At 42.1% G+C, this 72,089-nt stretch overlaps 1 protein-coding gene across 1 annotated transcript; it reads right to left on the bottom strand.

The window, feature by feature from the left end:
- Window positions 1-12,469: 12,469 nt before the first annotated feature.
- CHIC2 (cysteine rich hydrophobic domain 2) lies at window positions 12,470-54,811 on the bottom strand. The gene is made up of 6 exons (XM_081333001.1): window positions 51,949-54,811; window positions 27,174-27,228; window positions 26,873-27,028; window positions 20,203-20,259; window positions 19,972-20,031; window positions 12,470-14,442 (listed from the first exon to the last, which is right to left on the bottom strand). The coding sequence occupies exons 1-6, from the start codon at window positions 52,065-52,067 to the stop codon at window positions 14,392-14,394; spliced, it is 498 nt and encodes a 165-aa protein (XP_081189127.1). The 5' UTR covers window positions 52,068-54,811; the 3' UTR covers window positions 12,470-14,391.
- Window positions 54,812-72,089: the final 17,278 nt, after the last annotated feature.

Raw genomic sequence — 72,089 nt, 5'->3', positions numbered from 1 at the left:
TAGACAGCTCAGAGGTTTTTTCCCCCCCTGAAAAATAAATCCAGCTCCCCAACCTTATTTCAGGAAGCATTTTTAAAGACAAGGAAGAAAAAGCAGCCATTATATTATTTCACTTTTAGAAAAAGCCCACAAGTGTGCTAATTAGAAATACATCCATAAAAAAATCCTTTTTAAAAACACAGTCGCGGAAATTTTCAATGCTTAAAATCTTATTTTCCCTGACAAATTAAGGTTTCCTCTTAAACACCTCTGTTTCTTGGTTGGAGCCCCAAATAGTAATTACTTCAAAGTATAGCCAGGTTAATTTGAATATATTTAGGAGGAACCTGGCCCTAGAACTCAATCCTTTTTCTTAAATAAAAGAACGTCTGGGTTTGGATTTTAATTTGCCATACGTATCAAAAAAAAAAAAAAGTTGCCGGTTAGAATGATCTTCCCTCCTTCTAATAAATCATCTGGTTTCTGGTAGTTTCAAGCCCCTGGTATGTCCAGACTCCATTTGCTCATCTGCACAACTGCCCTTTTGATAAATGGTTACAATCATAACTCCTCTCGTCCTTTCTGCAAGCCAAACATGACCACTTCCTTTCACCATTGTTTATCAAACCTGATTCCTAGTCCTTTGCTATTGGGATAATAATAATAATAATAATAATAATAATAATAATAATAATAATAATAATAATAATAATAATAAAAAAGTTGGAAGGGTCCTTGGAGGTCATCTAGTCCAACCCCCTGCTAGTAGTCCTATCAACTCATTCTAGCTTGGAGATTTTCTGCCTGGACAGCTGAAATGTATTTTTTTCCTATGTGGGACTTCCCCAAGGCTGAGTGGAACCATTTCCCACCCCCTCCTCATAAATCTGGATTTTATGCTCATCAATACATCCCCAAATTGCCATTTTAGCAGTGGCATCACAGGGTTAGCTCACGTTGTAAGATGTCGCGTGGAATGTTTCATTATCTAAGTGTTATTTGTATCCAGATAAACGGAAGAAGATCCATTATCCACCCTTTTTAAAAAAAAATATGCCAACTGGAATACTCTGAAAGATTTTTATATGGCATTAAATCCAACTTCCTACTCACCAAGCCTCTACAAGGCACAGGCTGTGTAAATCCTTCCCCCTTCACACCATATTAAGTATACTACAAATAGTAAATTTGCACGATCCCCTCTCCCCATCTGTTCTCTTTTTAAAAAAAAAATAAAATAAAAGATGTATGGTTCTTATGTATTGTCTGGCACAAACTGTACGTTTCCTCTGTTCCAGATAGAGATTCCTCAAAGTTTGAACTGAGTTACATTCATGCATAACAGGCTGGCTGAGGAATTCTGGGAGTTGAAGTCCACAAGTCATAAAAGGGCCATCATGTTCGAAGGCCCCTGACTTAGGAGCACAACTGAGGTTGTGTGCGGTTGTGAAGTGAATCTGGCTTCCTCATTGACTTTGCTTGTCAGATGGTCACGTAATGTGACCATATGACCACGGGACACTGCAACCATCAATCAATGCATACCACTTGCCAAACGGCCAAACTCTGATCCCAAACCATGGAAATGCTGTTAACAGTCGTGGGGGGAGAAAAGGCCTTGTCACTTTATTCAGTGCTGTTGTAACTCTGGCCATTGAACGAATGATTGTAAGCCGAAGACTATGATGAATGTACGATAAATTTATCCATGTTTATTAATATGCACCGCTACCTTGGTGGTCTGGTGCTGGAGAAGACTCCTGCGAGTCCCTTGGACTGCAAGGCGATCAAACCGGTCAGTCCTAGAGGAGATCAACCCTGACTGCTCTTTAGAAGGCCAGATCCTGAAGTCAAAACTCAAATACTTTGGCCACCTAATGAGAAGGAAGGACTCACTGGAGAAGAGCCTAATGCTGGGAAAGATTGAGGGCAAGAGAAGAAGGGGACGACAGAGAATGAGGTGGCTGGATGGAGTCACTGAAGCAGTAGGCGTGAGCTTAAATGGACTCCAGAAGATGGTAGAGGACAGGAAGGCCTGGAGGAATGTTGTCCATAGGGTCGCGATGGGTCGGACACGACTTCGCAGCTAACAACAACAAACCTTGGTGGTCTGGTGGCTGGTCGGCCCTTTCTTCTTTCTCCTTCTCCTCTCTCTCTCTCTTTCACAGCCTTATCTCAGGGCTTTTCAACCAGGGGTACGGTTACCACCTGTGGTACATTGCCACCTGGCAGGTAGTAAGTGACCATCCTAGAAAAGTGGTAGCGGGGGAGGGGAATGAGCTGAACCGGTGGCAGCACCGCAGAGTTATGTTATTATGCAGATGCAGATTGGGCGAGTGATAAGAAGTCACGAAAAAGTACTTCAGGTTACATGATGTTCTTAAATGGATGTCCTGTTTACTGGCATGTGCGTAAACAGAATTTTGTTTCTTGTTCCTCTACAGAAGCTGAGTATGCTTGTGTGTCTGATGCATGCAATTCTTTAACCTGGTTTGATGCTTTAGTCACAGATATCTGGACACATCCGAATTGACTGATCACTGTGATGGAAGATAATGAATCTGTGGTTTATATTTCTGAAACACGTTTTACAGGTTCAAGGTCCAGACACATTGACATCCGATATCAAAACATAAGGCAACTGGTTAAACAAGGTTTTGTGACATTACAGTATGTGTCTACACGTGATCAAACATTACAAATCAAAGGTACAGGTGTTTAATCCTCCTGCCCAGCCATGGACTCCTGACATATGGGACTTGGATAATAGAGCATGCGCAACATGCATCCTCTGAAGCACGGTCCTTCTCCCTCTACTAAGGTGATTTATACCTTGACACTGAGCGAGAGACGGCTGGAGCTGCAGGGCTGTCGGGGCTCAGCGGAAGCGCCAGGATCAGTGCCAGGCTCCAGCTGGAGCTCGGCACTGATCCCGGTGCTTCTGCTGAGCCCAGAAGAAGTGCCGATCAGCTGGAATGTTGCAGCATCTCCAGGGTCTTGTGATTTACGTTCAGATGCTTGGCAACGGATTCATATTTATGACGGTCACAGTGTCCCAGGGTCATGTGAAGTGACCAAAACCTGCTGCAACCACCCAGCAGATGGGGGAGGGGGGAATAAAAACCAAACACCCCCCACCCCCACCCCGCTGCCAATCCTCAACAGAAATGCTCACAACAATGAAAACTTCGGACAGGAGGAAGAGCGCCGCCGGGCGGGCAGTCAGGTGTCTTGCTCGGCTGTGGCTTGGGGGACACTTTTTTCAGTGCCACTGTAACTTCAAACAGTCACTAAGCGAACTGTTGTAAGTCGAGGACTACCTGTACTTCATCACTTTTTTCCTGGGGTTTTTTTTTTTGGTCATCAAGTTTTTGACACCTTGCTAGGCGACTGGTGGTCCTCGGATGTTGCCATATCCTAAAAGTGGTACAATGGGTGAAAAGGTTGAAAAGCCCTGGACTAGATGACCTCCAAGGTCCCTTCCAACTTTTATTATTATTATTATTATTATTATTATTATTATTATTATTATTATTATTATTATTATTATTATTATTATTATTATTATTATTATTTATTGTTGTTGTTGTTATTATTATTGTTATTATTGTTATTATGTTATATTATTATTATTATTATTATTATTATTATTATTTATTGTTGTTGTTGTTATTATTATTGTTATTATTGTTATTATGTTATATTATTATTATTATTATTATTATTATTATTATTATTATTAATTATTATTGGTCACTAAATAAACTGCTTTTAAGTGGGGGGGCTACCTGTATTTCATACTTCCCAAGAGATGGCATCAGGGCCGAGCGTCAAGTTCAGCCATCTTCCTTCTTCTCTTTCCCAAGGAGGACTGGATGTGTGTGTGTGTGTGTGTGTGTGTGTCTCCATCCCTGCTTTGTGATCATTTGCATTAAACCAGTGAGGTAATCCAAAGAAAGCTGGGGCTTCAGAAGTGGGTGGTCTTTGCAGATGGAGGCGCGCTCTCTTCGCTCTGTGCATCTCACCGAAGCCCAAGCCAGGTCCTGCAGCTGGAGCAAAGGCTGGCCAGCCCATTTCTTCCATTTCTCACTTGAGTGGCCTTCTTTGGTTGCTTTTCAACTGCCCACTTTATATCGGCTTCATTACACCACCGCTCCGTTTGTCATGTAAATTGGGAAACTCGGAGGGAAGTTTTTCTTTTGGCCTTGTCTGAGGAAGAATACCCAGAGGTATTCAAAACGTATTAACACAAATCAATGGCACCAATAAAAGCAAGATCTCCTTAGCAACATAATCTTGATTGCAAAGAGAGAACTGAGAGCATTTAGCAAGAACAGTGGCCCGCACGGAATACACATTTGTCTGGAAGAATGTGGCACAAAGCCTGAGAGAGAGAGAAAAAGAGAGAGAGAAAGAGAGAGAGGCTGGAAAAAAAAATCCAAAATTAACTCACCCTGAACAGTTACTCTTTAAAAAAAAAAGTGCACAATTGGCTACATTAAATCTATCATGGGCTTTTCTGCTCAGCAACATTGTATCATACTGCTTTGCAAACTGAAATTACAACACACTGGTTCAGGGTACCTCCAGGGTGTGTGTGTGTTTCTGTGTGAGTGTGTGTGTTTTAATTACACATATAAAGAGACTGTTAGCCGGGTTTTCTTGCTGGTTGTTTTTTTTTTAAGGACAACATCTAAAGACACTCTAAAAAAAAATAGAAAGATGCACACAAAGAGTTTAATGCTAGACTTTGGAAATCCTGCAGATATCTCTTTGGATTTCCGCTAATAGGCGTTCCCCGTGTTTAAAAATATTCAACGATCTAAAGTTCTAGATGGTAACTGGCAAAGCTTTTTGTTGAAGCTTATGTCTGATTACATACTTATTCATGTTTTTCTCACCTTTTCTAGCTGGGAAATCAGCATCTGACAGACTCTCATCTATAAATTTATTTCACCTTTCTTCCCTTCCCCCCCCCCAAAAAAAAAAATTATTATTTTCCCCAACGCGATTTTCCTGAACATTAGATTATGGCTTTTCAGTTAATTGTTTTTAATTCTTTAAAAAAGGTAAAACTTTTAAAATAATGTTAATGTCTCTCTGCTTCCCATCGATTGCATTACAAACGTCTGTAGTGGCATTCCGTTCATATTAAGAGATCCTTGATTGTCAAACCTCCCTTTTTTCTAAACAGGATGGGGCAGCAAGCATGTGGCGGAGCCTATGCTTAAAAAGAAGCTAAAAGGTACTTAGTAAAATGAAGGCGTTTTCTTTAAAAAAAAAAGGCTTTACTCTTAAATAATGCTACCCAATCAGAATATCCCTTTGAAATTTTAATATACGCCCCTAACACATTTTTCAACGTATTTCTAAAAATTTAAAATATACTCACAGCCCTGCAGTATTAATGCGCATTAAATTTAGTCCCATACCATTATGTACTGCTAACTATGAGACAATGGGATCCTACGTGTATCTACTCAAGAGTAATCGGCACTGAATGCAGCAAGGCACAGCCTGAGCATAGCCTGCCATTCAAGCCGGTGAGATGTCTTTCTATCAGAAAAGGACCGCAGCACGGTGGCAGAGCCTCTAATTTAATTTTTGGCATCTCATTAAGGTTGGGAAGCCATGCAGAGCTGTAGCCAGACTCTACTGAATTATCTAGACTAAAGGCTTAGTTGAGTAGAAGGAAACTTCCTATGTTGCTAAAGAATAAAAACTGTCGATTAAAAGCATTCTGGTGAAATCATGCAAAGTTCATTCAGTTAGGAAAGGAAAACAAGTCTTTGTAAGATAGCTTCACAATTTTATTCCTTTTGTAACACATACAGGTTTTTCTCTAGAGAGATTTCGGAGCGGAATACATTTTAAGGCTGGGCCAGGTCAGGAAAAGATATTTGATAGTTAGACAAAGTTATGAAAGTTGGCGAGTGGATAAACTTAAAAACAGCCGTATCCGATTTGTTGTAAAAGGTGTGTATCTTGTGTGTTTTAAAAACCCACCCTATTAATCTCTCTTTCCATTTCTTTGAATATACCATGCACACTTTATCAGATACATGTTTTGAAGTCCTTTAAAAGCATTTTTCCAGGAGAAAGGAGATTAACCAATGCTCTTTATTTTATTAAGACATCCAATTTATATCAAATCTCTATATAACAAGCTAAAATGCATTTCGCCAACACTGATTCACCTTACCTTTTATGCTACACTTTTCACTGGCAAGGGAGAGATGTCATTACTTCATAGTAATTCCCCCAAATATATCGGAATATTAATTCCAGATTGAAATGATTTCCCACAAACAGTCCAATGTGTCCTGTTTTAACACCCCTTTAGAAAAATCAACAGTGACATACAATGATGACAATCCAGAAGGCCACAAGTGTAGAGCTCCCATTAGCTGGGTAAGAAAAGGCTAAACGGCATGGCTGAGATCCAGAAAGAAAACAACACCGCCACGCACAAACACACGCACACTTTTAGGCATCCCCAAGGGTATTCACATGCTCTCTTTTAAAAAGCCCTCTTTGAATAGCAGACCACCGTACGAGACGAGAAATGGTTTTCTGAAACCTGATTTCAAAATTTTACATGAGATGGGAGGCTACTGTTGAACTGACAAGCTGGATTCTTTGAGAGCACTTACTAAGAAGTGAGACTACCTTTCATACGCGAAGAAACCTGGGAGGGGGAAAAAAAGGGGGCTTTCTGAATTGCATTAAAAACCAACTTTAATCGGCCTACAGGCTTCGTAGTCAATTCTGTGTTGGTTTATTCAGAAATACGTCGTCCTGCCCTGGATTGCTCTTCTGCTGAATGTACTTTAAAAAGGAGAACGTTATCATAGTACATTTAACCGTTCACACTCCTTCCTTCAGCAATTACGCACCAACATTCCAGTGCAATGAAAGTCTTAAAATAAATCGAAGGCCCTTCCCTAACGTAACCTCGTTACCAAGCTTTTCTTGCTTCTGTTCCTGTATTTCTATTCCGTGAACTGCCCAATTTCTTACTCGCCACTTTTTGCCTACAATCTAAGCTGGCAACTCACCCGGTATCTTTTGTCAGGGGGAAGCTAAGTGGCAGTTTAACAGTGATATGGAGAATTTAAGGGACGCGGTGGCTCAGTGGGTTAGGACGCTGAGCTTGTCGATCAGAAGGTCGGCAGTTTGGCGGGTCGAATCCTGAGTGCTGCCTAGCAGAGTGAGCGCCTGTTACTCGTCCCAGCTTCTGCCAACCTAGCAGTTTGAAAGCACGTAAAAAATGCAAGTAGAAAAATAGGGACCGCTACGGTGGGAAGGTAACAGCGCTCTGTGCGCCTTTGGCGTCTAGTCATGCCTGCCACATGACCACGGAGACGTCCTCGGACAAGCGCTGGCTCTTCGGCTTTGAAACGGAGATGAGCACCGGCCCCTAGAGTCGGAAACGACTAGCACGCATGGGCGGGGGAACCTTTACCTTTATGGAGAATTTAAAGGTCTGCTTTCATGTGGGAAGTATGAAGATGGGAAAAGAGCGGAAGGCAAGGACAACTGGGTCCAACGGTGGGGTGGAAACTTTAATCATGTAACAGCCGCGTTTCCCAACCTGATGTCGAACCTGGGCTGATTGCACATTAGGCAGTTGTTTTCACCTCTAGGCCACAGGATCTCTCTCGCTTTGTTAGCAACAGGAAATAAAGATTTGTCCCATGTTTGGGGCCTAGCAAGGTAATCTAAAATAGTTAACAAGCATTTGACACATATCTCCCCTTGCTTCTCAAGCTAACAAAGCGAGAGAGATCCTGTGGCCTAGAGGTGAAAACAACTGCCTAATGTGCAATCAGCCCAGGTTCAAATCTCAGAAGGGTATGGCTGACTGATGAAAACTAATAAGTTTGAAATGCATATCAGTCTCCCTTAATTCTTTGTTAGCAATTTACACAAATATATGAGCTGTCACCGGTGTGACTACTGCCTGTCGATGGCCTATATATATATGTCATTCAACTGCTACAGCAGGGGGGTCTTCAAACCTGGCCCTTTTATGACTTGGTGGACTTCAATTCCCAGAATTCCTCAGCCAGCCATGCTGGCTGAGGAATTCTGGGAGTTGAAGCCCACAAGTTTGAAGCCCCCTGTGCTACAGGAACTGGCATATTTAAGGGATCAAACTATTTGGTTCCAGTTTACTTGTGATAGCTAGGGGTGACAGAAAATACAACTCGGATAGTTCCAACTCGTATGGCATCGGTGAGAAACGATACGACCAAGAAACAGACACTTGGCCGTGGGAATGCTGACCTCAGCAATGAGTACAAGGTCTAGCCTAGGGTGCCAACAGCAATTTTTCCAGCCCAAAGCACCATAAACCCACTTAAAAGTGATCCCACAAGATTTCAGCATTTTCCTTGATTTGGACAGAATTGGCGAGCGCCTTTGGGACATTGTGGTGCCAAACCCAAACTTCCTAGTCTAGATAATTCTGTATAAAATAGCTTCATTACCACCTTAGGATAAGAAGGGCTACAATGACCAGGAATAAAGTTATAATATGGCAAGACCTGAGATTGTACGCTAAGAATTGGTTTTCAGTTTTACTGCAACCATTTTTGCCACGTGACAAAAATAACGTAATTCATCAAAGGATGCTGGTGAAAATTCTGATATACAACCTTCTCAAAATGGTTAAGAGCTATTGTCCCCAAACCTTGATGTCAAGCTAAAAGTCGTATCGTGAAAAAGATCTCTTATAGAGGCATACACTTTTAGCAGACTAGGAATGTATCTTAGTATCCTCTTAAGGACATGTGATGTTTAACTATGTAGCAATTGAGGAATTAATCAAACACTGTACAAATCAATTCCAGAGAGGTCTTCCAGCCAGTGAATTTGAGAAAAGTATTAAAGCTGTATCTTTGTTTAAAGGTACATTTGAAATATGAGGTTAAATTTGAAATTAGCCAACGCAGCTACATACCATGATACCCAGAAATGAAGAATTAATTCATTTTTTAAAAAAATGTTATTCATTAACTCCTTTACATGGACAAGGCAACTTTATTCAAAACTTAACATTCTTTTAGCAGGACATACTCTTAGATTTCCTATAGATGAATAGATGAACAAACTTTTACATTATACATATGATCTGCTTTTAGGTTTGTTTGTTTTTTTTAAAAAAATGTAACCTGTCCATCTTTCCAAACTAATTTTAAATGCTGTCTAAGATTGCTCCTCTTAGATTTCCTATCTAAGACTAAAAGCAGATCATGTGTACAATGTAAACATTTTGTTCATCTATTTGTCCATGTAGCATTTAATCAACTTTTTGTATGTAGGTCTTGATATCATAGATTTCATGATGCACAATGGCATTCAGTCCCTGGACCAAATCAGCAGTTAGTGGACAATAAACTTAAGGAAATTACACAGACACACACGCATGCACACAGACACAAAGGCTTGATTAGGCAGGGTTGCATTTTCTGAATCCTCGCAAGAGGTTTTTGATTTTCTTTACTAGCTGTCCAAATGGGTAGGGTTACATTACCGTCTTATGCTTACTAAACATGTTCAAGACTGCTTATTCTTTAGTAAGATTAACCTTGGTAGGTATAGCCTTAAACTTTATTTTTTTTAATAATTTCATAAAGAACATATACTTCTAATGTAGACCTGCACAATTATATATAAAAAAAGTTTCATTTTAAGGATTAAAGTATCAGCTCCTTATACTGGACTATCAAGGATCCAGTGAAACTTTTTTCTTACTTGTCTTATACTGCAAAAATGACGGCACTTGACAAGTACGGTACTTAGTGCTTAGAGTGGGTTTCCTGCACTGTTGGTACTTTAAGGTACATGTGGTTCGGAGGAAAATGACATACAAGTTGGGAGAGCATCAAGTAATTTAAGTTACACTCTGTTACACTCATAAGTGACTAAATGGGAACTCTCTCTGAAAATTCTCTCTGTGGATGCAGTTTAAACAATAATGCCATACTTTTTCTTGCCTCGTTAAGTCTTCATACTGCCAACATTTTTATTATCAGCTTTAATATGCATATTGCTACTGCCATGTGGGACGTAAACGGGTTACCTATGACATAGTCATGCATGAATACATTAGCGACTTCTTAGGTTTGGGGCTTGCAACTCAAGTAAATCCAATCCAGCCCACCGCCCCTAGATTTTCTTAAAATTCCAGTACGCAGGGAAGAAAATAGGGTGGCAAATGTACGTAAAGCACCCCACAGCATGAGTGGACATGCTTATTTTAAAATTTGCCAAATTAACAGAGTTATATAAACAGTTGTGAGTCTAGCAAAAGTGTAGCCATGGTTTTAGAGCAGGGGTCTTCAAACTTGGCCCTTTTATGACTTGTGGACTTCAACTCCCAGGATTCCTCAGCCAGGCATGCCTGGCTGAGGAATTCTGGGAGTTGAAGTCCACAAGTCATAAAAGGGCCAAGTTTGAAGACCCCTGTTTTAGAGGGTGATCAGCCAAACTCAGTCTCTAAGTTCAGGCAAAGCGTTATTATGGAAAACATCTAATTATTAGAGCAGGGGGTCCCCACACTGGGCTGCGGCCTATTGGCCACAGGGACGCCTAAGTGGCTGGCCGGTGTGTGTGTGTGTGTGTGTGTGTGTGTGTGTGAGCGTTGTGGGCATTCACGGCCCCACTCATGTGTGTCACAAGCCCTTGCAACCCCTTGCATGAGCGTTGTCGTGTCGAGGGCCTCCATGGCCCCACTCACACAAGCGGTGCAAGCACTCACGCCCCCCCTCCTCGTGTGCATGTGTTCACTCCCCTGCCACAAAACCACCCCTTCTTTCCCCTCCCTCTCTCCCCCGCTCTGGACCGCCAACACCAAAAGGCTGAGGAACTCTGTATTAGAGCAGTTTTAAAACGCAAGGTGTTTTGTTTTTCCCCACAGTATCCCGTCACCCTTCAATTTAAATTGAAATCCTACATCGTTCTAGTGTAAGCATCTGCAAAGCGAGCTTCTGCTCATGGAAAACGTGTGCTGTTTTAATAAAATTTGTTAGTTGGACATTTGTGATTTCCCCCCCCCACCACACACCATGTCATACCGACTCTTTTCTCTCAGCATAGGTAGTTCAATAAGGGGGTCACTCATAGTAGCAGTTATGGGGCTGCGCCACTATCCAACAGATTAACTGAGTTAGCTCAGACGTAATATTTAACTAAGAGAGAAATATAATATTGAAGCAGTTCTCATTTCTTCGGTGTCTTTGTAGCCCGAAATGAGCATTAGGTGCAGACTTGATTGCAAAAACCTCCATGCTATGGAAAGTAAGTTGTATAATTACCCATGTAAAGTTCCAGCTGACAAAAACCTTTGAGGAAGGAAATAGCTATTAAGCCACGTTTTTCTAATATAATAAATCAAACATTCAGTCTACTCAGCAGCTCTATCCACATACAGGAGCTCTAGCATGCAGGCCAAGCTCCTGCACATGCAAGAAACTACAGATTTCCTTCCCCATGAAAACTAAATAATGCAAAACGGATCCTTGGAAAGGGGTCCCAACTTCAGAGAAGTAAAAAGAGAGAGCCAAGAAGCTAAGGGTTAATAGCAATTTTCTCTCCACTTTAGGAACGGAGGTGAATTTTATATTTTGTTGTACTTAAGACTCCATGCCAACGCAGATATAGGGACAATAAGCCCATTCAAATCAATAAACACACTGTGTTGGAAAACAGCGCAAGCCTTCATTATTAATATTTATGGAAATTTCACAGAAGAGGAGAAAATGCTTTCTTTTGTTTTAAGAAAAAAACAGAGCATGAGTGATAGGAAATAGTTTTGGAATACCTGACTTAAACTACATGCCTATTTTAAAGGTCTTTGATAGGCTGCATTCACGTATCGTGATCCACCATGGGATAATCTTACTATATTTTTTTTAAAAAATCAAGTTAGAAATCAGTTTTGCAGATGGGCCAAGTAATTTTAGCTTTGGACCATTTTAATTTGTGCTCCTTCTTTATTCTTGCTTCTCAGGCCCAGTTAAAGTGGTTCTTCGTGGATTCTTGGTGGGGTACAGAATCAAAGCAAAAAAAAAAATGAATCGGGGGGAACAATCCAACCATACATATCTGTTCATCTTCCACATTAACCCAAGGTTGCAGTCAGCAAGCCAACAACAAACTATGATTTCAAACTCTAGTTTAATGCCCTAAAGTAAACCATGGTTTCATTCACGCAACACGCTCAGCCCCAAACAAGCAAACTGTATTACGGCTTAAAATAATAAGGAAACTACCCATTTTTTTAAAAAAAGAGTCCAGATACGTATTTCGAGCAAAGTTCAATGCGTGTCATCCAATTAGTCAGTCGTATTGTTATTGGTAACACAGAGAGGTCTACGTATCTACTCTGCTTTTCTCCCATTGGGATTCTGAGATTAAGAAATGGCAGGCTCTGGATGAACCACAAGATTAACCAATAAAAGTATACTGAAGCCACTATATGGTGTGATATGCAAGCAGAGCTTTAAATTGTCACAAAATATATTCAAAATATATTAGCAATCTGCTATGAGTAGCAAACATTGGCAAATACACAATAAACGTATCTGTATATGACAATAAAGCAAAACACATATTTAAATGAAAAGAACTGGTACTCTTGTAGTGGGATAAACATTTCATTAATACAAATATTATGCAAACTGTATTTGTTGGCTATTCACATTATTGCTCTGCTACATGAAGAACAGGCCCTTAAAATATGTTATATTTCACCTACATTAAAATCCAGAAACAAATGTTTCAGAAGTAACTGCATACGACAGGCATTAAACTTAATACATGAAGATATGCACAGCCAAGAAATTAAAAACTGGCCCGACCAAAGCATATTATTACATACTCATATTTTTTAAATGTTTCCTTGTGCAAACAATAAAACAGAAAGCTAGCTATGTAAACATGAAATTTAAAAGTTAGAATGCAGTATTTACTCCAGACATTCAGTAAACTGTATGTAAATTCAAATAACCATTTTTTTTAAATTCATCCACCTGAAATACAGATGTAAAATCAAAGACATTAACAACACATTGCTAGCATCTGGTACAATGCTGTTAATGTTTTACACACAAAACGGCCCCGACCCAAGGGAAGTCTTCAAAATAAAGGAAGGAGAATTTATATATATATATTTGTTGCACTTAAGTCCTAACGAAATAAACAGAACTCGAGAGCAGTGGAACGAACTAACTCGGCCCAATGATTTTAATGGGATTTAAATGCAGCTTTCCATGGGTTGGAGCCAAACACTGTAACATTCAAATAACTCAAAAACTAATATTAACAAATATATTCTGCCCATCTTGCATCCTTGTGTACTATTCAATCGGGTAAACAATAAGAAAGCTGTTACATGGCATGAACCACACAATACATGCTAGCTTGCACGCCAACATGTTCACTCACTCTCTCTCCCTTCTCTCTCTCTCAAAAAAAAAAAAGCATCCACGCAAAGACATATGGGGTTGGTATAAAACAAAATATCGCTTTATTTTTTTCCCCCCACCATGATTAAGAGATTAGGAGTAGAACCCTGGGTTCTCTATTCAGTCACTTCGAATCTCTTAGCCACGGGAAGATTTATCTACCGTTGTCCATGCAGCAGCCCTCTTAGGAAATACTAGTCAGTTTTACAGTCCCGAGCAGGATTCAGCCATTAGGCACCTGCAAATCTGCTACTTAAAAAGTCTTCTCGTGGAGAAATAGCAATCCATGTTCAAGTTTCTTGAGGAGGGACATCTTCCAAGCAGGCAGGATTTCTTCAAGGTACAAGAAAAGGAATGGATGTTAGGGCTATGAAGGAATACTGCTTGTTGGCCCAGAGAGGACGACGAAAAAAAAAATAACCATCTGACACGAACAGATAATTGTCATCAGCCAAACAAGGGGAGATTTAGATTTAGAGATGCAAGTGCATAGGTTAAAATGATTGCCAATTTTCGTCTCTTATCTTGGGGCTAGAATACTTGTAGCTATTTTCACTTGTACATAATAGCTATGTATAATATACATACAGAAATACACACATGTATGTATGCGTGTGCATATTCAAACACAGACCCACACATATTACCCATACCTCAAGACTCTGGAAACCAGGGTTCATTAACAGAAAGCGGGGGGGGGGGGAAGGTAATAATTTAAATCACACAGAACGCTATTTTGTCCAATTTGACGAAAGGAACTTTTGAACACGTCGTTCCCCCCCAAAAATAAAAATAAAAATATCCGAAAGAAAGAGGAAAAAAAGGACGAAGAACACCACAAGATCCTGTAGAACCATCTCTGTATCATTACGAGGAGAGCACCAAGCAAGGCACCATTGGAAATGAAACGTACTGAGAAAGTCTCTGTGTAAAGCAAATGCTAATCGGGTTGAAAAATCGGCGTCTTTGGTAAAAATTCTATAAGAATGACCTGTTGAAACAGAAAGAAAGAAAGAAATAATAACAATAACAATAATAACAATAACAACAACAATAATAATAGACAGCATTGTTTTATTTTCAAAGTTTCTTAGGAAAGGCTTTCCGCGTGACGAGGAAATAACCCAACGGCCAGAATCCAAATGACTTTAGGCCAAGCCACGAGCGCTTTTAATTTTGCTTTTATGTTGCTCCCTTACGGGATGCAGGCCATCGTTTTTGAATTTCCTCCCAGTTTAAAAAACATTTTTTGCAACTGACATACACGCGGTCAGGAACAAAGTTAGTTTTTCTAAAGTTAATCTATTTATTTCACTAAGCAGTTTGCCCTTGCCGTTGCCTTCCTAGGGCTGAGAGAAGTCAGCCAAGCTGTGAACTTATGGTTTCTAGCTTGCTTTCTAGCCCAACTGGGTCTCTTTATCTGTTTTAACAATCCCAGCCTGTTTTCAGCTGGACGGCAGCATCTCTCCAAGACCTATGGGATGTATCTTACACATTGATTCTAGTGCGATCCTTTTTCACTGGAAACAGGAAGAAGGAACCAGGGACTCAAGAATGTAACACATCACTTCTGCTACCCAGCTATTTGTTCTAGCTGCCCACGTGGCAAACTGTGATTCCCCTGCCCACCCCCACCCACCCCCCGGCTACTTATGGTGGGGGTCAAACGCTTCTGTTGTGATTCAGTGTCAGCCTGTGCTCCCAGCAGCTGAGTCCGATGAATCTGAGGAGGAGGAGGAGGGGTTTGGAGAGCCTTTGGTGTCAGAGGGAGGCTCTGATGCACTGCAGGACTCTCAGCCTGGCCCCTCCCATCGTGTTCCTCATGAGGCTCAGCTGTGTGAACACGAGGTGTAGGACTCAGAGGAGTCACAGCTGAATCTGTTCAGAGACGCTAGAAGCAGAAGGCAATCCAGCAGAGCAGAGCAGAGCAAATCAATGAGGCAACTCAGTGAGAGGAGGAGAAGGCAGTGAGAAGCCAGGCCTTGGGACTGATAATAAAAGGGGAAGCTGCGGGCAGGACCGGTTGCTGAAGGCAACCGTTTGGAGACATTCTAAGAGAATCCTGGTCTGTTCTTGCTACTTCTGTTTAACTCTTGTCTGTTGACTCTTGTTTGATATTTTGATTCATTTATTGAAGGAAATATTCTGTTGCTTTTTTGTTTGAACTGTAAATTATTTTGGGTTGGGTTTTTCCAACCTATTGACTGTAAAAAGGAAAAAGGGGTTGTCCCTGACACACAAACAGGGCCGGCCGTAGGCTGGAACAGAACAGTTTCTCTTTTCTCAGTGTCCGGTGGAGGGGGGAAGGGGCAATAGGAAGCTGAAATAATGGTAATCCTACATTTGAGAACTCCCTAAACACATACTGCTAAAGACTGAGCAACCCATTCCAAAACCCAAGCTTTGTTTGGGCACTCAGGAACAGCTGCCCTGTTCCTTGCCACCCTGCCAATGAACGACACATCCTATAGGCACATGCATTTCTCAGGAAAAAAAAATGTTTGGTTAATCGGTTTTACTCGGATGAAAATACGCATGGGTAGTTATCCAAACTATCAAGGTCGGCCTTGATCCAAAAGAAAGTTGCGGCTAATCTTATGTGACCAAAATGAGGGTGGGTTTTGCCTTTTTTTTCCAACTGGAATGCCCCATACCATGTGAGCGCCTTTGTCATCCCTGAACGCGGCATGCTCATATAGAGAGTCAAAAGTGCTTTCCCCAGCTGTTCCATGTATAAAAGCTGCAACGGGAGAGAGCCTGCTTGGAAAACGCAGGCGGCGGGTACATGCACATTTTACCCTGTCAGAAGTCTCTTTGTCAAACAGCCACTAACCATTTCAGAGCGATCAATTCTGAAGGTTAGCTATGAGGAAGAAAAATGGCTCCAATGTGAATCTATTGCCATTCGAACCCAAGTAACTTCAACTACAACAGCTTTCATCAACAATTTCATATTCCTCCTGGCTTCTCCTTCCCACTGGTCTTTAAAGTCTACTAGGTTTCCAGCAGTAGATGATTCAGAGCAATTAATCTAAAATAAATTCTTTCTTTTTTTGAATTAGCTTGAAGGGAGGGCAGTAAATATTGCATCTGCAACTTAAGACTAGTGGAAGTATTGCCTTATTAAAATGTATGTCATCAGATACAGGTGACCGTCTTCTGCAATATAAAGGAACATTTTAAAGCAAACTGCAAGATTAATTTTAACTGTTAACACAACAATATTTATGTCTAACTAGGCCATTTGGAGGGACGCGGTGGCTCAGTGGGTTAGGATGCTGAGCCTGTCGATCAGAAGGTCGGCAGTTTGGCGGGTCGAATCCCGAGTGTCGTGTAACAGAGTGAGTGCCTGTTATGCGTCCCAGCTTCTGCCAACCTAGCAGTTCGAAAGCACGTAAAAAATAGGGACCACTACAGAGGGAAGGTAACAGCGTTCCATGTGCCTTTGGCGTCTAGTCATGCTGACCACATGACCACGGAGACGTCCTCGCACAAGCGCTGGCTCTTCGGCTTTGAAACGGAGATGAGCACCAGCCCCTAGAGTCGGAAACGACTAGCACGCATGTGCGGGGGAACCTTTACCTTAGGCCACAGGTCTGCAACCTGTGGCTCCGGAGCCGCATGCGGCTCTTTCAGCTAGCTCTCTCTCTCTTCAGCTCTCTCTCTCTCTCTCCCAGTCCTCTGCCATGTGCAGTCCAAAAAAAGAAAAAAGTGTGAAAAAAAAGTTCAACCAATCAATTCAAATATGCGGGGTAGGTGCATATCTTGCCTTGGCTCCACTCTTCAGTCAAACCCTGTTCTTCACATGTGCGCATGTACGCGCATGCGCACACAATTTTTGCGGCTTCCAGTTTTTCCTTTTGTGAGGGAACCAGTTCCGAGTGGCTCTTTCACTGTTTCAGGTTGCTGACCCCTGCCTTAGGCCATTTGGTCTTCCAAAACAGGCAAGTGAGCTGCTTCCTTCAGTGTATTTTATCTCCCGAGAAAATACAAATTCTGAAAATGTGATGGAATACATGCCACGTTGATCTTGTAAGACTCTTGCCTGAGTGAAATGTTTACTAAACCTCAGGAGATTGTCAAAGATTATGCCAAGTTAAAAATCTTCAACTTCTGCATATCGTTTTTATATCTGAGATTACTCTGCGCAAGCATTACAAAGCAACTGTGTGATGTGAGAAATGGCAGGAAACTTGTGGATCCCATCCGGCCATCTACTGGATTTAGAGGTTACCTAGAAACGGGTCCCACTGCAGTTTGGACTCCTTTGCCCATTCAAACATATCTTGCCGTACAAATATATGTGACAATATATGTATGTGTAGTATAGGGCAGTCTAAGTTATGCAAATGTAAAACTTAGTTGCGTCATTCCGTGCTCTCATTTTTAATACCAAATATTAAAGTATTTTAACAGTAAATACTAAAGCTGGGCAGCATTTCATGTTGTTGTTAGTTGCAAAGTCGTGTCCCACCCATCGCGAACCAATGGACAATGTTCCTCCAGGCCTTCCTGTCCTCTACCATCTTCTGGAGTCCAGTTAAGCTCACACCTACTGCTTCAGTGACTCCATCCAGCCACCTCATGCTCTGTCGTCCCCTTCTTCTCTTGCCCTCAATCTTTACCAGCATTAGGCTCTTCTCCAGTGAGTCCTTCCTTCTCATTAGGTGGCCAAAGGATTTGAGTTTCAACTTCAGGATCTGACCTTCTAAAGAGCAGTCAGGGTTGATCTCCTGTAGGACTGACCGGTTTGATCGCCTTTCAGTCCAAGGGACTCGCAGGAGTCTTCTCCAGCACCATACTTTAAAGGCTTCAATTCTTTGGCACTCAGCCTTTCTTATGGTCCAACTTTCACAGCCAAGCATTTCATACTCAAAGGTAAACTGGCACTTTGGAGCAGATAGTAGCATTCTCAATAATACCTACTAGCAACTGCTTAAAGCAGCTGCATCTTTTCCCAGAATCGTGTGGCTGCCTCCACCATGGCAGCGTGATTCTGTGAAAATATTCGTGTGCTTTAAGGGACTTGCCAGCAGATGCTGCGTGCACACTGGTGTGTCCCAAAGCACCTTTTCCCGCTCCAAATCTGAAATTCTGCACAGCTGCTTTCTAAACTGACCTGGAATCCATTGTACGCATTATACTATTACAATAGGCTTAAATGCTAGGATATTAACTTATTACCCTCTGAACACCTTACTGGAAAATGGCAATTGTAATCACCGTATTTCTATACGAGCATGCAAAAAAGTCTATTATTTTTTATATTATGGTCTTATAAAGGCCAGAAGCTTGAAGTAATTGTTAAGATAAAGTGCTGAATTCTTTACATAGCCAATCTTAAAAACCAGTGCCAAAAATTCTTTTCTTGCCTTCAATTATTGCAAAGTTATCATGTGTCTACTATCATAAATTAACATGTTCGCTATAATAGATGATCATAAATTAACATGTTAAGTATAATAGATGTTAAAAAGAAACAGTTTGTTGAATAGAGCTACTCCGTAAAAAGGGCATTTTAGGCAGTCTTTTATGTTTTAGGCTAGATATAGGCCTTAGTATTTCCTCTTTTTTCAGTGCTAACAGAAAAGATGATTTTAAGATAATTTGTAACTATTTAAGCACTGTTTTAAATCAATCTTCTCACATACTGTCTATAATGCGTGCATTGTGCTAAATAATAGACAAGATATATAATTAAAAGGCATGGATGTGTTAGAAATAGCTAAAGCAAGATACTTTTGCAGGTTAGTCTTAATTTGTTAACCCCTGCTTATATCTTAATTTTTCATAAGGCTGGTATACTTCGCAAGAGCTTATTTCTTACAGAGCAAACAGGACTGATTTTATGACAGTCAATTCCCCTTGGGCATCCCAGAAAAATAGAGAACAACAAAGCAGAATGGTTTAGATTGCAAAGACTGCAAAAGGAAGAACTTCTGCATCACCAAAAGTCTTTATAAAAATATGCAAAGTTCTGCTTCAGAAGCTGGAAGAAGACCTTAAACTTCCTTTCTTACAATCAAGGGCTTTTAAAACATTAAGAGTGAAGGCAGCAGTTTGAGGACTGCTGCTGAGATATGAGAGCAGTTAAAGTCTACAAAGTCTTTAAGAGTTCCTCAGCTCCAACCGCTCAGTTGAAAGGTCTTTTTCCATACGCCAAGACTTGATTAGCATTATATAAAACAGCCCACGTCTAATTCACTGCGTAACCAAAGTTGCACAGCATTTGAAAATTTCACACTCCATCAGCACATGTGCAAGCCATTTTATCTTGGCAATTAATTTATTATTTTTTTTCCCAAGGACACAGTGAAGCCTTGTTTTCAAGTCATTCATAACTTTATAAATCAGCCCTGTGCGTGAAACCATACATCTGTGAACCGTAGAAAATCCTTGCCACTCAGGCGATTAAGCCTCCTGACACCTTTGCTGATTAATAATCGTGGAAAGAATAAGATCAGAAGCAAAATAAATGATCATTTAATAGAGAAACGCACAAAACAGCCCTTTAACTTACATATTCCATCATGTTATTCGATTCACATTTCCTTTTGCTTAGCCTCCAATGCAAGCACAGCTAGACAACAGAGAGAAAGGGGAAGAAGAAAAATGAGCGATATTTTATGGCCGGCACTAAGACTACCCCCCATTTGTCCAGCTTTCATATTTTGCATTCAACAAAAGCATCTGTTTCCATACTGCGCAACTCCAGCCCCAGCGGTACGAAGCTGCTCCCCGCAGCACTCACCTTGTGGTATAATCTATTGTTTTCCCATTCTAATAACTTCTCAATCGATCTTCGTGTCTAGAAGGCAAATAAATAGAATTTTTACTCCTGAGTTGCTTTAGAAAAAGAAAAAAAAAGTTTGTTTTGCAAACTGCCTCTACGTGAAAATGTTTTGGCAGAAAGAGACCCACGAGGGGGGACTTAGAAAAGGGTGGTTTGTGGTTGGAGTCATATAATAAGAGGCTATGCATGACTGTAGACAGTAAAAAGGAAGCAAATCAACTTTTAGGAAATACCCAAATAGTTGGAAAACTTATGAAGCTATTCGTTAGCAAAGGTTTTCAGGAACAGTCATTAATCCACAGTCCACTGGGTCTAATCTAATGGAATTCGTTTTCAAGCAAGCTACGCATGAACAATAGGAATTTTCGCATAAAATAAGATATATGAGTTGTAAATCTATGCTCTCTCGTTTAACCCAGCGTGTAAAATTATGCACAAGCATTTGAAACTTATGGATCCTTCAATCTCTTGCACCTAAGTTCTCAAGTTTTAAACACGGGACTTAAATCTTCCTGCAAACCTGCAGCTTTAAACAATTCAGTAAGCATTCTGATCTGAGTTATATTGGAAATAGCAGCCTACTGCTTATAGTCAACTTGACGGCTGTATCATCATCAGCGGCAAGATGGGGTTTACAGTCTTTATGCAGAAGGATAAATCATGACACCAGGTGTTGAGAAGAGACCAATGCTGCAGGTGCAAAGGCATGGATCACTGAGCCTGATGGCAAATTCAATTTTGTACAGCTGCAGTTTCCTTATAAGGCAAAGGGGGGGGGTTGAGGGAGGGAGGGAGGGAGGAAGGGGATGGAAAAGCATCTTGCACTTCAACTGAAGCTAAACAAGAGGTGTTATAAACTGCATCCAGGTCCAGCGAGATTTTTTTTTAAAAAAAATTAAACTTATTCCCCAAAATTATTTAAATGTAGTAAAAAAAACCACAAAAAAACCAGTATGTGCATTGTTCTGTATGTACACAGAGATAGGTATGTGCTAATATAAAGAGAGAGGGAAAAAAAAGATGCTTTGCATTTCCAACCAAACACGAATGCACAAAATCTCAGCTGTGCCTAGATGAAAGAATCAACTATTATGGATGAACTGTAAGTTTTTGTACCATCTTTTTTCCTAAAAAAAAGAAGGGATTTCCAAGAACTCTTGAGTCACCTTTTAACAGCGACGACTAAATTACCGCATTGTAGGGTGTTTTTTTTTTTGAAGTTCCGTTACTTTTGGCTAATACTTTTTATTTTATTTTATGAAAGACAGGGCCTGCCCTTTAACAATGATCAGCAGACCTCTCTTGTTTCTTTGCAAAGATAGCCTTTTAGAGTCTGCTCTCCTTTTAAATGAAAATAGGGCAGCAGTTATGGTCACACTTTTGTTAATTTAGTTGCCAGTCAGCCCCAAATCAAAAGAAAATAAGGCTGCAGAGTGTAATTAACATTCAGTTCAGTCGTTCTGTCCCTTGTCTAGCCCCCCGAAGCTTTGTTCAAATTGCCATCTGAATGCTGAAGGCTGTAGCGAAATCGATTTGATTCTAATCGCACCATGAAAAGAACATGATCTAACTGCTTTCAGCCCTCAGTAAATCTGTACTAGGTCTTTAGCACAATGCAACTTTCCAATTTAAAAAGCACTGAATGTCTCGTCAATGACTTTGTGAAGAAAAAAAAGGACAAGGAGCAGACATAAAAATTCCAATAGTTGTTTAAGCATTAAAGCTCATTTGCATCACAGCAAACCTGAAAAGGGCTGACCTCTCAAACCGCCTCTCAGATCTTGTCTATGAAGTTGTAGCCTTGACAAGCTCACATTGACAGAGCTCATTGACTCTGAAAAGCTACTCTATCAATGGTGAAAAATGGTGAAAAGAGGGTCTACTCCGAGCAGGCATCTGCCTGCCCACCCGCTGCTTAAACCAATGGCAAAACCGGTTTGGAAACGCGAAGCTAGCTTGTAATCTCTTTCTCGCCGGAGCCTTTTAAATAATAGATTTGCGGCTGCTGTACAATTTAAATTTCATTGCTTGCACGGAGGGGGGAAAAGGAGAAAGGGTGGCAGAGAAACCAGCGTCGCAAATACTAGTACAATTAAACACTTTACATTATAAATAGGAAACTGAATATGGAAGATTCAATACAGCCCTGCTGTACGTTAAAAAAAAACCCCCACAAATTTAACATTTAATTACTGTTAACTCTTAATTTGGAGGAGGTCTTCAGCGCAAACTGAACGGCGTCCTAATTTCAGAAAGCATAAAAAAACCCGTTTTTCTCAAATAGAATAAAAAAATAAAATAAAAATAAAAACAGTATGAAACAAGCAACGTGCAGGTGGGAAGCAAACTTTTGTTTTTAATACTTTTGTGTCAATTTACCCGCCCTCCCCCCCGTGTTGAGGTTTAATGTAGATACCCCTGTATAAAAATATTCCATTTTTTGCAAATCATTTTCATCGTTACATAAAGGCTGCGAGTTATTTTAAATCTGCTCAACCCCCGGCCGCTAAACAAACTGTGAATGAACACGTCAGCAAATACCCCGAAGGCTGACGAAGAAAAAGTGACTTAAAGAGCATTTCTCAGTTCATAGATCACGATTCCTTTCCTCTATTCGCCAGGTGAAGGAAAAAAAAAAGAAGAGAGACTTGCATGTGCAACTTAATGAATCATGATACTTGACAAGCCCAGAGATTTACGGTGAGGAGCAGGTGAGGACATCGACAGCCTAAGGAGGGGCTCTTGATTTGAGGAACGCCCTGTAGATTTTCAATCACAGGCATGTAGAAAACTTTCTAAGAAAAATGGACAATGTAAAAACACAAGTAAAGGGGGAAAAGACAATAGGAAGATTTTGGAACACTAACCATCACGTGTTTTCTTTCAAAAAATAAAAATAAAAAACAACAGATTAGTACTTCTTATTTGAGAACGAGGTATGATTATTTATGTAAACCACTTCAACCAAACAGCTCTTAAATAAATAAAAGGGCCACAGTAGGTCACAGTGCTGAAGACACTTTTTCCTATGTGGGTTTAACTGAGGAGCAAATTGAGTTCAATGGAAGTGACTCCCCTTTGTATACAAAGGACCGCTTTTTTTTAAAAAAAAAGTTCTATTACTTAGAGAAGCTTAATGAAACAGTTCTAAAATTACACAATAAAAATTTTAAGAACTGGTTTAAATGTAATCTTATCGTGAAGGTGATCGTTAAATAATCATTTTTAAGTTGTCAATTTAGGACGTCTTTGATGGTGGTGTAAAACACATTATTCAAAAAAAAAAAAGATCCGAGTTTGAAAGACCAAAGGCAAGTATGGCCAGATGAGGATAAACATAATCTATAAAAGTGCACAACAGTTTTACTGGCCGTAACTATACATGTACAATTTTGTTTTAAGCATATGAATTATTTCTCTATCAGAAAATTTCTGGGCACAGAAAACCCTCATTTTGCTATTCTGAAAACACTTGCAGTTTTAACTAAATTGGGGAGAAATACTTTCTTGTAAATTTAAAACTAATAACATGTACTGGGAAGGTTTTTTGACTATTTTTTTTTATTCATTGTTTAAATTAAAGGAAATGTTTGAAGCAAGAACTCCTGCTTTTGGAAATGTTTGAAGCAACAAGTCCTGCCGTTCCTTTTCAATTGGAGTCAAATTATTCCTCAGAATGGAGATCTTGTCACTCCTTCCATGGGCTTTACTAAAAGAAGGAAGCAAGATGATCTCCTAATATTTTAGAAAATAATTTTAAAAAATATTTAAAAGCCCATGAGTCATGAGATATTGTTTTAAAATGAATTATAAAATAGAACTTAGTCTCGAAATGTTGTTTTGCTCACTGGTTGAACAAGTTATGAACAGGGCAAAATGAGCTTACTCATCACTAGTGCTATGAATTACAGAAAAAAGAACAATACCTTATTTACTACACTATGTAACAATGAACTGATGTGTGCCGTTGTGCCCATAGTAAAAAAAAACAACCCCACAATAAAGGTCATCTTATCTTATCTTAAATGTTCTCCATTAATTTAGTCTGTTTTCTTAATATAACCTCAGTATATGAACTATTAGGGTAAACCAAGGATTAGGAGAGCCTCCAAAATAGAGGTGAGGGGTGTGCAAGGAGGAAGAATCAGGAATGTCTACTAATCCACTGAGCTACATTCAAGCATTTAGACTACATTATGTTCTCAACTTCTCCTCTGCCTCCCACAATTTGACACATTTCTAATCAACAGTAAAACAAAAAGTCCCAAACTACACTCTGAACATTAAAACCTGACATTACGATAAACCGAGTCAAGGCACCATGAAACACTGAGGAAGCATAATTTGAGAAAGTGTTAAGTTCAGGACATTGTGCTGAAAATTTTAGGCAATGCATTTTGTACGTCAATTACTTTCACAATAACAGGTGATAAAAGATAACTAAATTTTACACCATTTAAAAGATGGTCTTCGGGCCATTGTAACAGGATGGGAACTGTTACAATCGCTCTCATTGCTAAGCATGGAGAGCAGAAACCAGCCAAAGGAAGGGGGGGTCATCAAAATGGGCAGAAACTCTGGGGCACAGTGCTCCAAATTGCCGTGCCAATAATTGCAACAGTACGGCAACTTTAGCGCTACCTGAGAAAGAAAATGTATGTGTGTCTAGCTCAGACATGTCAAACACAAGGCCCGGGGGCCGGATCCGGCCCGCGAAGTGGTTTCATGCAGCCCGCGAAGCCATCCTGGAAACAGGGAGGGAACGGCCCCCACTGCCTTGGCCCTGGCCCAGAGACCCTCCTTCTGCCAGAGACCCTCAGATCTGCCCCACTCCTGCCCAGGCCCCCATAGGCACCCTTGATGCGAACGATGTAGAGCTGGCCACGCCCACCCAGTAGGCCATACGCACTCTAGCCACACCCAGTAGGCCACGCCCACCCTGGCCACACCCACCCGGCCCCCTGAGGGCAACCGCAATGCTGATGCGGCCCTCAATGAAATTGAGTTTGACACCCCTGGTCTAGCTGTATGTAATCCAAAGTACACATGTGGGTCTCCAACTGTTCATAAAGTAATCTTGGTGTGCGGATGAAGATGTCATATGAGTCTTTGTGTATCTATATGTGCACAAAAAAGACAGACTGTACGTACATGAATTATTCTTAGATGTACCACTGAAGGTCTGTGTTAATATATCACACACCTTGGGTATTAAAAAGTTTGCTTTTGCCCGTTTTAGAGAATCTGTTCCTGGAAACTACGGTGCTGCATCGTTAATTCTGATTATTGTTCCTCTTTACCTTGAGAGCAGTGCTTCCCATGTGGCTAGAAAAATTTGGTAAATATAAAAACTTTACCGGATCCTCAGTAAAATTACTAGGAATTAATTTAATATTAGGCTGCAACCCAGGGATATATGGTGTACATCACAATATTCTTAGACTTCACCAGAGAAGGCAAAGTTCAGACCACACTGGATATTATTGCCTGTTACAAAAACATACTGCAACTCTGAAGTACAGTACTCTTTAGAAGGGGGTTTTCAAAGTATAAGCCTCTTTTGTCATCACAACCGGTAGTCCTCGACTTACAACACTTCATTTAGTGACCGCTCAAAGTTAGAGCGGGATTGAAAAAAGTGACTTATGTTTTTCACATTTATGACCTTTGTTGCATCCCCGTGGTCACGTGATTAAAATTCGGATGCTTGGCAACTGACTCATACCTAACGGTTGCAGTGCCTTCTGACAAGCCAAGTCAATGGGGAAGCCAAATTCACTTAACAGCTGTCTTACTAACTTAACAACTTCAGTGATTCACTTAACAACGGTGGCAAGAAAAGTCGTAAAGTGGGTCAAAACTCACTTAAACGTTTCACTTAACAACAGAAATGATGGGGGGGCTCAGTTGCGGTCATAAGTTGAGGACTACCTGTATTGTAGATTCCAGATTCAGAAATATTAACCAAAGAGTACTAAATAAATAACAGGTATGTAACAGTTACTTCTGTTTTCATTTAGAAATTTTCCCTTGGGGCGGGGGGGGGTGAGGGGGAAAGGATGCAGAAGACACTAGTAATAAAAGGCAAGAGGTTCAATTTCAACTCATAAGGATAAGGATTCTCAAAGTGCACCCTCCTAAAAGGATAATGTGTGGATCTTTCCCCAGTTAAAACTAAACATTTCACAGCAGCGTTAAGTCAAGAAGTAAATATAAAATATTTACTTTCAATGATTAGATTTTAAATTCTATCCAATGTAATGGTACTTCAATGCTCGCTGGATTGCAGGCAGGCAGAGGCTGGAGCAAGGCCAGATACACATTTTTGCAATGCTCACATTCTGCCTATGCAAGGTTGATTGGGATTTAAATACACCTCCCCCCCCCAGAGAGAGAGACAGAGAGAGATGCTGATGACCTCCCAGGCATTAAGGCAATCACATGGTTTAGGGCAGGGGGTCTTCAAACCAGGCCCTTTCATGGCTTGTTGGACTTCAACTCCCAGAATTCCTCAGCCAGGCACACTGGCTGAGGAATTCTGGGAGTTGAAGTCCACAAGTCATCAAAGGGCCAGGTTTGAAGACCCCTGGTTTAGGGCATTTATGATAATAAGTGTGGTCTAACTTACTCTTTTACCGAGGCAAATGACAGGCCACATACTACATCCCAAGGTACAACAGCAGCAAAGGCAGCCGCAGAGTAACCACCGGACATTAACTGGAAGATTCTTCTTAAGACAGCTGTTCACTCGGCTGATGCTGGCTTTAAACTCTTCGGGTGCAACCTTCAAGAATATAACCCAGAAAGCGGGAGGGTAAATATATGCATGATATGCATTTTCCTGCTCTTTAGAAGCAGCATCAAATGAAAAGTAAGAGTAATATGTCAGGAGTTTTATTAACTTTTTAATGTTCTTCCAAGATACTTACTTTTCCTGTCAGGGATGAAGGGAACTCTGCTTCAAATTTGTTGCTCAGCCCAAACCTACAAACCAATGAAAGACATTTTCACTCCACATATTAGGACAAAGAAGTTCCTAACGTTTTGTTAGCGTAAAGGCATTTATGGCAATACCCAAGACATGCTCAGAAAACACTTGCTAAAGAACTACATACTATACGTTGTTGCCCAAACAGGAGGCATTTGCCTTCTCTCACATTTGACATATCTTGGCGCACGCAGCAAGTACAATTATGAAACACAACTCATGCATAAAATTGCGAAACAATTCTAAATGGAACGTCTTCTCAAGAAGCCATTTGAAAAGCACCCTTCCAGCTGTTTTTAAAGATTTCAGTATCTTACGTGGCTTAAACAAAACGAAAACCTTTAAACAGAATCATATTATATACCCGTATCAAATGCAGGCACTCTCAATTTGTTTCAGAGTGCAATTTGGCTTTTGGTTTTTTTAACAGGAATGGTATTTTTTCTCCCCTCTTAAAATACTGAACAGTTTGGTTATTTAATTGAATAATTTGGTTATTAAAGGGCCACTTATTCCCATGTGGATTGTTCTGTTTTTTTAAGATCAGAGGTTGGGTTCCTCTGGTATGTAATGTTGCCCTTGCAGAAATGATGGCAGTATATGAGTTATTCCAGTGGATTAGATTAGTGCTTCATTTTATGCTGGCTCCCATCAGTTGCTGAAGAATTCTCCTTCAGCAACCAGTTTATTTTTATTTACAGATCATTATATACCATTAGTTTTCCTTGTTTATATAGCAAAATAGGCCGCATCACATATATCAATATATGCCATGTGCGCACCCGCGGAGAGCAAGAGAGAGAGGCTGAATGAAACGTAATGCTTCCGTTGCCATAGTGTAAATAAAGGTATTTCAATAAACTGAAATGCAAACTTATGTCACCTGTATTTATTTCTACCCATAATCGTCACCATTCGCCACACAGTTTTGCCAAAGATGGGCAGGTTTCTTACAGGCATCATGAAAGAACTTCATACTTTTGTCTTTTCAACCAGGTCCGGACAAATCTTCCTTTTCACCCTTTCATTTCAGTCAAACAGATGCCCTTGAAGAGACATTCTTTCAATTCTGGGAAAAGGTAGAAGATACAAGCTGCTAAGGATAGACCGTGCGGTAAGATGAGGAGATCCAACTTGGTTCGCGAGGTGTGAGGCCTAGCATTACGCACTGCGGCAAAGTTTCCTTCTTGTGTCGCTAAATTATCCTTAGTCATGGTTTCAAACTGTTGAGTGTCGCAGGATAGTGCTCTGAGCTGACAAGGGTGCCAGGTTTAAGAACATCCAGGTTTTGAATCTTTTTTCTACAAGGGAAGCTTTGTGATGATATTCCATGGGTTAGCACTTTTGCTTCTGGATCATAATGATTTGCCATCTTCGTTCTCATAAACGTCACAACTGTTGGCCAATTCCAGCTCTTGAGGGTTTCATTTCTGCCGTCAGCCTGTGAGGAGGAGCCCGTCTTGCTGAAGATCACTCAGGTTACACACATACTTCCTTCTGAAAGGCCAAACTTGACAACGACGACCCTTTGCTGAATTGCCCTTAGCCTGGGCATCAACCTTTCTTACGTGCAACTCGTTGGGTTGCTGTCACAGACAATCCACTTTGTTCTTGATCACATCAATCAGCTCTTCCCAGATCACAGGTTTACTGACGTCAAAGACAGTCACTACCACAAACAATCTGTATTTGGCAGTGAATTCTAATTCAGCTCTCTAGAGCTCCAGGACTTCCCATCTATTGAGGACTTATGACATTGGAGGCATTACTCTTCATTCAACCCTCCTCGTTGGGAGGGATGTTGCTATATGTCCCTTGATACATGACTTTCCATATTTCACTAAATAATGTGGCCGTTTCAAATCTCATCCACCCAGCTACATTTCTAATTACTAAGTTTACTTGTGTTTGCTGCACCTGTCTTAACAGGTAGATGCAGCTCGCTTGGCAACTAAGCTGTTTTGGGTCTGGTTAGCCCAGGGGTAGGCAACCTTGGCTCTTTTATGACTCGTGGACTTCAACTCCCAGAATCCCTGAGCCAGCAGTGCTGGCTCAGGAATTCTGGGAGTTGAAGTCCACGAGTCATAAAAGAGCCAAGGTTGCCTACCCCTGGGTTAGCCTGAAGATGGGAAAATCAAGAGAGAATAACAGGCCTGTAGGAAGGAGAGGAATGGGACAACTGGGTGCAGCCAACTCGCCGTAGCCAACTCGGCATGGCCAACTCATCACAGCCAACTTGCCATGGGAGAACGTGCTGCGGGACAATTCAAGTCTGTAAAGTTATTTTAATGTTTATCATTCACATTTCATTTTATCCCTCCTATAGTGGTTCTATTCCCCCATTTCTTTGACGTTAGTGTAACTCTTGTCCCGTGGCGACTTGTCCCGCGGTCGGTTGGCCATGGCGAGTTGCCCCACAACGAGTTGGCTGTGGTAAGTTGGCCACGGCAATTTGGTCACGGCGAGTAGGCCCCGCCCAGCGGGCCACGCCAAGATTTGGGGAAGGGCAACAACATGGGACAATAGCGTCAGATAAATTTTGTAACTTCAGGGCACACGTAGGCAACGCTATTTGTGTGACGATGCCATTCTAATGCACTGCAGAAGCCCCTGGCTATAGACTGTCCAGGGAAGCAAAACAAAAACACACACACACCCTGCACTGCATCACTGCTAATTAAAACAGCAGGGGTGAGCACGGAGTCATCCAGAGTGAAACTCAAATTGAAAATACTTTACCTCACCACCTCCACAGATATATACTGCTCAAAAAAATAAAGGGAACACAAGATAAGACATCCTGCTATTAAATACAGTACATTGTGTTGTTTAAGTGTTCGCTTTATTTTTTTGAGCAGTATATATACTTATTTATTGAAAGAGCTCAGCCTTGAGCAATAACCTCAAGTAAAGCAGCAACCAACAGGATGGAGGAGGCGAGCTATATGATAATTGTGTTTTTCCTGGTAGCGTCTATTCTATGGAACCGCCTTCTACCAAAAATCTGGATGGTACCATCATTGCTCACCTCTAGGAAAGCAATAAAAACAGTCATTCAAGCAGGTTCTTTTTGTTAAGGTCTGCCCATTAAAGATGCCTAACAGCTGGGAAATCAACAATGGTATAAATTAATGGTTTTACCGGCTTTAATATAGTTTTGTTTGTTTGATGACATTCTGGTGTTCTATTGCTATGCTAAAATGTATACGTTGACCAATGTACACTGCTACACTTCACAAGCACTTCTACCAATATAGAGAGTGTCTTTGATTGATTTACTTTTACACTGCTGCATTCTACAATACCGCACCGCAAAGAAGAAAGCAGAAACAAACCATTTAAGCCATTCTACAAAAGGAAACAGGGACGCGGTGGCTCAGTGGGTTAGGACGCTGAGCCTGTCGATCAGATGGTCGGCAGTTTGGTGGGTCGAATCCCGAATGCCATGTAACAGAGTGAGTGCCTGTTACTCATCCCAGCTTCTGCCAACCTAGCAGTTCGAAAGCACGTAAAAATGCAAGTAGAAAAATAGGGACCACTACGGTGAGAAGGTAACAGCGCTCCGTGCGCCTTTGGCGTCTAGTCATGCCAGCCACATGACCACGGAGACGTCCTCGGACAAGCGCTGGCTCTTCGGCTTTGAAACGGAGATGAGCACCGGCCCCTAGAGTCGGAAACTACTAGCACGCATGTGCAAGGGAACCTTTACCTTTTTACAAAAGGAACACTGGATGAGGAGTCTTGCTTCACTAAACGTGTGATCGACCCCCTGTGTCAACGCTGCTAACGTCAGATGTTTTTGCATTGACAATCGATTTTTTATTATTATTTTAATTCCATTTATATCCCGCCCTTCTCTGAAGACTCAGGGCGACTTACAAGCTTAGCAGTAGCCTTCATTCTATGTATATGCCTGCTTATTAGGGCTTTCACACACACCCCAAGCGGTATTATTACAAAGTCAGCTTAATTGCCCCCAACAATCTGGGTCCTCATTTTACCTACCTCCGAAGATGATGCTGGGAGGGGGAGAATGTGAATGAAAATCCAGCTAGACATAACAACACTACACTTAGCTTGAGAATCAAGGTTACTGAGCCCAGAGCTGATAAAGAATTGGCGGGCTGGAGAGCTGGAGAGGAAGCCTGTGCTTCAAGCTAATTGGGGAATGTGATTTATGACTGTAAATCGGAGGAGGGAATTGTGCTTTGATACTATGTGCCCGGGGGAGGGGAATTCAGTTTTTGGCTTCGATTATGTAAGTGTCGATATTCTGCTACTGGAATAAAAGATCCTTTAAGGTAAACAATGCCTTGAAGTTCTTTTGAAGAGTTTCACCTGTCGGAACCATGACAACCTGCTAGCCAAGTACAATTTCCCCACATGTGCCTAGCATCTTTATTTTGACGAGACAGGCTTCTCTCTTTGAGAAGGAAACCAGGAGTACTTAATTTCCAATCCAATTTGGATTAGCTTGAAGTCCCTCTCAGAATAAGCTCTGTCTCCTTTACAGCTTTCAGAAGTCTGGCATTACTGTATTTATAAGATTAAAAAGGTAAAGGTTCCCCCGCACATGCATGCTAGTCGTTTCCAACTCTAGGGGCCGGTGCTCATCTCCGTTTCAAAGCCAAAGAGCCAGCGCTTGTCCGAGGATGTCACTGTGGTCATGTGGCCGGCATGACTAGATGCCAAAGGCGCACGGAACGCTGTTACCTTCCCACCGGAGTGGTCCCTATTTTTCTACTTGCATTTTTACGTGCTTTTGAACTGCTAGGTTGGCAGAAGCTGGGACGAGTAATAGGCGCTCACTCTGTTACGCAGCACTCGGGATTCGACCCGCCAAACTGCCGACCATCTGATTGACAAGCTCAGCGTCCTAACCCACTGAGCCACTGCGTCCCTTATTTATTTATAAGATTAACTCGCCCAAAAATATTTTCATACGTATTTCATACGTACTCGTTCTCCTGGGTGTTTTATTCCCGAATAGTAGTACACTCAGATAGATAGTTGAGTCCTAATATACAGGGAGTCCTCTATACCATAACTCATTTAGTGACCGTTCAAAGTTACAATGGCACTGAAAAAAAGTGACATTGTTTTTCACACTTCTGACCGCTTTTCACACTTCTGACCGCTGCAGGACTCCCATGGTCACACGGTCAAAATTCAAATGCTTGGCAACTGGCATGAACTTATAATGGTTCTGGTGTCCTAGATCGCGCGATCACTTTTGCCATGGTCTTGACAGACTCCTGAACGATTGAGTTGCTAACGGAACAATGGCAGGGATTCGCTCCACTGTGGCAAGAAAGGCCATAAAACTAGACAAGACTCATTTAACCACTGTCCTGCTTAAAGAGAGAAATTGTGGGCTCAACTGTAGTCAAAAGTCGAGCACGGTTTGTATCTGGAGAAAAACAGGATCACTACAAAACAGGAAAAGAATAGAAGTAGCCTAGTCCAGGGATCTGCAACCTTGACTTTAAGACTTGTGGACTTCAGCTCCCAGCTATGTTGGCTGAGGAATTCTGGGAGCTGAAGTCCACAAGTCTTAAAGTTGTCAAGGATGCAGACCCCTGGGCTAGCCCAACAGCCAGCCTAGATCTACTACATTTTTAAAAAAAATGGGAAAGAAACCAAAGCATAATGTAACAAAGATTAGGCCCACATAGTTAAACAAAGAAGTCTCATAACCCACAAACCCCCCCCAAAAAGAGAGAAAGAGAAAGAGAGAGAGAGAGAAGGAGAGGGAGAGAAATGGAAGGGGGAAATAAATTGGCTTTTTTGAGCCTTTCGATCCAGGTAGTCCTTGACTCAGGAGCACAACTGAGTCCTAAATTTCTGCTGCTAAGTGAGACATTTGTTAAGTGAGTTTTGCCCTATTTATTTCACAACCTTTCCCGCCACCGTTCAAGTGAACCGCTGCACTTCTTAACTTAGTTAGCAACCAGCAACTAACCTGGTTGCTAAGCGAACCTGGCTCCCCCCCTTGGCTTCGCTTGCCAAAAGGTTGCAAAAAGGGGATGGCGTGACCTTGGGACACGGCGACGGCCGTTAAGGGCGAACCAGTTGCCCAAGCATAACTCAATTCTGATCCCATGATCGTGGGGATGCCGCAAAGGTCGAAACGGTGGGAAATGGCCATAAGTCGCTTCCCCCCCCTGTGCCGTTGTAACTTTGAACGGTCACTACATAAACTGTGGTAATCGCCCTACCCTGGAGAACGGTATACTTTTAACTGCCTGATGCCCCTTAGAAGGCAGAAAACCTGCAGCTAGGAAATAGGAGCGCTCAGCAAAGCCTTTGCAAATTCTTCCGTTACGTTTGCCCCATGAAAATGACAAAGACGAAGGACAGCACACAGACCAGGAAGAGTCTTTTTTAAAATGTTAAGATGAACAGTCTTATTATAACTGGAACTGTACAGTTTACGCTCCTTTCAAAGCTCCATAAAGTAAGCACAATTTTAAATAATAGCCACTCGAGGCTGCTAGCCAGTCTTATGAAGAAAGTGCCTTAAAAAAAGGGAGGGGGAACCCCGGAACTTCAGGAGAGGTTCTGAAAGTAAATCATGTCACCCTTAACCAGAAGTGACTCAGCAAGGCTAAGGGACTTCATTCCAAGTATCTTAAGCTTTTTTTAGGGCATGTGTTACTTCTCTCATCTTGACCTCCCTTTTTCTAGCAGGCAAAAAAAAAAAAAAGAAGGGCTGACCTTTTGCTCCCAGGAACACAATTAACTGTGGAGAAGAGATTGTACCATAATAAAAGATTCATAATGAACCATGATGGCCTGATAATTAGCCACTAATAAGTCCCGCTGCTGAGAATAAGAAGGTAGGAACTATGGTAAGTACTTTACAAAAACTTGCAAAAATATGAACAAGACCCTCAGGAGATGGGGCTGCGTTTACCCTATCATTATTATTATCATTTTTGTTTTCTTCCTCACGACTCGGTGAATAAACTATTGCTTTTAAGAACTAGAAGCAGTTTCGTGCAGTTAAGAACTGAGGCTAAGAGCCTTCCAAGTTTTGAGACTCATGGGTCACTAATGAAGTGTGAAAAGCTTCTGCAGTATCTATCCAATATGTATCGATCCTATTTAAAAAAAAACAATTAAAACTCCTATTTTTCATTTGAAAAATATGTGCGTGTTTAAAAAGCTAGCTGGTCTTAAAATAAACTTTAAATGCAATTCATTCATTCATTCATTCATTCATTCATTCATTCATTCAATTTCTCAACTGCCCATCTCCCTCACAGATCTATTTATTCAACATCTGTTGAACATTGTCTTTTTTTAAAAATTCAATCTACATCTTTTGACACTAGTGATTTATGGGTATATATTCCATAATCTCCACACGGTTGTATTCTGGCTGATTAGACTGAACTTTATAATTTTCTACTTCCTGTGATTGGGTTTGTTTGATTCTGGTGTTGTCCCTCCAGTGATGTGTGTAAGACCTGCGTGTACGTTGTTTGCAGCCCTGGCAAAAAGATCTTACTGTCCTATTTCCTGCATTATTAAACTTATATGAAAGAGAACCTGAGGGAATACGGAATAGATAAAGTTCTGTGTCGAAAAACTCATTGCTAGCATTGCAAAGGAGAAAAGGTTCAAATGCCTTCAAAGCAAGCGGTCATGCTACCCAGAGAAAGACAGAGGACAATAGCCTCGGGCACGAAGAAGCGTGTTTGATGACTCAACCCCCGACTTCCATAATCGAATAGGAAAAGACCGTAAAAAAAATATTTCAGTCCAGAAACAAGAAAAAAAAAGATCTATTAATTACGGCAGCGAGACTTTTAGTAGCGCAATATTGGAAGAAGGAAGAACTGCCGACTATAGAAGAATGGACTTTAAAAGTTTCCAATTTGGCGGAAATGGCAAAGATTTCGGCGTATTTGAAAGACCAGTCGCAACAGAAATATATTGTGGAGTGGAGAAGATGGATTGATTATATCCAGAATATGGGACTAAAAAGTTTCACTTAGCATTTGAATAAGTAGTGGATTTATATGATGTATAACTAGCTTGTAGTTATTTTATTAAGAGTTAAAGTGCGATAGAATTTAATATTTTATTGTTGTTTGCATATTTTAGATTATGTTTGTTTGTATTTTTATACCCTGTATTTAGCTCTGGGAAGTCGGGGAGGGGGGGAGAGGGGAGGGGAGAGTTGGGGAGGTTTGGGGAGAGGGGAGGAGGAGGGGAGGGGTTTTGTATTTAAAAATGTACCGTAAAACTTTTCCAAAAAAAAAGAAAAGAAAAAAAAAGATCTATTTTTAATCCGAAATGAGAACTTCCAAGTAAGCTAGTCATAATCAAAGGCAACAACGAATTGGATAGGATAGAAACAAACGAGGCTAAAGGAAAAGGAAAGATTGTACTGTACCAGTTTACAAACAGAATTACAGAATGATACAATCATTTATGGGATGCATCTGTAATTTAGTAATCAACCTCTCTAGAAAATAAAAGAAACGACCTATCAAAGAGGAAAAGCTTCTGAGAAACATCTACTGAAGTTTTTACGCTTTAGGAGAAGCAGCAGTTAACAGGCTTGTAACTCCAGTTATCAGCATGAGACAGGAAAAGACTGGGGTAAATCGGAAAGTGAAGAGAGAGATGCGATACGATATGCAGATTACTAAAGGACTGCACTTAATCCTCTCTTGTTGAAGACCTTACAAAGAATAGAACTGAACATGGACAAAGACATGAACGGTCCGGCCTCAGAATAAGTACACAGATGCACACACAATTTTGCAGGTACAACCAGGAGCCTTCAGAAAGATGCTCTCTGGCTACGGCGGTCACTCTTTCATAAAAGCAGCCGTAGATTGCTTGCTTTCGCTGTCATACGGAGCGCAGAAGAAGAGCAGCCACGAACGAACACATGAGTTCAGACCGCCCAGCTGAACGGCAGAGCTGTGTAGTAGCATCCTTCAGAAAGGTGTTATAATTATGCTTTGCTGTTTGTTTTCCAGACTCTTGCAAACACCTGCCTACCTCCCATTTCTCTTGCTTTTTTTTTTTAAGATTAATTCGGTCCGAAAGCATTCAAGAAAACAGAGGGAGGGGGGATGAGGGGGAAAAAAGGAGAAAAGTCAAATAAACTGCATTCTTTGAGACATTTGACCAAGATCTACTTCAGAAATAATTTGTGCTTGACAGAGAGAGAGAGAGAGAGAGAGAGAGAGAGAGAGAGAGAGAGAGAGAGAGAGAGAGAGAGAGAGAGAGAAAAGAATGAATGAGGCATATGAATGAGAGAAATGAAGTTCTCAGGATCTTATCACTACCACTTTATAATGCTTTGGTAAGACCACACTTGGAATATTGCATCCAGTTTTGGTCGCCACAATATAAAAAAGATGTTGAGACTCTGGAAAGAGTGCAGAGAAAAATGACAAAGATGATTAGGGGACTGGAGGCTAAAACATATGAACAACGGTTGCAGGAATAGGGTATGTCTAGTCTAGTGAAAAGTAGACTAGGGATGACATGACAGCAGCGTTCCAATATCTCAGGGGCTGCCACAAAGAAGAGGGAGTCAAGCTATTCTCCAAAGCACCTGAAGGCAGGAGAAGAAGCAACGGATGGAAACTAATCAAGGAGAGAAGCAACCTAGAACTAAGGAGAAACTTCCTGACAATTAGAACAATCAACCAGTGGAACGACTTGCCTCCAAACGTTGTGGGTGCTCCAACACTGAAGGTTTTTAAGAAGAGATTGGACAATCATTTCTCTGAAATGGTCTAGGGCAGGGGTAGGCAACCTTGGCTCTTTTATGACTCGTGGACTTCAACTCCCAGAATTCCTGAGCCAACCATGCTGGCTCAGGAATTCTGGGAGTTGAAGTCTACAAGTCATAAAAGAGCCAAGGTTGCCTACCCCTGCTATAGACCAAGCTAACAACAACTAAATGATCATGCTTAACATTTCTTTTTTCTCACTTTTCAGGGGCACATCATGCTGTATTTGTATATAGTACACTAAGCTTTCAAGGAACCTATTATCAGAGGGTAAGGTTGACAACTCTATTGCCATCCACTGAGTTAACGGTCACTCCAAATTGTGCCATTTTGTTTTCGGTTTGTGCTGAATAACGGTACAGCCTTACTTCCTAGACCAGACATGTCAAACACAAGGCCCGGGGCCCGGATCCGGCCCGCGAAGTGGTTTCATGTGGCCCGCGAAGCCATTCTGGAAACAGTGAGGGAACGGCCCCCACTGCCTTGGCCCTGGCCCAGAGACCCTCCTTCTGCCAGAGACCCTCAGATCTGACCCACTCCTGCCCAGGCCCCCATAGGCACCCTTGATGCAAACGATGTAGAGCTGGCCACGCCCACCCAGTAGGCCACGCCCACCCTGGCCATACCCACCCTCCCCCCTAAGGGCAACTGCAATGCTGATGCGGCCCTCAATGAAATTGAGTTTGACACCCCTGTCCTAGACCACAAGGACTATTAAGTCCATGTTACAAGTCCTTAATGTTAGTGTCCTGGCTAGGTTTCATGCCTTACTTATGGTACAAAAAAAAAATCTAATGATCAACTGCATCTAAAGGAAGGCTGCCAAAGCTATAATGGACTCCTTATGACTTACTTCTCAGCAAATCTGTGTAAGATTGTACAGCATCTTAATCCTGTTTATCCCATTCCTATTTTCATAATTTATTCAACTGCAACTTGGCCTAACATATCAACAATGGAACAACTTTATAGAATCTACGGTAATCTATAAAGGGACCCCTCCCCCCACTTTTTTTTCCCTTAAGAAACAAGAATGACTCCTAGGAGGAAGAAAATTTCAGACAGCTATCCAGGATTCCATCCTACCTACACACATACAAGCACACCCACACCCACATGTCATACGAGCCTAGATCACTGTCCACAAAATAAAGCAAAATATACACCCCACCTAGATTTACTGTTCCTAAACAGTAACCTAATTTCTTAAATCTCCAACCAAATATCTGAAATTTGAAGGTCCTTTTTAATAAGGCTTTCAGCCTGCTATGGAGGAAATCTCCAAAGGGGGGGGGAAGACAAATGAGGTTGTGATAACCCAAACTGGACAGATATTTGATAGATCGGGCCAAAGCAGAATAAATGGAATGGCGAAAGGTTTTTGGGTGGTTTTTTTTTGTAGACCTATCACACAGTTGGCTCATCAGTTTTCATTCAGCTGCTATTTCAAGTCTCTCCCCCCCCCCCATTATTACCAATTATCTTTCATTCTGCTACACGGATCTCACTTCATCAATCTAGCGAGGTATTACTGAATGTCATTTCTCTGTTCTTGCATATTAGCTGTCCTACTCGATTTTTTTCCACTCTTTTTTTACTATCTGCAAATGTGATAAGCATTACACTCACCTGTATGTTCACTGTACTTCTAATAAGTACTTCTAATACTTATGTCATTAACTTATTGAGGACTGGTCACTAAGAAACCCTACTCGATACCTCTTTCCATTTGATGTGGTAGATTAGATCCTTTTTCCCCGTGCCAAATTTAGAAATTGGAGTGGGGGGGAATGATATGAAAAAATTAGATGGAAGCAGGGATATTGACTGAAGAATTTTTAACATACTCTGTATTAGGAGATAGATATCGATCAGCTGTAACCTAATAGCAATATTTATTTTGTGGATGTTTTTTTTATTCTTTTCATGTTTTTTAAAATTGTTTTCATTGTTTTGCAATTTTAGAATTAAAAGCCGCCCAAAGTCACTTGGTTGAATTGAGTGGCTGTAGAAATGAAATGGAATGAAATGAAATAAATTTTAAATTACACTTGTTAACAACATTGTTTGGGTTAGCAGCACTGTCAGATTCTGAGACACCTGAGATATTAGAACAATTTATTAAATCCTTTAAACCTAGACAACTTGCCATTAGTTCTTATGGATATTTGTTATTAATAAATAATTTGATATGTAAAAGTTAAACAATGAGTGAAATAAAGTATTAGATATTGTCCAGACAATGGCAGAGTGTCTTAACATCTACAGCAAGGGGCATCGATATCAAATTATGACAATAAAAATAATATTCAATACTCCATTACATTTGTATATAAAAGGATTGTCAAAAACAACACTTTGTTGGAGATGTAATAAGGATAATGCTTTTCTTTAATCACATGCTTCTACAATGTTTTATAGTTACCAAGTTTTGGGAGAAAGTAGTAGATGATACAAATATGATTATGTGATAAAAGTTAAAATTTATAGAACGTAATACAGTATTTGTTTGAACTATATAACTAATACAGGGAATTTGACAGTATTTAATAGACAATATAGGGATGTGGTGGCTCAGTGGGTTAGGATGCTGAGCTTATCAATCAGAAGGTCGGCAGTTTGGCGGGTCAAATCCCGACTGCCGCATAACAGAGTGAGTGCCTGTTACTCATCCCAGCTTCTGCCAACCTAGCAGTTCGAAAGCATGTAAAAAATGCAAGTAGAAAAATAGGGACCACTACAGTGGGAAGGTAACAGTGTTCCGTGCGCCTTTGGCGTCTAGTCATGCTGGCCACATAACCATGGAGACGTCCTCAGACAAGCGCTGGCTCTTCGGCTTTGAAACGGAGATGAGCACTGGCCCCTAGAGTCGGAAACGACTAGCACGCATGTGCGGGGGAACCTTTACCTTTACCTTAATGGACAATATAAATTGATTCTCCATGTCCTTACTGTTGATAAAAATCTGATGCTGCAACATTAGAAATATATATGTATGGCATCATTCATTCAATGGATTGAAGACCTAACTGCGTATGCCACTTATGTAACTTGTATAAACAAGTGTAATGAAATATTTGTACCAAATCTGCCAAATACAATACGTTAAAATGATAGTTGGATGAATGTATTTGAAATATATATGTACTTGAACATTTATTTGCATTAGATAAATATAGCTGTAACTGTTTCCTATTGTGACATATACTGTTTTTTTCTTTGCTGTATTTCTTTTTTTTGTCAAAGTACTTTTTATGCATTTTTTCCTTGGCTTTGACAATTTATGTGCCTCCATCATGTGTTTTCCTCTTCCTTTTATTAATTAAAAAGCAATAAACATAAAATTTCAAAATATTATTTTGAAGTAAATTATCAAAAGTAATTCTGATAATTACTGAGTACAATTTTAGCCCGCATATAGTACTAACACACGTAGTTATGTTTCTTACACTTCTACATTTCTTTGAACTATTCAGCATGATCTGTTGTTGACAAGCTCTAATTCTGCAAAAGGATCTCAGCTTAGAGGAAAAAGCATTGCTTTTGCCACGGATGTTAAATGTAGCATCAGACAGCCAGAAAAATGTAACACTGCCAAGTTCTACTATTGTGTGTGTGCTTGCTGCACTTATTTCACACACATTTGAGCTTTGCAAAACTGTCTGGCAGACTGAACAGCGTGGCTCAAAAGCATGAAATATGAAACATTCTATAGCTTCGTGTGTGTGTGTGTGTGTGTGTGTGTGTGTGTGTGCACGCGCACGTGTGTTGTGCGAGTGCAAACTTTTGCCAGATGAAAAACAAAACCTCTATTTCCATGAGGAGGACTGCTAGTCTCCAAAAGTTACAGCCATCTGCAATCTTCTCTATGTTGCAAGGTACATATAGGCAGTGCTTTTTTTGTAAAAGAAAAAGGTGCCGGAACTCACACAAGGCTCCATCCAAAAAAGGTGCCGGAACTCCGTTCTGAGCGTTCTATGAGAAAAAAGCCCTGCATATAGGTATGCAGTACTTTACTTCTAATAAGCCTTTACAGCTTTACAATTACCCTTCTAGAATCTGCTAAGATGGTACAACGTATACTCCAAGTAGAGGACACAAGGACTCACTAAGCCACAACAGGAGACGCTGCGAATTGGGAGTAGGTCCTTGCCCTTACAAGCAACACTGTGGCACACAGAACGCTAAGCTATCGAAGAGGTCAAGCAGACTCAGTGATAAAAACCTTGCAGCTGCAAAGGGACCTGTGGCACAGGACTAGTCTGATGGTGCAGCCAGCTTCTCTCCAGCAACAGTCTCCTGGCAGCCGCCACGTCATAAAGCTCTACCAGAGGGAGGAGGAAAGCAGGATGACTACACTGGGAGGCCAGAGCCAGGCAATTTAAGCTGATTGCTACGAGGACTTGGTAACTAAAAACATTGCCTTCTCCTCCTCCTCCTCCTCAGTGCCTTTTTAAGTTTGCACCAGTCACCTTGATTGTAAGGCTGAGGGGGGAGGGGGAAATCTCATTGTTATAGATCAGGGGTCCCCAGCCCCCGGTCCATGGACCGGCACCGAGCCACGGCATGCCAGCAACCGGTCCGCACAAAACAAGCAAAGCCCCATCTGCGGGATGCAGGCAGCGCGCAAAACCACGCACCCTCCAGTCCGCGGAAAAACCTCTCTCCACGGAACCGGTCCCTGGTGCCCAAAAGGTTGGGGACCTCTGTTGTAGGCTATGAGAAAAAAAAATCTATTTTAGAAATTAAATTCAAGGGAGGAGAAATGTGCCAAGCAGGGTATAATTAATGGGGACCTCTGTTATAGATCACTCTGGAGAAACTTTTTCAACTGAAAAAAGAGCAAAAGTTATTAAATAAATAAGCCCCAAAAGATATTCCAACAGTTTATAAGGAGCAGTTTAGATTATAAATCACTTCTAAAATATTCTAAGGGGAAATCCCCGATGACAAATGTTATATATTTTATATCAACAGCAACATACGCAACAAGTATACTGCTTACAGTTTATCCCTATTCTCAGCCAACGCTGAAACTCTACTCTAGGGATCCCCTGGTTCTGATGACCTTATAATTCAAAATTTCCTTGCCCACTAAGACCAAGCATCATTATACAACATTTGTAATAGAAAATCTTATATGAAAAACAGTTATGTGTTATCTATTGTTAAGAAAATAGAAGTAGGGCTTTAATTTTTTTCAGGTCTTCCAATATGTTTTCCCCATGTCAACCTCAAAGAATCAAGACACATATCTGTCAGAGAAAAATAAAATATATACACAATTAGTGTTGGACAGAACTGTACAAATGTGTAACACGAATATGGTACAAACGTTTTTTCGTTTTTTATATTCACTTCTCTTTATTTTTCCCTTTTGCCAGTAGAATTTGTGGCAAGCTTTATAATTCCTTTTGAGCAAACATCTAAATGATAACTATGCTATATTAGAACACTATAAGAGAATTTCTGTGGTATATATTGGCATTCCCTAGAGCAGTGATGGCAAACCTTTTAGAGACCGAGTGCCCAAACTGCAACCCAAAACCCACTTATGTATCGTTGGGTGCCGGATGGGCATGGCCCATTGGGTGGGCGTGGCTGCAGTGGTTATGGCAGACTGGGTGGGACTAAAAAGTTCAATCAATCAATTCCAACTTTGCGAGAACTTTTTTTTTCCTAAAAGAAGTTGAAACTGATTGATTGATTGAACCTTTTTTTTTTTGCACACGGCAGCGGAGGCCTAAAGCGAAAAGGTTTTATAAAACCCAGCTGAAGGCCTAGGACTGGGTCGATGGCGCGTGTGCCCACAGAGAAGGCTCTGTGTGCCACCCGTGGCACCCGTGCCATAGGTTCACCACCACACCCCTAGAGACTTAAGGATAGCAAGTGTCACAGAAACAAACAGTTGTGCTTCAAGACAATAAAGCAGCAACAGAGTAATAAAGGAAAGTTTTTTTTATTATTTCAAATGTAGTAAATACAACTTTTTAAAAATCCAAGTTTGCAATAGACTTTGTAAATAATTATCAAGGTAGGTAAAAAGAACAAGCATTCTGGCCATCAGAAGGTCGGCAGTTTGGCGGGTCGAATCCCGAGTGCCGCGTAGCAGAGTGAGCGCCTGTTACTCGTCCCAGCTTCTGCCAACCTAGCAGTTCGAAAGCACGTAAAAAGGCAAATAGAAAAATAGGGACCACTACGGTGGAAAGGTAACAGCATTCCGTGGCGCCTTTGGCGTCTAGTCATGCCGGCCACATGACCACGGAGACGTCCTCGGACAAGCGCTGGCTCTTCGGCTTTGAAACGGAGATGAGCACCGGCCCCTAGAGTCGGAAATGACTAGCATGCATGTGCGGGGGAACCTTTACCTTTACCCCTAGAAAGTTGGACAGCTACTATAATCAAGGATTTTATTCAGCTCAAATATAGCACATCCAAAATGATAAAAAACAGTCCACTTCAAATGTGAAAGAGCAGGACTTTCACAAACCTGTCATAATCATTATAAGCCACCTAGTCGCCTCCTGGTGAGATGGATGACATATAAGTTGGATGAATGAATGAATGAAAGAACAAATGAACGAATGAACAAACCAACCAACCAATTCTAACTTCTAAATATCTGGTTGAACAGCCTGAACCAGAAAATTACTGCTAAAGAATGTCATCAAGAACTAGTGGTCTATTCTTCCCATTTTTCACAAGCTACCAAGAGTATCCAGGAGCTGAATAATTTCTGAGATCAAGAAAAGATGCTGTGGCTAATAAACCATTTTTTTTTGTGGAAACTGAATCAGAGAACAAATTTTTCAGGCTTTTTAAATTGGGGCAGCATTCCCTTTGAAAACACACTTGCAATCAGTTTAATTTCTCGTTACTGAATTTCAGGTATGAACCTTAGGAAGGTACGCCAAATGTATTTATTCTTCATAAAGCTGACACGGTTAAGGGACATGAACCTCAGTTATCTCAAGGTCAGGCGACTATCACGAACACTTTTTGGCTTGCAAAGCACTGCAACAAAAAATTCCTCTGACTGGGTCTCTCTCTGGCAAAGTGAGTTCTTTCCTAACTACAAGTAAACCCATTTGGGGTTTATGTTAGAAACCCAAAATGACACCTGGAAGACTTACTTCACATGTGTTTCTGTTTGTAATTCTGGTCAGTGGCTGTAATAAAAATTTATTCTGTTCACTTGGAAGACTTGTCTTCCTGTCTGCTTTCATTGCTTGTCTTTGAAATCAATTGAAACAAAGCTGCTGGGATGCAGGAGAGGCCTCCTGGCCAGTTGCATCTAAGTAATATACTTTTTAAAGGGACACAGTGGCTCAGTGGGTTAGGACGCTGAGCTTGTCGATCAGAAGGTCAGCAGTTTGGCGGGTCGAATCCCAAGTGCCGCGTAGCAGAGTGAGCGCCTGTTACTCGTCCCAGCTAACTGCCAACCTAGCAGTTCGAAAGCACGTAAAAAATGCAAGTAGAAAAATAGGGAGTGAGTGCCTGTTACTCGTCCCAGCTAACTGCCAACCTAGCAGTTCGAAAGCACGTAAAAAATGCAAGTAGAAAAATAGGGAGTGAGCGCCTGTTACTCGTCCCAGCTTCTGCCAACCTAGCAGTTCGAAAGCACGTAAAAAATGCAAGTAGAAAAATAGGGACCACTACGGTGGGAAGGTAACAGCGTTCCGTGCGCCTTTGGCATCTAGTCATGCCGGCCACATGACCACGGAGACGTCCTCGGACAAGCGCTGGCTCTTCAGCTTTGAAACGGAGATGAGCACCGGCCCCTAGAGTTGGAAACGACTAGCACGCATGTGCGGGGGAACCTTTACCTTTACTTTAATATACTTTTAACCTTAAACTTCCTTCAGATAATTTTTGTGACCCCATTAAGATATTTTTTTTTAATTCCAGCAAGCATTCCAACCAAACTATTTACTATTGCTGGGTATTCTTGCTTCTTCATTTAAAAAAAAATGATTTCCCCATTTTCACTATTAGCCTCCTGGTACTTTTTGAAAAACTGAAATTATATAGCTCGCATTCTTTTTCCCTACTGCCTTGTCAGCCCTATAACATCCAGTTTGAAGGTAGCAGCAGATAACTTAATTTTGGAATATATTACTCACATTTTTATTATCATTGTTTTCAGTGTTATCATTCTGTGAGAACTGAACTCTCACACAAAAGATCATATTGCATATCAATAATGTATTTTCTATGCTTTTAATAAATAAGTGATCTACATAAAGATATACATTACTAGTCACTGCATATATACCCAGCAAAACAAAAAATTATTTTAAGGTAATCCCTCAAGCTCACTTCCCCAAATACTTTATGCAATACAACAGGTAAATGGGTTGCTTACAATATTTTATTTATTTATTTATTTATTTATTTAGTTATATTTATATACCGCCCTATTCCCTGAGGACTCAGGGCGGTTTACAGGGAATTAAAAATCCAAAATACAAAAATTAAGAACCAAATTAAAAAATATTAAATTAACCCTGTAGTCAGTTAAAAAGAACCCCAAATTAAAAATTCCTCCTCAGTCTGGGCCCGAGAGCTCGAAGAGCCAGGTCTTCAGGCCCCGGCGGAATGATCGAAGGTCGGGGCAGTTCTCAGCTCCACCGGCAGCTGGTTCCAGAGGGCAGGCGCTCCCACCGAGAAGGCCCTATCCCTGGGTGTCACCCGCCGGCAGTCTCTTACCGGCGGGACCCTGAGCAGACCCTCCCTGTGGGAGCGCACTGGGCGAAGGGCATTTGATGCCGGCAGCAGGTGTTCCCTCAGATATCCCGGACCCAGGCCATGTAGGGCTTTATAGGTGATAACCAGCACCTTGAATTTCACCCGGAGGGCAACCGGAAGCCAATGCAGCTCACGGAGTAGAGGTGTTACATGGGAGTATCGGGAAACCCCCATTACAACTCGCGCGGCCGCATTCTGCACCAGTTGAAGCCTCCGAGTGGTCTTCAAGGGCAGCCCCATGTAGAGAGCGTTACAGTAGTCCAAACGGGAGGTCACAAGCGCATGAGTAACTGTGCGTAGGGCGTCTCGGTCCAGATAGGGACGCAACTGGCGCACCAGGCGAACCTGGGCAAAAGCCCCCCTGGTCACGGCTCCTATATGGTCTTCGAAATTGAGCCGTGAATCCAGGAGGACGCCCAAGTTGCGAGCCCTATCGACGGGGGGTAACACCTCACCCCCCATCATTAAGGATGGAATAACTTGGTTAACCCGAGATGCCGATATGCACAGCCACTCAGTCTTGGCGGGATTGAGACGAAGCCTGTTTCTCCCCATCCAGACCTGAACCGCCTCCAGGCACCGGGACATCACGGAGAGGGCATCACTGGGTTGGTTCGGGGTGGAAAGAAAAAGTTGGGTATCATCAGCGTACTGATGATACCCCACCCCAAAACCACGAATGATCTCGCCCAGCGGCTTCATATAGATGTTGAACAGGAGAGGCGAGAGAACCGACCCGAGGGACTCCACAAATGAGAGACCTCGGGGCGGATCTCTGCCCTCCTGTCAACACCAACTGCGAGCGGCCCTGGAGGTAGGAGGAGAACCACCGTAAAACGGTGCCTCCCACTCCCAGCCCCCTGAGACGCCGCAGTAAGATACCATGGTCGATGGTATCGAACGCCGCTGAGAGATCTAATAGGACCAGGACAGAGGAGCAACCCCTGTCCCTAGCCCTCCAGAGATCATTCACCAGCGCGACCAATGCCGTCTCCGTGCTGTGTCCGGGCCTGAAGCCCTATTGGTACGGGTCCAGATAATCAGTTTCCTCCAGGAACAGAGGGAGCTGATGCGCCACCACACTCTCAACAACCTTCGCCAGAAAGCGAAGGTTGGAGACTGGACGGTAGTTGTTTAAAACAGCCGGGTCCAAAGCAGGCTTCTTGAGAAGGGGTCTCACCACCGCCTCCTTCAAGGTGGCAGGAAAGACACCCTCCTTCAAGGAAGCAGTTATTACTGCATGGAACCAGCCTCGTGTTCCTTCCCGAGCCGCATAAGCTAGCCAGGAGGGGCACGGATCCAACAAACAGGTGGTGGTGCTCAGTCTCCCCATGATCCTGTCCACATCATCAGGGGAAACAGGGTCGAACTCATTCCAGATAACGTGCTCAAGACCGCCTGATTCCTCCACATTAGACTCTGCCCAGTCAGAGTCCAAGCCGGTCCGGATCCGAGCGATTTTGTCTGCCAGATGTCCGCCAGATATTTTACTATGCTTCTAGATATTATTAAGAGCATGTTTAGTTGCAAGATGTACTTGATTTGTAATAGATGTCAAGTGTCAGAAATATTATTTAAACCAACAATTTAGTCATTGTCCAGAATAATTTCAAGCAATCCACACTAAATCTGTAATTTTGCACTATTTCTCATACTGTTTAGTATCCTAGAAGTGCTTCAGCTAAGGATCATGATAAACAATACTAATAAAGCTACAAGAAATGAGCCGAAGTTAAAAGAAAAAACAACAGAGCAAGTTATACACTACAGTATATTCCATATAATAAGGGCAATCATGTTGACCTAACCAAGCATGTCCTATTTACAAACTATATATTAAAGGAAATTCTTCATGCCTTACAGAAAAGGTCAAACTTGTTTTTTCATGAGTAGGTCAAGGCTGTGATTAACAGAAGCATTAAATTTTTACATTTAGCTATAGTATTGCTGTTGCTATATATTCCAAGCATTCTTCTTCCTGACAAGTCATCATTATGTTGTTTGAATACTTCATATGCTGACTTAGTCATAACGAGCCGAATTTCCTTATTAACCCAGACACTGTGGTTTCTTGCTTGTTTTGTTTTCCTTATATCCTGCTTTTCTTATTTTTTACAAGTAACTCCAGGCGGTGAACATATCCAACATAACCAAAAAAACAAACAAAGAGGAATTCAACTTACAAACATAGTAGTAGCGTATTTGAGGAAATAAAGGGGAATCTAATATTGCCTTGGCCTGAACTAAACGATCAGACAAAATCACACGATCACTCTTAAGGCTTTGCACGGAGCGTACAATTTTCAATGCAAGTGTGTACGTGTATTCCTTCAAGATAAATTCAGCATAGAAATAGATTCAAAAATAACAGAAGACATTTACTTCTGTATTGCCTTCTTTCATATTTTTTAAAAAAAATTAATCTACCACTCCTGAGATTCGTAATGCTCTCCACCCAGGTACTAGCCCGGTCTGACCCCACTGAGCTTTTTCAATATCAGCAGCCCAGGTAAGTTAGATCCTACCACATCGGTCTTCACTAGCTATGTGAAATGGTAAAATGGTAGTCTATGCCAGTGGTGGCGAACCTATGGCACGCGTGCCAGAGGCAACACTCACGAGCCTCCTCTGTGGGCACGCGTGCTGCCACTGCCAACAGCTTGCGCAGAGCGGCAGCCCCACCCAGCACAAAGGAGGTGAAGCAGCCAGCTAGCAAGCTCAAGTGGAGGTGGTAGAGCAGGCCCACACCCAGCAAGCCAAAGGCCACCAAGCAGGGAAAGCCGGATCCCCATCGGCGCCATGGCCCCCCAGTCCCAGCTAGGATTGCGTGCCTCCCTCCCCATCTATGTTGGACCTCCTGCCCACCGCCCCACCCGCCAGAGACACCCTGGATCTCTCCCAACCCTGCCCGGCCCCCGCAGGCGTCTCCCCCATGAGCAACATCGAGGTGGCCGGGCCCACTCCAGGCACGCCCACCCAGTCTGCCGTGACAACCGCAGCCATGCCCACCGAGTGGGCCACACCTCCATGCCCCCCCCGAGGGCACCACAATGCTGATGCGGCCCTGGCACTTTGCGATAAATAAGTGGGTTCTGGGTTGTAGTTTGGGCGCTCGGTCTCTAAAAGGTTCACCATCACTGTCCTATTCAAACTAATAATTCTCTAGTACTTGTGCATCATAATGCACTTGAATAAACTGCAAATTGCCAATTGAATATGGAGCAAATACATTATTCAGTATTTTGAGCTAATCTTATTTACCTGCTCTAAAACCAAAGGAGATGAAAAGTGGAGAAGAACAGATAAAGATTCAGCAAATTCTAATGACAGTATTTTATGTTTGATTTCAGTTATTCAAAATAAGAGATGGAGAACAAAGAGCAAACGTGAAGCTTGGAAAAAAACCTGAAACTTAATATCAGACATTAAAGGGTTTTTTTTATTCCCAAGAATACCTTTCAGAGCTATCCTCTGACATGCCTATTACAAGTTTGGGCAAGACAAGACTTTTAAACTATACTTTTAAGACCTGCCTTCCTTCAAACCTGGATGTACAAGGCAAGCTTGCACCACATTTTTTTTCACTTCAATTCCTTGTCTTCTACAGTACTGTGAGAAAAAAAATCAAATACCTCACTTCCCATCAACGGAATAGAACAGAATTCTTTACTGGCCAAGTGTGATTGGACACACGATGAATTTGTCTCTGGTGAATAAGCTCGCAATGTACACAGAAACAGCAAGCAATAGGTCATAGGTCATAAATCACAATTACAATCGTTAATCAGAAGTTACAAACCAAAATTGATAAAATCATAAGAAACCAATAGAAAACAGTAGGAAAGGTGAGGGAAAAATGAGACAGTTCTGTGGGAATTAACTGTTGAGCAGCATGATGGAGGGGGAACTATATTTATGTTTATCAATACAAAAAAAAAGACTATGCAAACTATTACGTATGTATTTTCCCTGCTCCCATGAGATACCTCTTTTTCAGGAACAACTCCACCACACACCCACTATGACATCTTGGTTTTACCAGATCTGCAAAAACACCAGATACTGACATGTCAAACAACTAGGGAGAGGAAAAGGCGACTCTCATTCCACCGTCGCTTCGGATGGGTTTTATATTCCGAGCCTGAGGTTCAAAAACCACATGAGTCCAAATCTCCATTTTAGCCTCTCTCTCTCTAACGCAGGGGTCCCCAACCTTGGCAACTTTTAAGACCTGTGGACTTCATCTCCCAGAATTCCCCAGCCAGCAAATTCATCAATAGGTTGGCCATTGATGCACATTTAAAAAAGGGGGGGGGAAGCAGAACAAGAGTAAATTGGAGGAAAGGGGGACTTTAATGGCTGAAATTTTGAGCAGCCCAGACTGCAACATCCTGTACGGGGTCCCACTGGTTTGAAACGCGTCTATATTAGAATCCTTATTCCTATACCCATATTTTGGGGGAAAGGGGACCAGCAGATATTCCCCCAAATAAGTGAGTTTTACGACACGGGAAAGAGAGCGGTGTTTTATTTTACAGAAGGAAAATGACTAGGATTTTCTAGTGGCTGGAATGACTGGAATAAAAGATAATCTTTACTGTCATTTTTTTTTTACCGTGGGCACAAGGGCTCACATCAAAAATGAAATTTAGTTGCCCACTCTCAAAGCTCTCAGAGAGTGATTTTGGACGATCCTGGTTACGTTCAGCGGGATCTACTCCCCCCCCCCGTTCCTCTTTTTTTGCATTTTAAGATCATATTTGCATCAAATACCTTAGAGACCTATAGTTCTCAACTCGGAACCTCAAGATGCGTGGACTTCAGCTCCCGGAATTCCCCAGCCAGCAATTCTGGGAATTGAAATCCACGCATCTTAAAAGTAACCAAGGTTGAGAAACAGCAGCTTAGGACTGCTGAGATAATTCAGTCCTAATCTAACGAATGGCTGTATTTGTCCTTCCAACATTCATTATAATAATACATCCTAATCAATGCTTTTCGTCTTCATACCTTTCTACAACGCATCAATTATATTTCTTGCTAGTTCCATTCATTACGGGCTGTCGGCGAAGCATAGATTTCATTCACCATATGTACCATGTCTTGCTAAAGAAGAAGAAAAATGGATGGTGGGGCATCGGCACCTTAATATTAAATAATAATAATAATAATAATAGAGCCTTGGTGGAGCAGTGGGCTAATGCCTCCTTAAGTAACACCAGCTGCCAGGCTCAAGGTTGACTCAGCCTTCCATCCTTCCGAGGTAGGTAAAATGAGGACCCAGATTGTTGGGGGCAATTAAGCTGACTTTGTAATAATGCCGCTTGGGGGGGGGGGGGAGAAAGCCCTAATAAGCAGGCATATACATAGAATGAAGGCTATTGCTAAGCACATTGGTTTGTGCTTTAAATCGTAAGCTGCCCTGAGTCTTCGGAGAAGGGCGGGATATAAATGGGATTAAATAATAATAATAATAATAATAATAATAATAATAATAATAATAATAATAATAATAATAATAATGATGATGATGATGATGATGATAATAATAATATGCCGCAGCAGCCACTTTTTAATTTCTTAAAATAGAAACCATAACCCAGAGGTCTTCAAACTCGGCCCTTTTATGACTCATGGACTTCAACTCCCAGAATTTCTCAGCCAGGCATGCTGGCTGAGGAATTCTGGGAGTTGAAGTCCATGAGTCATAAAAGGGCCGAGTTTGAAGACCCCCTGCCATCACCTCTCTTGTGCATTTTTCTTACCCACTTACATTCCCAAAGAAATACCTACTCACAAGTGAAGAGCCATTCTATATGCAAGTCCACAAGTCTTTAAAAGGGGGGGGGACCCCTTTTAACGTTGGGGGGGGACCCCCCCCGCTCTAACGTATAAGGAGCCGGAATCACAGCACAAAAAAAAAGGCTCGCTCGGTGGAGGAATCGAAAGCAGAAGGGGGAAAAAAATGCTTTTAGCAAACTTGGGGGAAACCCTCCCACCCCCGAAAGGCCGCCTCCGAGCCCGTGTACACGGGAAGGAAAGCGGGCGTCTTACACGAGGCGGGCTTCTTCGCTCCTGACTCGTCCGGGGTGGAAAGGAGAGGCCCCGCTTTCCCCCCCCCCCAAACCGGATGAAAGGTCGGCTGGGGAGCCCCGGAAAGGCCCCCGGCCTTCCGCCCGCGCCCCGCTCGGCCCTCCTGCTTACACGGTTACGTGGCCGGAGCCTCGCACCACCACCGGGTCCGGCGAGTGCTTCAGCAGCTGCTCCTCCAAGGCGCGCTCCTCGTCTTCCTCTTCCTCGTAAATCTCGTCGAAGTCCGCCATGACCGAGGCCGGGCCACGGGGACTCTCCCGAGGACCCCGCAGGAGAGGCTCCGAGCGGCGAAGCCAAGCGGGGGAGACGGCCAGCCCAGGCGCCCAAAGCGGCTACAGCAGCAGCCGCCGCCGCCGCCGCCGCCCGGGCCAAAAAAAGTCGCTGAAGCGTTTTTGTGTTGTGTTTTTTTTTTCCCCTCAGAGTCGCCGGCAGGAAGCGCCCGTCGAGCTCCCTCCCCCCCCTCCCCCGGAAGGGGACGGACAGGAAGCAGTCACAATCACAACATCCGGTCGCCCGGCGCTGCCGCAGCCGCCGCTGGCTGAGGAAGCGCCAGCGCCAGGCCCCGCCTCTCTTTTCCCCCCCCCCGCCTGCGACGGAGAGGCCCTCGCACGCATGCGCCCGCCAGCCGGCCTCCGGTTGGGTCCGTTGGGCTGAGTGTCTCTATGGTCATTCCGGGTCGTGGTTGTCCCAAAGGTGCTTTTTTTTTTTCCTCCTTCCTCTCCTTCAAAAGGCAACGGGACTTTCTGGCTTTTTTCTTGGAAGACCTTTCGCTGCTCCTCCAAGAAGCTTCTTTAGTTCTGACTGGGGTGGTGGGGAATGGAAGGATTTATGTTTGTTTGTTTATTTATTTATTTATTTATTTATTTATTTGATTGATTGATTCTTCAGTTCTGACTGGGGTGGTGGGGAATGGAAGGATTTATATTTATTTATTTATTTATTTATTGATTGATTGATTGATTGATTCTTCAGTTCTGACTGGGGTGGTGGGGAATGGAAGGATTTATATTTATTTATTTATTGATTGATTGATTGATTGATTGATTGATTGATTGATTGATTCTTCAGTTCTGAATGGGGTGGTGGGGAATGGAAGGATTTTTATTTATTTATTTATTTATTTATTTATTTATTTATTTATTTGATTGATTGATTCTTCAGTTCTGACTGGGGTGGTGGGGAATGGAAGGATTTATATTTATTTATTTATTTATTTATTTATTTATTTATTGATTGATTCTTCAGTTCTGACTGGGGTGGTGGGGAATGGAAGGATTTTTATTTATTTATTTATTTATTTATTTATTTATTTATTTATTTATTTGATTGATTCTTCAGTTCTGACTGGGGTGGTGGGGAATGGAAGGATTTATGTTTGTTTGTTTATTTATTTATTTATTTATTTATTTATTTGATTGATTGATTCTTCAGTTCTGACTGGGGTGGTGGGGAATGGAAGGATTTATATTTATTTATTTATTTATTTATTGATTGATTGATTGATTGATTCTTCAGTTCTGACTGGGGTGGTGGGGAATGGAAGGATTTATATTTATTTATTTATTTATTGATTGATTGATTGATTGATTGATTGATTGATTGATTCTTCAGTTCTGAATGGGGTGGTGGGGAATGGAAGGATTTTTATTTATTTATTTATTTATTTATTTATTTATTTATTTATTTATTTGATTGATTGATTCTTCAGTTCTGACTGGGGTGGTGGGGAATGGAAGGATTTATATTTATTTATTTATTTATTTATTTATTTATTGATTGATTGATTCTTCAGTTCTGACTGGGGTGGTGGGGAATGGAAGGATTTTTATTTATTTATTTATTTATTTATTTATTTATTTATTTATTTGATTGATTCTTCAGTTCTGACTGGGGTGGTGGGGAATGGAAGGATTTTTATTTATTTATTTATTTATTTATTTATTTATTTATTTGATTGATTGATTGATTGATTCTTCAGTTCTGACTGGGGTGGTGGGGAATGGAAGGATTTATATTTATTTATTTATTTATTTATTTATTTATTTATTGATTGATTGATTCTTCAGTTCTGACTGGGGTGGTGGGGAATGGAAGGATTTATATTTATTTATTTATTGATTGATTGATTGATTGATTGATTGATTGATTGATTCTTCAGTTCTGAATGGGGTGGTGGGGAATGGAAGGATTTTTATTTATTTATTTATTTATTTATTTATTTATTTATTTATTTATTTATTTGATTGATTGATTCTTCAGTTCTGACTGGGGTGGTGGGGAATGGAAGGATTTATGTTTGTTTGTTTATTTATTTATTTATTTATTTGATTGATTGATTGATTGATTTATATACCGCCCTTCTCCCGAAGGACTCAGGGCGGTGTACAGGGCAATAAAAATGAGAATACCGGTTACAAGATTGAAAGTTAAATGATTCTGCCCAATGTTGTTGGTTAGTTAAAATAATGTTAAAACCCCAAACCCATCAGGCCAGGCCGGCTTGTTGGAATAGATAAGTTTTTAGATCATGCCGGAAGGAGCGAAGGTCGGGGGGGGCCATCCAGAGTTCAGCCAGTAAGCGGTTCCAAAGGATTGGCGCACCCACCGAGAATGCTCTCCCCCTGGGGGCCACCAGTCGACATTCTCTGACCGGTGGTACCCTGAGGAGGCCCTCTCTGTGGGAGCGCACAGGACGGAGGGAAGTTGACGCCGGCAGTAGGTGCTCCCGTAGGTAATCCGGACCCACGCCATGTAGGGCTTTGTATGTCATCACTAGCACCTTGAATTTCACCCGGAAGGCAACTGGAAGCCAGTGCAGCTCACGGAGCAGAGGTGTAATATGGGAGTATCGGGAGACCCCCAAAAGAACTTGTGCAGCTGCATTCTGTACCAGCTGAAGCTTCTGAGTGGTTCTCAAGGGCAGACCCATGTAAAGAGCATTGCAGTAGTCTAGACGAGAGGTCACAAGTGCATGGGTGACTGTACGCAAGGCATCCAGGTCCAGATAGGGTCGCAACTGGCGCACCAGACGGACAGCTGGTCGTTTGCCTTAGAGCAGGGGAAGGGTCTTCAAAACTTGGCCCTTTGGTGACTTGTGGACTGGCTGAGGAATTCTGGGAGTTGAAGTCCACAAGTCACCAAAGGGCCAAGTTTTGAAGAGCCCGGTTTTAAGGAACTGGTTGAGGCCACTTGGAGGTTTACTTGCGTCCTCAGGGTCACCTAGGGTGTGGAGCCTTCTTGGCTGCAGGATGTTTTCTGCCCTGGGTTCCTTCGCTGTTGAAGACAGGCACAGGCTGTCTGTCGTTTGCACCACTCAGGTGACCCTGAGGACACAGACAAGCCCTCAAGTGGCCTCAAGGGCTCTCTTAAAAAAATGCAAATGACCAGCTGTCTGCAAGGAATATAAGCCCTTCTATTCCCAACCAAGAAGCTTCTTGGATGAGAAGCGAAATGTCTTTCAATCCAGTTGCCTTTTTGAAAAAGAAAAAAAAAACACCTTTGGGAGTCCGTTGGGTTGGTGGTGCGCGCTGCTCTTGGCCCTCAGGATGCGGGGCAGTGATGAGTGGGAAGGAAGGACAGTGGCGAAAGGGAAAGGCTTGGGAAAGGGAAAAGGCTCTGAGCCTGAGCCTTCGGGATGCTCTTTCAGATTGGCTTCCCTGGGTCCTTTGGGAGACAAACCTGGCGAGTGGAACTAAGCCCAGCCAGCTATGCTTAAGCATTGAGCTCAGTCCAGGAGACTTCGTGGAATTACAGAATTACAATTTGCCTCTTGGTATCTTCTGGAGCAGTGATTTTCAAGCGTGGCTACTTTCAGATGGATGAATTCCCCAGCCAACATACTTGAGAAACTGTTTGAGAGGTATTCCCAACTTCCCCAGCTAGAATACAGCTCTGGTTTCCTTCTGCTCTCTTAGAGATGGCTAATACATTGATAAGCAGAGGCATCACCCTGTCAACAAAAGTGCGTATAGTCAAGGCTATGGTCTTCCCAGTTGCAATGTATGCCAGTGAAAGTTGGACCATAAAAAAGGCTGAGCGCCAAAGAATTGAGGCCTTTGAACTATGGTGCTGGAGAAGACTCCTGCGAGTCCCTTGGACTACAAGGCAATCAAACCGGTCAGTCCTAGAGGAGATCAACCCTGACTGCTCTTTAGAAGGCCAGATCCTGAAGTTGAAACAAATACTTTGGCCACCTAATGAGAAGGAAGGACTCACTGGAGAAGAGCCTAATGCTGGGAAAGGTTGAGGGCAAGAGAAGAAATGGACGACAGAGAATGAGGTGGCTGGATGGAGTCACTGAAGCAGTAGGGGTGAGCTTAAATGGACTCCAGAAGATGGTAGAGGACAGGAAGGCCTGGAGGAACGTTGTCCATGGGGTTGCAATGGGTCGGACACGACTTCGCAGCTAACAACAATACATTGATTAAATATTAATTTTCATAAAGGTGATATTAGCATTTTAGCATGGCATCCATGCCTCCTTTTGAAATTTAGGAAAGGATTTTTTTTCCTTGGGGCCAAAATCATTTCCTTTGATATGCAAAAAATAACCCTTGTAGCAAGCAAACTTCAGGACGTACTCTTTAACTTGTTAGAATTATTAATACCCAGTGGCTTCAAGATTGATTTATCCTAATTTATGGAGTAAGCGGACAAGATCCCAATTTTTTATATTAAAGAATTAAGGGTTGAGAAAGAAATTTGTGATATAAATACCCTACCCTTTTATTTATTTGCATAATGCAGGGGTCCCCAACCCTTGGTCCGTGGACCGGTACTGGGCCACGGCATGCCAGCAACCGGTCCGCACAAACAAGCAAAGCCCCATCCACAGGATGCAGGCAGCACACAAAACCACGCCCCCTCTGGTCCATGGAACAGCCTTTCTCCACTTAACGGGTCCCTGGTGCCCAAAAGGTTGGGGACCTCTGGCATGCATAACTACAACAACAACAATAATAATAGAGTTGGAAGGGACCTTGGAGGTCTTCTAGTCCAACCCCCTGCTCAGGCTGGAAACCCTATACCATTTCAGGCAAACGGCTGTCCAGTCTCTTCTTAAAAATTTCCAGTGTTGGAGCATCCACAACTTCTGGAGGCAGGTTGTTCCAGTGGTTAATTGTTCTCACTGTGAGGACATTCCTCCTTAGTTCTAGGTTGCTTCTCTCTTTGGTTAGTTTCCAGAATCATTTAAGTAAAGGTAAAGGTTCCCCCGCACATGCGTGCTAGTCGTTTCCGACTCTAGGGGCCGGTGCTCATCTCCGTTTCAAAGCCGAAGAGCCAGCGCTTGTCCGAGGACGTCTCCGTGGTCATGTGGCCGGCATGACTAGACGCCAAAGGCGCACGGAACGCTGTTACCTTCCCACCGGAGTGGTCCCTATTTTTCTACTTGCATTTTTACGTGCTTTCGAACTGCTAGGTTGGCAGAAGCTGGGACGAGTAACAGGCGCTCACTCTGTTACGCGGCACTCGGGATTCGACCCGCCAAACTGCCGACCTTCTGATCGACAAGCTCAGCGTCCTAACCCACTGAGCCACCGCGTCCCTTACCCAGAATCATTTAGTGAATACCTATTTTAGAAGCTTATCAGAACCTTCTTAATATGCAAGTACGTTACAACTACAGCATAGGAATGAAATAGAGATAGTCCTCGACTTACCACTACTATTGACCCCAAAATTGCTCTTGTGAAGTGAGACATTAAGTGAGATTTGCCCCATTTTACAACTTTTCTTACAAGTTAAGTGAAGCTGTTACGTGAGTATCACAGTTGCCGATCTGGCTTCCTCGTTGACTTTGCTTGTCAGACGGTCACAAAAGGGGATCACGTGACCCCAGGACACTGCGACGGCCGTAAATATGAGTCACTGGCCAAGCATCTGAATTTTATTCATGTGATCGGGGGGGGATGCAGTAATAGTGGTAAGTGTGAAAAACACAAGTCACTTTTTTCAATGCTGTTGTAACTTCGAATTGTCGCTAAGTGAACTGTTGTAAGTCGAGGACTACCTGTACTACATATTGAATTAAGATCTATTAATATTAAATGTTAGAATTCTAGTATTATCCTGACTTTGACCATGTCATAAATATAGCCAGATGCCCAGTGACTAAGAGAGCAAGCTGTAATTGTGGACGTGGAATGTGGACATGGAAACCACTTTTGGCATAAAATTCTCACCCTGGCCTGAGATACTGGATTCATTAACAAAGTTCATGAAGGGCTGTGATATTTCCGCCCAACTCCAAAATTGCAACTCGTCGGCATGCAACAAAAGAAAGAAAACTAAAACAAATCCCAATTTGTTTCTAATGCTATAACAATCAATGGAAATTAAGAGGCAACTAAGGACTGCAAGGCAATCAAACCGGTCAGTCCTAGAGGAGATCAACCCTGACTGCTCTTTGGAAGGCCAGATCCTGAAGCTAAAACTCAAATACTTTGGCCACCTAATGAGAAGGAAGGACTCACTGCAGAAGAGCCTAATGCTGGGAAAGATGGAGGGCAAGAGAAGAAGGGGACGACAGAGAATGAGGTGGCTGGATGGAGTCACTGAAGCAGTAGGCGTGAGCTTAAATGGACTCCAGAAGATGGTAGAGGACAGGAAGTTTAGTTTAGTTTAGTTTTATTGTATTTATATACCGCCCTTCTCCCGAAGGACTCAGGGCGGTGAACAGGGCATACATAAAAAATACGAGATACAAAAATTAAAAAAGAATTAAACAGTAGCCCAGCTAAAACAGTCGAACAATATACAATATAAAAAACCCCATTAAAACCCCAACCTATCCCCATCAGGCCAGGCCGGCTTGTTCAAATAGATGGGTCTTCAGACCGCGTCGGAAGGAGCGAAGGTCAGGTGCCGTCCGGAGCTCGACCGGCAGCTGATTCCATAAAGCCGGAGCGCCCACAGAGAAGGCCCTCCCCCTGGGGGCCACCAGCCGACACTCTCTGACCGGAGGCACCCTGAGGAGGCCCTCTCTGTGGGAACGCACAGGGCGGAGGGAAGTTGACGCCGACAGCAGGTGGTCTGGAGGAACGTTGTCCATGGGGTTGCGATGGGTCGGACACGACTTTGCAGCTAACAACAACAACAAGGAACTTCCTTTCTCATTTCCCTCTCGATGGGAACCCCAGTTCTGGTTCTTATTCTTGACATATTTTTCCATAAAGACAAATCATTGTGGAGTGACTTTACAAAAATCTTGCACTGATAGTTCCAAATCAGATGTTAAGCAATATTCTTGTAACCACCAGACTGCAATTCTGGGGGTTGGGGACCCCTGTATTAATCAGTAAACCCCCAAATCAAAGTTTCATTTTTTTTCCACTTCAAGCATAAAGTCCAGAAGTGGTTTCCAAGTAGAAACAAAAGTAATTGTATTTTTTTTTCCTTCGATCAAAGCAGTCAATTTGGCCCTCTCTGCTACCTCCCATCAACTTTTGCAACCATCAATCCATTGTAGGAATCAAGAGAGTCCTGCTGCAGGCTATTCTGAAAGGGAGAGATTTTGGTCTCTTATTTTAAAGCAGCATTGGGTTATTTATCCTAAAACTATCATCTGAATGTTACTTATATGGTTGCCGATCTGCAAGCACTTGTTAATAACTTGGAACAGGATTTAGTGGTTTCATGTATAGTTAAATTTTGTTGTTTCTATTTGTACTGTGATGTTTTGGACAACGTCTGTACCCCTTACATTCCATTACATTTAGTTAATGTGTTTCTTTATTAAAAATGTTTTCAAAGAGAATTGCGCTGCCCAGAGGGCATTTTTCAAAATGAAAAAAAAAAGTTTTGTTTTTATAATCCCATTAAGTTGTGGTCTTAAGATTTTCTTCCAGAATTTTCTAGCTGTGGGCCTTGAGTTTTAGGACTGTATCCCTGGGCTGAAGGCAGTGCTTCAGGCTGCAACTCACCTGAGTCATCCTGTATAGGTCCAGTAAACACCCACTGACATCAGACTAAATCATTTGTGCAATAATTTATGTGATATCATTGTTCCATGCACAGATACCTATGCCCCTAGACCAGGGGTAGGCAACCTTGGCTCTTTTATGACTGGTGGACTTCAACTCCCAGAATTCCTGAGCCAGCGTGGCTCAGCTGGGAAACCTCTCCCTTTGCCCTCAGCATGGCTGGCTCAGGAATTCTGGGAGTTGAAGTCCACGAGTCATAAAGCGGCCTAGGCCTAGGCCAGGGGTAGGCAACCCTTGGCTCTTTTATGTCTCGTGGACTTCAACTCCCAGAATTCCTGAGCCAGCATGGCTCAGTTTGGAAACCCCTCCCTTTCCCCTCAGCATGGCTGGCTCAGGAATTCTGGGAGTTGAAGTCCACCAGTCATAAAAGAGCCAAGATTGCCTACCCCTGCCCTAGACTTACAGATCAGGGGTGGTGCCTAACGTATCATAGATTTGCCTACAATCTTCCCTTCTTAAAGTAAATATTTGCATTTTATGGGGTCTTTTCCACTAAACACTCTGAACTATTAATTTCCCCTGTGCGTTTGTTACAATGAAGCACGATTACACTGTGTATCACTTATCCCTTCCTCAGTGACAAATTTTGATCTTGAGAAAAATCACAAAAGATCACCGAGTTCAAAAGTGTCACAACGATCCCATTTGTTCTTTGTCATAAGCTTCATTTTGCCACTAATGGTAATGGCAAAAAAGCAACCATATCTGTACCCTTTAAATCTACGCCGTTTTTAACCTCCAGTTAAATTATGTTTTCTGAAACAGTTGACAAAATTCTCCCAAACAAGCAAATCTATATTTTCTTGCTTTATCTAATAAAAAAGAAAACCACATACCTATTTCAGTCAGAATTGTTTCTGAATATATTGGACTTTTATAATTAATTAAATGTAGCATGTTTCGGTTACCTGAAGCCCTGTAACTGTGTGTTCTCCAGGTCTCCTTAAAGTAACAAAAAGACTCATTTTCAAATACAGACTCACCATTCTGTAATCACGCAAACTCACAGTTTCTCTTGATACTCCTCTTGGTGATATCAAAGGTTACAAAGAAAACAAGAAGAATGAAGAGGGCTGAACTTTGTCCTAACACTCTAACCTGGCCAGAGTCAAATTTAACAGAGAAATCTTAAAACTAAGAAATCTTGCCTCAGCACAGAGTGCTAAGTTTAGGCAGCCTGTCCTTAATTCAAGCACTTAAGTCAAAAATACAACACTGGGGCATAGGTATCTGTGCAGTCTGCAACACAGTCCTAGGCTGGATTAACAGGGATGGAATCAAGACCACATGAAGTGTTAATACCACTTTACAATGCCTTGGTAAGGCCACACTTGGAGTACTGCATCCAGTTTTGGTCACCACGATGTGAAAAAGATGTTGAGACTCTAGAAAGAGTACAGAGAAGAGCAACAAAGATGATTGGGGGACTGGAGGCTAAAACATATAAGGAACGGTTGCTGGAATTGGGTATGTCTAGTTTAATGAAGAGAAGGACGAGGGGGGACATGATAGCCGCCTTCCAATATCTCAGGGGCTGCCCCAAAGAAGGGGAAGTCAAGCTATTCTCCAAAGCACCTGAAGGCAGGACAAGAAGCAACGGATGGAAACTAATCAAGGAGAGAAGCAACCTAGAACTAAGGAGAAACTTCCTGACAGAACAATTAACCAGTGGAAGAACCTGCCCCCAGAAGTGGTGAATGCTCCAACACTGAAAGTTTTTAAGAAGAGACTAGACAGCCATTTGTCTGAAACGGTATAGGGTTTCCTGCCTGAGCAGGGGGTTGTACTAGATGACCTCCAAGGTCCCTTCCAACATTATGATTGTTATTATTATTGATCATCGCACAGTCAGCCAGATGTTCAGAAGGACCTGGGATAGGCAGATGTGGATGTTTGATGGTATTACAGATATTGTCGCAGGATGGAAGCAGTTCCTTGTAAGGGTGCCTTTATTATTATTATTATTATTATTATTATTATTATTATTATTATTATTATTATTATTATTATTATTATTATGTGTACCTATTTCACTTCTGCAGAAGCAACTGCATGGTTCAGCCATATTCACAATATACAATGTACAATATTCTTTATTGGCCAAGGAATTTGTTTCTGGTGCATAAGCTCTCTGTGTACATACAAACAACAAGCAATATCACCATAAGATACCAATAAAAGGTAAAGGTAAAGGTTCCCCCGCACATGTGTGCTAGTCGTTTCCAACTCTACAGGCCGGTCTCCGTTTCAAAGCCGAAGAGCCAGCGCTTGTCCGAGGACGTCTCTGTGGTCATGTGGCCGGCATGACTGGATGCCAAAGGTGCACGGAACGCTGTTACCTTCCCACCGTAGTGGTCCCTATTTTTCTACTTGCATTTTTACGTGCTTTTGAACTGCTAGGTTGGCAGAAGCTGGGACAAGTAACAGGCGCTCACTCTGTTATGTGGCCCTCGGGATTCGACCCGCCAAACTGCTGACCTTCTGATCGACAAGTTTAGCGTCCTAACCCACCGAGCCACTGCGTCCCTTTTTTCACAATATACAATGTACAATATTCTTTATGGGCCAAGGAATTTGTTTCTGGTGCATAAGCTCTCTGTGTACATACAAACAACAAGCAATATCACCATAAGATACCAATAGGAGAAGACAATAGGAAAGAGGAGAGGGATAATAGCAATACATGGATAAACATCCTTAGACAGTGCTGTGGGAATTAGGTGTTTAGCAGAGTGATGGCACCAGAGGGAAAAAAAACTCCCTGTGTCTAGTTGTTTCGGCATGCAATGCTCTACAGTGGCACCCTGAAGAGAGGAGTTGAAACAGGAGTTGAAACAGTCCAGGATGTAAGGGGGTCTGTAAATATTTTCTCAGCCCTCCTTCTGGCTCATTCAGTATACAGGTCCTCAATGGAAGGCAGGCTGGTTGCAATTGTTTTTTCTGCAGTCCTAACTATCCGCTGAAGTCTGTACAGTACCTCTCCTGTTTGACTGCTGTACCAAATCAGACAGTTCTTGAAGTACAAATGACAGATTAAATCATTGCTCTGTAGAACTCTATCAGCAGCTCCTGGGGCAGTCTTGAGTTTTACGAGTTGACGCAGGAAGTGCATTCTTTGTTGTGCCTTTTAAATGGTTTTGCTGATGGCTTATAAACAAACCATTTGAGGTCAGGTTACTTAACACCACCTTCGCCATTACCGTATATTTACTATGTTGCTGGAGGAGGTCCGATTAGTGCTCAAAGATTGGCAGAACCCGGTCTTGTGATTATTTGCAGGTGAATCATCTCCATGATAGTTCATGTTCTCAGAAACACTTTTTCCCCAATAACTGTCAATCATTTATTATTTTTATCTTTTGGGTGCCTCCTGAAGCCTTTTTGTTTATGCTTTCACTCTGAGGAAGAAAGAGCATTAGATATGTTCATCGCATTGACTTGTTTATAAAAATAATGAAGGTGGAATTTTAAAAAATTCTAAAAAAAAGCTCAATTTTGCCTAAACCTGCGCCATGAAGAAGTAGTTGAACTACTATTCTCATTGTCACCAGGCACTATACCAATCCTAATGCATCTGGAACAGGGGTCTTCAAACTTGGCCCTTTTATGACTTGTGGACTTCAACTCCCAGAATTCCTCCTGGCTGAAACTTTGAAAAATAAATCAAGAAGGGGGAGAGGAAGAAAGGAGAGAGAAGAAGAAACCTCTCATTTGATTTTCTACTTGACTTCTTACTTCCAAGGACACCGTGGACCTTTTGATGTGTCCTCAGTGCATCCTGCTTCAAAAATGGTCCTTTGGGAAGGACTGATGGTATGCAACGTCTTCCTCAACAGCTGCAAGTAAAATGGACAGCGCAACTGCTTACATTTCCCTGCTGGTTTGAACCCATGGAGAACCTCTAGTGCCACTTTTTGTTCAATGTCTTCATTCTGAGAAGTGCAAAAATGAATCAGGGGAAGAGGAAAAAGAATGGATCAGTTTGATCCAAAGTAAATCTTTTTTTTTTAGAGAGAGAGAGGAAAAAAAGGAGCTGAGATTATCATTTTCACACTGATTCCCTCCTGGAAGCCTAAAAAAAACCCTCCAACTATTTCTTCAGCGTTGGCCGTGCAGTTTTCAGCCTCGGAAACTGTGGCTTCTCTATGCAAAGTCAAAAAAAACACAACTATGATTATTCAAATGTTGGGAGTGCTGCGGGTGGGGGGAAGAGGGGAGACAACACTTTGAAAAGCCAGGAAGAAAGCGAGAAAATTAATATTGCAGCTGTTCTTCTGATTAATGAGAGATAATTGCTCTTGAAAAGTCACCCCTGTGGCATTTTGTTGTCTCCTGGATCTTTGTTCTTTTCCCCACTATTATTGAGGACTTTCTTGGAGACTTAAGCGGTTCTTTTCAATTTGGGGTATTCAGTAAGTGTTGCCTGGTTACCGAGAATGGGGAAATCAGGGGGCTAGATTTGGAAGAGGTGCCACAGCCGCCATCTCACAATGCCACGCTTAGGAGAAAAAGGATGGTTACAAGTCAACCGGGAGCTTTCAATAAAACATTCCGGGGCTTGTTCACACTTTGACAATGGCCTCATGAAAGGGAGGTGGAGCAAGCGGGTCCACGCGCACACACACACACACACACAACACATCAGGGGAAGTGCAGTGAAGAAGAGACGACCATTAGTTTGTAAACTTTCTGAACCAGAAAAATAAAACCACTGGTACCACCACTTACGCCCTCCCCCTCCCCCACCAGCCCCAAGAATACAGGTAGTCCTCAACTTACGGCCACAGTTGAGCCCAAAATTTCTGTCGTTAAATGAGACATTTGTGAAGTGAGCTTTGCCCCGTTTTATGACTTTCCCTGCCTTGGTGAAGTGAATCACAGCAGCTCTTAAATTAGCAACCTGGTTGTGAAGTGAATCTGTCTTCCCCATTGACCTTTGCTTGTGAGAGGGTCTCAGAAGATGATCCCATGACCCCGGGACACGGCAGCCATCACAAACAGGAGTCGGTTGCCAAGCACTTGAGGTTTGATCACATGACCAACAGTTTTTTAAGTGTGAAAAATGGTCATAGGTCACTTTTTTCAGTGCCATTGTATCTTGAAACGGTCACTCAATGAACTGTTGTAATGTGAGGTCTAGCAGTAGCAACTAGGGTGTATCAACTAAGATGCCCCTTGGATCTTGGAATCATTTAACCTGGATAGGTTGCAGACCACAGGGAAGCCTGACCAGTTCACCCCAAAATCTTTGACCCCTCAGCCAATGAGGGATCAGTCACAGGGTTGGAAGAATCTTGGACGGGATCTAGGGGATCTTCTACAGCAGAGGTCCCCAACCCCTGGTCCTTGGACCAGTACCGGGCCGCAGCATGCCAACAACCGGGCCTCACAAACAAGCAAAGCCCCGTCTGCCGGATGCAGGCAGCACATGAAACCACGCCCCCTCCGGTCTGCAGAAAAACCTCTCTCCAAGGAACTAGTCCCTGGTGCCCAAAAGGTTGGGGACCTCTGTTCTACAGTCCTAGCTTGCAGATGGGGCAATTGTCTCTTACTGCAGCACTTCCAATAGGAAACTATCCTGGCAGGTTCCAGAGAGACAATGCCAACACTTAACCAGTTCTCGACTCCTTACATGCAGGAAAGTTCCCAATTAGAGTTGCTGACTGGTAAAGTCCAGTTTCTCGTTTGAAATGTTCATTTGTGTTTTATCAAGCCAAATTTTCCCTTATGGACAAATGATTTCAGTGAGAGAAAGCTTTCTTTGCTAGGGAAGACAGTCCAATTTGAGAGAGAACAGGATATGCATTAGCCCTATATTTAGGACTGTTGGTGATTAGGGCCACATTTAAATGCTACCCAGCATTCCTTGTTGTGTTAACAACAATCTGTGTAAACTGTACTGATTCCACAGCCCATCTCTACTCTTATCACAATAACAGTGCCAGCAAACGGGAGTGGTTCTTTCTGATTTTAATGCAGGCCAAGTTAAGAAATGTGATTAGTTAGTTCCCCTACTATTTCTCTCCTCTCACCAAACATCAGCTTCCTTTGGGAAAAACAACCACTCATTGCTTTCCCAGATATAATAATAATAATAATAATAATAATAATAATAATAATAATAATAATAATAATAATAATAATAATAATAATAATAATAATAATAATAATAATAATAATAATAATAATAATAATACAGTTGATTGTGGCAGCCCCTGAGAGATTGGAACACTGCTATCATGTCCCCCCTCGTCCTACTTTTCATTAGTCACTAGACATACCAAATTCCAGCAACCGTTCCTTATATGTTTTAGTTATATGTGTGGTGGGGAAGGATTGAACAACCACAGACAAATGATTGAAATCATAGATTTGGTCACTTATCTCATTGTTCGAATATTAGATGGCAGGTTCAAAAGAGGGGGGGCACATGGGGAAGTGGGCAAGAGCTTGTTTCCTCCATGTTCAGAGGTTGCTAATGCTTGTCTAATGCTTGTCTGAAAAAGCATTGAAGCCCTGTTACAAAAATAGCCCACTTGATAACCCATAGATATGGAGAAATTCTGTGGAATAAAATTTAGAGGGAGTCTTCTTAATGTTCTTGCACAACTCTTTAATGCAGGGGTCTTCAAACTTGGCCCTTTTATGACTTGTGGACTTCAACTCCCAGAATTCCTCAGCCAGGCATGCAGGCTGAGGAATTCTGGGAGTTGAAGTCCACTCCTCTTAAAGTCTATCAGGAATCTTATGATTTGTGGACTTCAACTCCCAGAATTCCTCAGCCAGGCATGCTGGCTGAGGAATTCTGGGAGTTGAAGTCCACTCCTCTTAAAGTCTATCAGGAATCTTATGATTTGTGGACTTCAACTCCCAGAATTCCTCAGCCAGGCACGCTGGCTGAGGAATTCTGGGAGTTGAAGTCCACTCCTCTTAAAGTCTATCAGGAATCTTATGATTTGTGGACTTCAACTCCCAGAATTCCTCAGCCAGGCACGCTGGCTGAGGAATTCTGGGAGTCGAAGTCCACAAGTCATAAAAGGGGCAAGTTTGAAGACCCCTGCCTTAATGCCTATGGATGCTAAAGTGGTGTTCAAAAGTAGTCCAGCTGATGCTGCAGAGCAAAGCAGGAGAAAGCGATCCACCACGAGTCAGCTCCATTTTAAATTAGGGGTAAAAGCAAAAAGTCACTGCTGTTATCAAGTGACCAAGGAGACCTCACAGTTGGCAGAACACAGGCCCAACCTAGAGATGGCCATGGAGAACATACAATTAAGGATTGTCCCGTCTGTAATATAACCACGATCATCATCATCATCATGCACCTGGTGTCCCCAAAACCAAAGTGGCACTCTCAGTTTGAGTTGTAGACTATATGTCAATATTACAGCGGTGCAATATGTAAATTGTCTTCTTTCTACCAGTCATCCAATAAAGAAAGTGGGAGGAAGGAATCCATTGAGCATTATCCAGGATACACCACCAGGGCGAAGTAACCTGCACCACTGTTCCCAAATGCAGCAGTTCGTGAGCCCTAACCTGGAAACTGCCAGTGCAACCCAAGTACTCTGGCTGATAGCAAGGCTAGTCATTTTGATAGTTCTTTAAAAAAAACAGTGAAACAAACAAATATACAGCTATAACCTAGCGAACATTGCCAGCTCTTGGGGAAATATAAGAGTTGTACTTCCAGCATATCTGGCAGCTACTTGCTCGGAAATGCGATTGCCGAGCACATACTGGGAAACCAGGTTTGTTTCTTCTAAGCACAGTTACACGTTCCTGAAACCATGGCCTTCGAAGAGCTTAGATCCCTCTAACCACCCGAGATTAGTTTCTTACAATGTGTCAGAAAACCCTGGAGATCATATTAATAGTGTCTTCTTCCAGAGACTTCTTTAAAAAAGATGAAGATTAGAGCTCATATCTATCTTTCTGTCTGTCTGTCTGTCTGTCTGTAGGTCTATCTATCTATCTATCTATCTATCTATCTATCTATCTATCTATCTATCTATCTATCTATCTACCATCTCTCTCTCTCTCATCTCTATCTATCTATCTATCTATCTATCTATCTATCTATCTATCTATCTATCTATCTATCTATCTATCTATCTATCTATCTATCTATCTATCTATCTATCTCACCTCTCTCTCATCTATCTCTCTATCTCTCTATCTCTATCTTTCTATCATCTATCTATCTATCTATCTATCTATCTCTGTCTCTCTCTATCATCTCTATCTATTTCTCTCTCTCTCTCTAATTATCTCTATCTATTTCTATCTATCTATCTATCATCTCTCTCTCTCATCTCTATCTATCATATCTCTCTCTCATCTCTATCTATCTATCTATCTATCTATCTATCTATCTATCTATCTATCTATCTATCTATCTATCTCTTTATCTCTCATCATCTCTATCTATCTATTTCTATCTATCATCTCTCTCTCTCTCTCTCTCTCTTCTATCTATCTCTATCTATCTATCTATCTATCTATCTATCTATCTATCTATCTATCTATCTATCTATCTATCTGATTTATATCTGTCTTCTGTACAAAAATTTATGCTCCTCAATAATCCTAGCAGGTAGGTTGGGCTGACGGGGTGGGGGGGGTGGGTACAGTAAGTTTTCCTTGCTACAGAGAACCCCTTTAAAATAGAGTATGCCAAATGTCAGACCTTATAGACAATCATAACTCATTAATTATAACATAATACATTATATTAAATGTTTGAATCAGTTGTCCTTTATACAGTAAATTGGCGTTAGCAGTTGGGCTAGGGCCTAGCCGCTAGGCAAATACATTACAATAAGTTGCGCAATTGAGGAGTGGGGTTCCCACTTGATCTTCTATACCTGTGCAGTATTTTCCAAAACCGTGGTGCCCCTCTCTAATAACAGCACCCATGGAAGAAAGAATGGCAGCATTTCTCCCAAGCCACAAAGATGAGGGGACTGCCTTCAAAGATCATTTCCTCGCTAGAAATGGGTAGCATCTTATACAGCGCGGCATCCTAAAAGACAGCATCAAACCACTTCTATATCGTGCAGAGGTACGTATCCCTGCACATCACCAGGAATCAGGCTTGACTTGAGGGAGATGTTTAGATAAATGAGGACAGACTTTATAGCATCATGATGAAATTTAAGCCCACCAATCAAGACTTGGAAGAGCGTCCAGCTGTCCTGGAGTTGGCCAAAAAACAATACTTATGGACTTATATTTAACGGACAATGAAACTTTATCGGGCAGAATTCCTGAAAAATAAAAATACCAGGATTCCTTGTCACTCTCTTTCCCTGACCCTGGTGCCCTTGTTTCTCTGACTTCCCTCTAAGATAAAGGGAGCAAAGCCTAACAGCCTTTATCCATCTAGGGCCGTGGTGGCGAACCTATGGCACGTGTGGCACAGGTGGCATGCAGAGCCCTCTCTGTGGGCACGAACCACAGTCCTAGGCCTTCAGCTGGGTTTTATAAAACCTTTTCGCTTTAGGCCTCTGCCGCCGTATGCAAAAAAAAAAGTTCAATCAATTAATCCATCAATTTCAACTTCTCGCAGGGGAAAAAATGATCTCGCAAAGTTGGAATTGATTGTTTGAACTTTTTAGTCCCACCCAGTCTACCGTTACCACCACAGCCACGCCCACTCAGTGGACCACATCCACCCAATGGGCTACGCCCACCCGGCACCCAATGATACATAAGTGGGTTTGGAGTTGCAGTTTGGGCACTCGGTCTCTAAAAGGTTCGCCATCACTGATCTAGGGATTATCTCTGGATGGGGTATCGCGATGAGAGCAAAAGGTTCCTTCCACAAATGTACAGTTAAGGATGACGTAGTCATGAGAGGCAAATAATAATAATAATAATAATAATAATAATAATAATAATAATAATAATAATAATAATAATAATAATAATAATAATAATAATAATAATAATTTTATTTATATACCGCCCTTCTCCCGAAGGACTCAGGGCGGTGAGCAGGGCAGATATATAAAAAATACAAAAATACAAAAGTTAAAAGAAAATTAAACATATACCCAGCTAAAAACAATAAATACAAATATTAAAAATGAGATAAAAACCCAACCCATCCCCCTTCAGGCCAGGCCGGCTTGTTCAAATAAAAATGTCTTCAGATCGCGACGGAAGGAGCGAAGGTCGGGCGCCATCCGGAGCTCAACCGGCAACCGATTCCATAGCTCCGGGGCGCCCACAGAGAAGGACCTCCCCCTGGGGGCCACCAATCGACATTCTCTGATTGGTGGCACCCTGAGGAGGCCCTCTCTATGGGAGCGCACGGGGCGGAGGGAAGTTGATGCTGTGAAAGCAATGGGGAAATGGCAGAACCAGGTGGTCACCTGTGCATGTTTGCACCAAGGTTAGGTTAGACCTTGGTTTCTCAATCTTGACAGCGTTAAGATATGTGGACCTCATCTCCCAAAATTCCCCAGGCAGCATGCTTCCTGGGGAATTCTGGGAGTGAGTAAAAGTCCATTCATCTTAAGGTGGCCGAGGTTGAGAAAGGCTGGGTTACACCGAGATAGGAACGGACCTCAAAAGACAATCCTAGTGAGTTCAACAGAATGGATCACCTCCGTACATGCTTGTTGGATTGTGCTTGCCTTCTTTTCAAGGGGAAAAAAATGATTTGTGTGAATGAGGCAACGGAGGAATTGCTGATGTTCCTTTTCAAAGTCATCTCTCTTCTTTTAGTGATTAAAAAAGGGGAGAGGTTTTATTACATTCTCATTTGTTACACCGCCTTAAAAGCAGACAAAGCTATAGTCTGTCACCCCGAGCAGGATGAAGGGGAATCAAAGGATTTTTTCCCTTAAAAGGACTAATTTTCTCCTTGAATTATGAAAGTAATGGCGAGGTAACAACCGGAGCTCTGTACCCGACTGCCTTAATACTTTCTAAATCCTTCCACGTGGCTCAACTAGTCCTAGCAATTAGAGCTCATTATAGGCTCGTTTCAGGGATTGCTTAATGGGCAATGAAATTTTACTGGACAGAATTCTTGAAAAATAAAAATAGCAGGAAGGCCAGCGTGATGTGGGCGCACGCTTTGCATCATTCCGCCTCGGTTGGAAATACCTTGGGCTGGTTGCTCTTTCCTCTTTTGCTCACCGCACCTGACTTGTCGAAACAAATCAAATGCTGATGATCCAAATTTCTTACTGCCTTTTGAAAAGTCTCTAAGGAAAAGGATCTGCCTGAATTCAGTTTAAGGTAAAGGTAAAGGTTCCCCCGCACATGCATGCTAGTCGTTTCCGACTCTAGGGGCCGGTGCTCATCTCCGTTTCGAAGCCGAAGAGCCAGCGCTTGTCCGAGGACGTCTCCGTGGTCATGTGGCCGGCATGACTAGATGCCAAAGGCGCACGGAACGCTGTTACCTTCCCACCGGAGTGGTCCCTATTTTTCTACTTGCATTTTTACATGCTTTCGAACTGCTAGGTTGGCAGAAGCTGGGACACGTAACAGACGCTAAACTCTGCTACGCGGCACTCGGGATTCGACCCACCAAACTGCCGACCTTCTGATCGACAAGCTCAGCGTCCTAACCCACTGAGCCACCGCGTCCCTTGAATTCAGTTTACACAGATACATTTCCTGTGAGTTAAATGCCCATATTTCCTCTCTGCCCAAGTGTTACGCCAAGCAGAATATGTTTTCTGGGGTAATAAATAAAGTGCAAAACCACATTACAAAAAAACGGAAGATGCTATTTAAACTTAGAAGGTCTGAAAGTATTCTTGTGGAATTTGGTAATTTTGGAAGATGATGATGATGATTATTATTATTATTATTATTAATTTATTTATTTATTATTATTATTGTATAAAGAATTCAATAGGTGAGTCCAGTGTAGGGAACAGAAAGTGGAAGGCAGCAGCTGTTGGGACCTGGTTTACAAACCACCCTGAGCCATTTACTTGTCCCAATGGATCTGAGGAAAAGGTTTTTCGAGGTATTTAGTTTGGGAAGCTCCAAAGGAAGTGGGACTGCAGCAACTGAATGTCTGGATATGCATTCAAAAGAGTCAGGATTCAGAAGGAACCCTATCCAGTTGGAGCCTGGGATTTCATCCAGAGCAGGGGTAGGCAACCTTGGCTCTTTTATGACTCGTGGACTTCAACTCCCAGAATTCCTGAGCCAGCCATGCTGAGGGGAAAGGGAGAGGTTTCCAAGCTGAGCCAAGCTGGCTCAGGAATTCTGGGAGTTGAAGTCCACGAGTCATAAAAGAGCCAA

The sequence above is a fragment of the Vipera berus genome, assembly GCF_964194415.1.
Source record: "Vipera berus genome assembly, chromosome: 7".
Lineage (NCBI taxonomy): Eukaryota > Metazoa > Chordata > Lepidosauria > Squamata > Viperidae > Vipera > Vipera berus.
Note: the sequence above shows the minus strand (reverse complement) of the source record. Positions and strands in the feature narration are given on the sequence as shown.

Excerpts from the sequence above, each read along its gene's own strand:
- CHIC2 (XM_081333001.1), bottom strand. The coding sequence starts at position 52,067 with ATGGCGGACTTCGACGAGATTTACGAGGAAGAGGAAGACGAGGAGCGC. Across the intron at positions 27,029-27,173 it reads CTTCATCCCTGACAGGAAAA|GTTGCACCCGAAGAGTTTAA; the intron begins GTAAGTATCTTG and ends ATATTCTTGAAG. Across the intron at positions 20,260-26,872 it reads TCATTTGCCTCGGTAAAAGA|ACACGAAGATCGATTGAGAA; the intron begins GTAAGTTAGACC and ends TTTGCCTTCTAG.